The sequence below is a fragment of the Magnolia sinica genome, chromosome 15, assembly GCF_029962835.1.
Source record: "Magnolia sinica isolate HGM2019 chromosome 15, MsV1, whole genome shotgun sequence".
Taxonomy (NCBI): domain Eukaryota; kingdom Viridiplantae; phylum Streptophyta; class Magnoliopsida; order Magnoliales; family Magnoliaceae; genus Magnolia; species Magnolia sinica.
The window spans coordinates 56,257,857-56,329,945 of record NC_080587.1 but is presented as its reverse complement, the minus strand read 5'-3'; the positions used below and the strand labels follow the sequence as shown (position 1 = coordinate 56,329,945).

Genomic DNA, 72,089 nt, shown 5'->3' with positions numbered 1-72,089 from the left:
ATGCTCATAAGCTTTACAAAACTCATAAGTATCTCTGAACATTATGGGCTAGTAAAAGTATACTATAGAATTTTGGTCATGGTATTTTTAGTTGAAAAGTGACCACCACAGGCCTAAGAATGACAAAAGGAGATGACACTCTAATGTTCATTGTCTAGCACACATCTCCTTAGAATTTAGTTTGGGCAATATTTAAACAAACAAAGATCATCCCAGAAAAGCTTACGTACTTCGGTGAAGAATTTTTTCTTATCTTACACAATCTAATATGTTAGCATGAAACTTATAGCAATATAATTTGCAATGTCAGTAAACCAAGGTAGTTGAGAGTTTGAATAATTGTTTATTAGGGAACATATCATTTATTAGTGTCGGCTTAAGGGAATCATGGAGGTCAAGTAGAGAAAGGTGGTTGGCCACTATGTTTCCTACTCCTTTTTGTCTCGTATTTCAATATCAAATTCTTGGAGTAAGAGCATTCATCTTATCATGTGGGGCTTAGCATCCATTTTAAAAAGAAGATACTTTAACGATGCATGGTCCGTATAGATGATGACCTTAAATCCAATCAGGTATGACCTAAATTTAACTAAAGCGAATACTACGGCTAAGAATTCCTTCTCCATAGTAGAGTAGTTCACTTGGGCAAAATTTAGAGTTCTACTTGCAAAGTGAATAACGTATGGCTTCTTTTCTTTTCTTTGACCTAACACCAACCCAATAGCATAGTCAGATGCATTGCACATAATCTCAAAAGGGATATTCCAATTGGGTGGCTACATGATAGGTGCGGTAATTAACATGCCCTTGAGCTTAGTGAAAGCTTCTTAGCATTGTTCGCTCCACTCGTATGTGTAAGTGCTATGGTCTCATACCCCTTTGATTGTCAAAGTTTGTAGCCAAAACCACAATCTGTGTCTTGTGTAGCACATTGATTTACATGTATAAGGACTAAGCTTCAAGACAAGACTAAGATTTACTTCAAAGATTTTCAAGATCAAGTACATTGTTCACACCTTTAAGCTTCAAAGCTCAATGTCTTAGAGTGACATCGAAAGACAAGTGAACATTCTTACTCAAGACTTAAGATGAAGTACAACTCAAGTACGATAAAATCAAGCTTCAAAAGATCACAAGTTCAAGCTTCATTATGTGTCATGATATCAAGCTTCAAAGATCGTCTATCATCGGAAGAAAAGAAGGTTTAATGTTCAAACGTCATGTTCAAGGTATAAAGACCTTAAATTGACCTTAGGGTAGGTCATTTTGGACACATAATTCAAATCGAATCAATTTATATAAGTGTTTGGTCTATTCTTAGACTAGTCCTGGACTCTGTTCGACTAGTCCTAACACTGGCTCGACCAATCCAAGAAATTCCAAGACTAGTCCTAAGTTTGTTGTAAATTTTCAAAATTTTTTGGTAAGCCACGACCAGTCCTGGAGACTGCCCGTCCAGTCGTGTGAACAGTGCACGACTCATCCTCGACTAGTCCTTCAGTTATGACTCGAACTCCAGCAACTATTCCAAGCTACACACGACCAGTCGTGGGCAGGTCACAACTAGTCGTGCAGTGCCTATGACCAATCATGGAACAGTTTTATCCGATCGTGCTCAAAATTTCAAAAATCTGTTAGTCCTATGTGTAAAGTCCGTATCCTAGACCGTACCATTTTTTAGTCTTCCGCGGTCCTTCCGGTCGAATTCCAGTAACCCTCAACATGTATCTAATGTTTACGTGCGAACCAAAGCCGAGTCCTGCATACCGAAGTCGGCTCGACTTGAAATTTGCACCTTAGCGACTGCGTCGTTGCCATAGTTCTAATGTCGTGACTCGTGCACTGAACCGATACCCAGGCCAGGAGATGTGGGTCCACGTTCATTCCGCAAAAATGTCACGCGTTGCGACTTTTGAGGAAATCTCTATGACATGTCCCATTAATTAATTAATCACTCAAGTCAAGTACACCCCATACCTCAAGTACAAGCTTCATCCCTCCTTTTTCATAAGTCAACTCTCTCTCTCCCTTAACCATCCCTCTTTTTACAAAAAAAAAAAAAAAAATCAAACCCACCCATACCTCCCATCCCCTTCCTTATAACACCCATCCTTGTCACCCCATCACTTACTTCTCTCATAACTTAAACCTCCTAAGCAACAAATTCCAACGTCCAAGCATTTCTAAGAGCAAACAAGTGTGGCCCATTTTCCGACCCTCTCATCTCTCATCCCCACCATCAAAACTCCATCATCCACCGTTAAAAGTTAAGCATAGGAACATACAAGCCTAAGGGAGCAAGAAGGAGGCCGATAGGTGGGTGATCCACTGTTAATTTTTATTTTAGGGTCCACTTGTTGGTGGGACCCATTTTGATGTATGTGATGTATCCATGAGGGGCCCATAGTGGCGGGATCCTCTCTCTCTCTCTCTCTCTCTCTCTCTCTCTTTCTTTGTATGATGATGATGACGAAGGGGTGTGTGGCCCATTTGGTGTGTGTGTGTCCCACCATGAAGCATATATTATCCAAGCCATTCACCTTCATGTGGGACCCATCTGATGGATGTGATGGATCTGCTCTATCCAACCCGTTAGCGGGCCTAGATGGGTGGGAAAAACACAAACATTAGGTTGATCCGAACAGGTGGGCCACGCCCATGTGGGACCCACCATGATGTCTGTATTATAACCAAGTCATCCAGTGTGCAGGGACACTGGATGTGGCCTCAAGGTGAACTGACAGTGTGGTGCACTGACGTGCAAACCACAAAAATATCAACTTGGTTCAAAGGACTTGGGTGGACCGCTCATGTAGGCCCCGCCTTGACGTATAAATCAAATCCACGCCATCTATTCCATTCCCCAACTCATTTGAGGCCTTAAACCAAAATATGAGCCCAATCTGATTTCCTGGGGGGCCATAGCATAGAAAATATTGATTTTTAACATTAAAAATCGACTAAGACCCACCTTGAGCCAAAATGTACGGAATATTAGGCTTGTTTGGTTGGTCTTGAGCCATGAAATACAATGGCTAAAGTGGATTCAACTGGTGCAGGCCCCACAGGGGAAAAACCGTAAAATTTCTAATTTAAAAAAAAAACAACAACATCGCTGCTGCCACTAACACTAGAGGACGCAACAACATCCTGGATGCTGGGCGGGCAGGGACCGTGGGTCCCAGCCATGGGCCCCACCACGTTATGTGTTGCACATCAACATCATGCAATAGGTAGGTCCCCTTTGGGATAGTGGGCCCCCCTCAAATCATCCATATTTGGAACTCAGATGGCCTACGTCACAAGAAACAGTTGGATTGAACGTCTGTCATTGAAACCCTTTTGGGTGTCACAGAAGTTTTAGATCATTATAAAATTTATTTTTCCTCTCATCCGGGTCTGTATGACCTTATCAACAGATTGAGTGGAAAATAAAGATTATGGTAGGCCCCACGTGGGACCCACTGATGTATGATTATTTCCATACCTTCCAGCAAGCTGGAAAGGTGAAGTCCACCGTGATGTATATTTGTATCCATGCTGTCCATTCATCTGGCAAGTTCATCTTTGGGTCAAGACGAAAATGAAGTAGATTAAATCCTTTGGTGGGCCACGTATGTGGACCCCACCCCTGATGTTTGTATTGCATCCAAACCGTCCATTTATTTTGGGCCACCTTGTCTCACGGCTTGAGACTAAAAATGAGGCAGATCTTGGTATCAGGTGGACCACACTGTAGTAAAGTGGGGATTAAAAGTCTACCATTGAAACCCCTTTTGAGTTAAAGAAGTTTTGAACCAATATGATATTTGTGTCTCTTCACTGTTTAGGTTATTGTGACCTTATGAATAGTCTGGATGGGAAATAAATTCCATGGTGGGCCCTTTAAATTTTAACAGTGTGAATCATTTGTAGTATGGTCCAGTTGATCCTTTGGATATGATTCATTTTTATGTAAGTTCTTTAATGATTTCTAACAATGGATGAATGATTTTGAATTGGCCCATTGGTATGGCCCACTTGATGTATTTGGGGCTCACTTAATGAAGCCCGATTCGATGTATTTGGGGGCCCGTTTGACTCAGCCCATTTGTATCGGCCCATTTGAATCGGCCCATTTACTTGGCCCATTTGCTGTATATGAGGCCCAAATGAGATGCATGTGAGTACTTTTTGTGGGCCGATTGTGATGTATATAGGCCCATAGCGATGTGAGATTCCACTACGATTTATGTAAAGATGTTCATGGCAAGTCATGCCTTGGGAGCAATGATGATTTGACGTCCACATTATAAGATCAATGATGGTTAAATGTCCACATTGTAACTCTCCCTAGGGCCCACTGATAGGCCCATACTTGTAGTGTGTAGGCCGTCTAGGCCCACCTTCGTTAGCAATAGAGCCCGGCACCATATAACATGTTTAGTATGGATCCATGATTCATGCTCATACGCATCATACGTATGCTTGATATGAGGAGTGACTGAACATAGCATATGCCTTAAGGCAGATTGTTTATGGGCTCCCTAATAGGCGGAGTTGCCCTACATGAGCGCACGGTATGTGCAGGATTGTTGCATGACTGGTAGTGTGATTCATGCACTTCGCATTTATGTGACATGATTTCTATATGCCCTAGGGACATCAAAGCTATGACTTCCACAGGCACATCGTGGATGGCAGGATTGGACATCGAAAATATTATTACTAAGCATCGGGGCACCATAGATATCCCTGGGTGAAAATCCCTAAACCTGATAGAACTAGAGGATGACTCCAACGTAGAAACCGAGTGGATATATGAGCACACGAGAACCGAATACTAGGAGGCCGCATCTCCTACTGTGTCCTAGTCGATTGGAAAGGGGTGTGGCCTTACTCGCCTAAGGGTAGGGGGCATTACTAGGATGAGTTTTACCAGCTCATGAATGGGTCCGCTATCGACGTGCCAGATAGGTATTGGCAGACTATTGGCCAGGTGGATGGTGAGGTTTCTTATACTCACTTGGACTGTGCGGCTGGGAGAGGGGCAGTGCCATGGAGTATACTAAACCTCGGTGATTACCTAGAATGAGAACTGTACTGATATTTGATGAGCTGTATATAAATTTGGATGAGGATTGGTATGCTTAAGTTGCATCATGCATCATATGGTCTTAATATAGTCGACAGAATTCATATCTTGCACTGCATAGCCTTGGTACAGCTGCTTGCATTCATGTACTCATCAGCATGATTCTGTATTACTCTAACCTTACATTCTGAGCACGATCATATTGCGTACACACTTATGCCACCCTCTAAGCTTTCTATAAGCTTATACAAGATTAATGCTTGCAGGTGACATTAGGATGCAGCCATAGCCTCGTCGCAGTTGGAGTGTGTAGCTGAGCTTCTGGAGTTTCTGTTACTTTCATTATATTGTATTGCCCTTTTATACGCATTGTACTAAAAGTTTTTTATCATAATAGATTTTGTGATGGTGTTCATATGGTTATTGTTCGTGGGTTATGCTTATGGTTATGCTCATTACAAATTAAAATTGATATTAAAAATCCTCCTTGTAGGATCCTAGGATCAAAATGTAGTAAATGAGTGCCAAGAGCCGAGAATGGGGTTCTATGAAGGCTGCCTGCGTTGGATTCGGTAATCGGGAATTTTACGAGCTCGGTTTCTAAGTTTAGGGCGTGACAGAGTTAGTATCAGAGCATAATTTAGGAATAACCAAGAACAACATCACATGTTTGCTATCGGTTTAGGATGATTAGGTTCCGAGTGTGTAACCTTCCGATTGAGTTCCTTGACGTGTGATTCTCAAGGTTGATTAGCGTCCTTATTCTTCCTATAGGACATGCCGCGCAAGAGAGTGACCCGATCGATTCCCACTCCACCACTTGAGACTCCCGCTTTACCACCTGCGATTCATGTTCCACCCCCTGAGATCCCTGCTCCTCAGCTTGAGGATGTCATTCCTCCACCTAAGACCAGTGCGGATCTGACCGTACCTATGAGTGCCTCTCAGTTACAACAGATGTTGTAGGCCGTGACCACTGCGCTTAAGGGACAGGGCAGGTACCCAGTTGTTTCGCCACCCCAGGCCGAGCAGGAGCGCGAGAGCGCCCTTCTTCGAGAGTTCAAATAGCTCCATCCTCTGTGTTTTTAGGGTGAGCCAGATCCAACAGCAGCTGAGAGGTGGAGCTTTGATTTGGAGAAGATTTTTGATATTATAGCATGTACGACCTAGCAGCGAGTCTGATTGGCAGTATTTCTTCTCCAGGGTGAGTTCGAGCACTGGTGGACCTCCATTACCCGTGTTGTAGGGCCTGATTATGTCTGGACATGGGAGGATTTCATTGACCGATTCGAGCAGCAGTACTTCCCTGACCACATTCGTCGTCAGAGAGCGTTAGGGTTCGAGACTCTAGTGCAAGGGGACATGTCCGTGACACAATACGCGGCCCATTCTATGGCGCTATCGAGGTTTACGCCGTATCTGGTTGATGATGAGGGGTGAAAGGCCCGCCGTTTCGAAAATGGCTTGCGTTACGGTCTTTAAGGCTATGTTATTGGGCATGAGCTCCCGACCTTTCAGGCGATAGTACAGAGGGCCCAGATTTATGAGACTGAGTGGGACAGCTCACAGACTAATCGAGATCAGAGGTGAGGCCGAAAGAGGGAAGCCCCCTCTAGTATCTCTCAGCAGCATCGATGACTGTAGAGATACAGGAGTCACCCATCCGCTAGAGCACCAGTAGCACCATCAGCACCTTCAGCCACACTACCTTAGAGACAGCTTTCTAATACCTACTATAGATGTGGTGGGATAGGACACCATAGGTGGGAGTGTTCCCGACCTCAGCAGCAGTATCCGAGAGCACCATAGCAGCCTCCATCACAGCAGCGACCGCTGCAGCAGTGACCCCATCAGTAGCAACGGCAGCCACCTCAGCCGCCGAGGCCCCAGCAGCAGCAGAGACAGTAGTACAGGCCGCCGCATAAGCAGTAGCAGCACCAGGGACATCAAAGGGGACAGGCACCTCCCCAGTCAGCTCAGGCTAGATTTTATACGCTCAGCAAAACCCGTAGACCTCCAAAGGAGTCGTTGAGGGTATACTTCCAGTCTTTGCATGCATCGCCCGAATAGTATTTAATTCCGGTGCTTCACACTCATTCATGTCTAAGGATTTTTACCGATCGACTGGATTGCCGATAGAGTCTACTAGTGAGGAATTGACTGTATCGATGCCCTTGGAGAAGACTACAGTATTAGGCCGCTTCTGTCCGTCTTACCCCATGTTAGTGGAAGAAATTTTCTTACCCGCTGACTTATATGTGCTGCCGATGTCAAACTTCGACGTTATCTTGGGCATGGATTGGCTTGCCGAGTACCATGACATCTTGGACTGTTCCACAAGGACAGTCACGTTCTGCATACCAGGCTTACCGCAGCTTCAGTTCATTGCAGAGTCTCGAGGAGAGCCGTTGTCTTGCTTAATGTACGTCGTTGAGGAGCCTGTTGTCGCTTGTATTGATCAATGGTCGATTGTTTGTGATTTCCTCGACATGTTCCAGGAGATTCGTCGCGCCATCATATAGAGTTCCAGTTAGATCTTGTGCCTGGTACTAGCCTATCTCGAAGGCCTCATACCATATGACACCGATGGAGTTGCGTGAGCTACAACGACAGTTGGATGAATTGCGTGAGTTGGGATTCATTCGTCCAAGCAGTTCACCTTAGGGAGCACCGGTACTCTTCGTCAAGAAGAAGGATGGCTCGTTGAAGCTTTGCGTAGATTATCGTGAGCTCAACCAGGTCACGATCAAGAACAAGTTCCCCCTCTCAAGGATAGATGATTTATTTGATTAGCTGCAGGGTGCACAGTTCTTTTCGAAGATTAACCTGCGTTCCGGTTATTATCAGATTCGGGTCCGAGAGGAGGACATCCCGAAGACAGCTTTCAGGATGCATTATGGTCATTTTGAGTTTCAGGTCATGTCCTTCAGACTGACCAATGCATCTGCAGTCTTCATGCAGTTAATAAACGAGGTCTTTCATCTATATCTCGATTAGTTTGTTGTGGTCTTCATCGACGACATTCTAATATATTCGAGGACTCATGAGGATCAAATGCAGTATCTGGAGATAGCATTACAAACCCTCCGTACCAACCAGCTGTATGTGAAGCTGGAGAAGTGCGAGTTCTTACAGGAGGAGCTAAAGTTCCTCGGTCACATAGTGATGAGGGAGGGTGTCGCAGTGGACCCCTTGAAGGTTGAGGCAGTGCATCAGTGGAGCCAGCCCACGACTGCATCTAAGATCCACAGTTTTCTTAGTTTAGTGGGATACTATCGGCGTTTCATTGAGGGCTTCTCCCGTATTGTAGCCCTGTTGACCAGGTTGACTTGGAAGGACGTAGATTTTATTTAGACTGACGCATGTGAGCAGGCATTTTTGGAGCTGAAGGACTGTCTAACGTCCGCTCTTGCCCTCACTCTTCCCTCTGGGAGTGATGGATTTGTTGTATTTACCAATGCGTCGCGTATTGGATTAGGTGTTGTCCTGATGCAGCACGGGAGACCAGTGGCTTATACATCTCGCAAGCTCAAGGTCCATGAGCTGAACTACCCCAGGCATGATTTGGAGCTGGTAGCAGTCGTTTTCGCACTGAAGGTGTAGAGACACTATCTCTATGGGATCATGTTCGAGCTCTTCTCCGACCACAAGAGCTTGAAGTACTTATTCTCTCAGTCCGACCTGAACATGAGGCAGAGACATTGGATGGAGCTTCTGAAGGACTATGATTTTGATCTCTAGTACCATCCAGGCAAGGCGAATGTGGTGGTGGATGCCCTCAACCATCAGCCACGAGGCCTGGTGGCACACATGATGATTCAGGAGTAGAGGATGCTCAAGGATATAGCAGAGTATGACTTCAATTTTGGTCTGCAGTCTTTTATCATTCAGCTATCAAGCCTGTCGATTCAACCCTCTCTTATCGCAAGAGTGATCGAGGCTTAACAGACAGACAAATTGTTACAAGATTACCGAGCAGAGGCAGCATCTGAGAGTTAGACAGATTAACAGATTGGTGTTAATGATGGACTTCACTTTAGAGGTCGATTATGTGTCCCAAATATTCTTGAGTTGTGCAGAGATCTTATGACTAAGGCGCATTGATCGCGGTTTTCTATCCACCCTTGCTCGACGAAGATGCATCGTGATATGAGGAGACAGTATTTTTGGGCGGGGATAAAGCGCCAGATTGCCAGTTTTGTGGCCGAGTGTGACATATTCCAGCGTGTCAAGGCCAATCATCAGAGATCCCCTGTTCCATTGCAGCCGTTGAGCGTCCCGATGTGGAAGTGGGAGCACATGTCGACAATTTTTATCATGGGCTTGCCGAGGACTCAGCGCGGTCATGACACTGTCTAGGTCGTCATTGATCATCTGATGAAGTCGGCATATTTTCTTGCGATTCGCGCGACTTGGCCTTTGGACAAGTTTGCAAGATTATTCATCGAGGAGATTGTGAGACTGCACGGCGTTTCAGTCTCGATCATTTCTGATCGAGACCCAATGTTCATGTCTCAGTTATGGAGGAGCTTTCAGAGAGCGATGGACACTGATTTGCAGCTCAGCACCGCGTATCATCCGCAGACCGATGGCCAGACCGAGAGGGTCAACCAGATCCTTAAGGATATGCTTTGGGCCTGCGTGATTGATTTCGGGTGTAGCTGGGATGAGTATCTGCAATTGGCTGAGTTCACATATAACAACAGCTATCAGGCGACCATTGGCATGGCTCCTTTTGAGGCATTATATGGCAGACCGTGAAGATCTCCAAGTTGTTAGACCGAGGTCGGAGAGTGGCATCTCCTAGGTCCTGAGCTTATGCAGCGACGTCAGAGGCTATTGATATCATCAGGCAAAGGATGCGCACAGCTCAGAGCCGGTAGGCATCATCCCTTGGAGTTTAATGTAGGGGACCATGTATATCTCAAGGTCTAGCCCATGAAAGGCGTAGTTCGATTTGGAGCAAAGGGCAAGCTTGCCTGAGATTCATAGGACTTTTTGAGATCACTGGGCACGTTGGTGCCATGGCCTATCGTCTTGCCTTGCCATCTCAGTTGTCTGGCATCCACAACATTTTTCACGTCTCTATGTTGAGGAAGTGTGGGTCAGACGTAGTTCCTGTTATCGATTGGCAACCATTGGAGGTTTGTGAGGACACTTCTTATATTAAGCAGCTAGTATATATCCTTAATCGGAAGGAGCAGGTCCTCCGAACTAAGGTTATTCCCTTAGTGAAGGTTCAGTGGGGTCACCATTCTGTTGATGAGGTGTCTTGGGAGGCAAGGCTAAGATTTGAGAGGGCTATCCCCATCTCTTTGATGATTGATTATATGTTGTATCCTGTATGCTGTCTCCGATTTATATGATGATGCTATGTTTCCTCTTTCCTTATGAGTTATATCTAGTTGTGCTGATTGTGTAAATTTTGAGCATGAAATTTTTATTGGGAGAGGAGAGCTGTAAGGCCCGTATCCTATATTGTACCATTCCGTAGTCTTCCGCGGTCCTTCCAGTCGAATTCCGGCAACCCTCAACCTGTATCTAACATTTATGCGTGAACCTAAGCCGAGTCCTACATACCGAAGTCGGCTCGACCTAAAATTTGCACCTTAACGACCGCACCGTCGCCATGGTTCTAACGCCGTAACTTGCGCACCGAACCGATACCCAGGACAGGAGATGTGGGTCTGCGTTCATTCCGAAGAAACGCTGCGCATTGTGAATTTCAAGGAAATCTCTACGACATGTCCCATCAATCAATCAATCACTCAAGTTAAGTACACCCCATACCTCAAGTACAAGCTTCATCCCTTCTTTTCCATAAGTCAACTCTCTCTCTCCCCTAACCATTCCGCTTTTTACAAAAAAAAAAAATCAAACTCACCCATACCTCCCATCCCCTTCCTTACAACACCCATCCTTATCACCCCATCACTTCCTTCTCTTGTATCTCAAACCTCCCAAGCAAAAAATTCCAATGTCTAAGCATTTCCAAGAGCAAACAAGTATGGCCCATTTTCCCACCCTCTCATCTCTCATCCCCACCATCAAAACTCCATCATCCACCGTTGAAAGTTAAGCATAGGAGCATACAAGCCCAAGGGAGCAAGAAGGAGGCCGACAGGTGGGTGATCCACCGTTAATTCTTATTTTAAGGTCCTCTTATTAATGGGACCCATTTTGATGTATGTGATGTATCCATGAGGGGCCCATAATGGCGAGGTCCTTCTCTCTCTCTCTCTCTCTCTCTCTCTCTCTCTCTCTCTCTCTCTCTCTCTCTTTGTATGATGATGATGAAGGGGTGTGTGGCAATTAGGTGTGTGTGTGTCCTACCATGAAGCATATACTATCCAAGCCATTCACCTTCATGTGGGACCCATCTGATGGATGTGATGGATCTGCTCCATCCAACCCGTTAGCAGGCCTAAATGGGTGGGAAAAACACAAACAACAGGTGGATCCGAACAGGTGGGCCACGTCCATGTGGGACTCACCATGATGTCTGTGTTATAACCAGGTCGTCCAGCGTCCAGGGACGCTGGACATGGCCTCAAGGTGAACTGACGGTGTGGTGCACTTATGTGCAAACCACAAAAATATCAACTTAGTTCAAAGGACTTGGGTGGACTGCTCATGTAGGCCCCACCTTGATGTATAAATCAAATTCACGCCGTCCATTCCATTCCCCAGCTCATTTGAGGCGTTAAGCCAAAATATGAGCCCAATCTGATTTCCTGGTGGGCCATAGCATAGACAATTTTGATTTTACCATTAAAAATCAACTAGGACCCACCTTGAGCCAAAACGTACTGAATATTGGGCTTGTTTAGTCAGTCTTGAGCCATCAAATGCAATGGCTGAAGTGGATTCACCTGATGCAGGCCCCACAGGGGAAAAACCATAAAATTTCTAATTTCAAAAAAAAAACAAAAACATAGGCAGCAGCAGGCGCTGCTGCCACTGACACCAGAGGACGCAACAATGTCCTGGACGCTGGGCAGGCAGGGACCATTGGTCCCAGCCATGGGCCCCACCACGTTATGTGCTGCACATCAACACCATGCATTGGGTAGGTCCCCTTTGGGACAGTGGGCCCCCCTAAAATCAGCCATATTTGGAACTCAGATGGCCCACTTCACAGGAAACAGTTGGATTGAACGTCTGCCATTGAAACCCTTTTGGGTGTCACAGAAGTTTTAGATCATTATAAAATTTATTTTTCCTCTCATTCGGGTCTATATGACCTTATCAATAAATTGAGTGGAAAATAAACATTATGGTGGGCCTCACGTGACCCACTGATGTATGATTGTATCCATGCCTTCCAGAAAGATGGAAAGGTGGAGTCCATCGTGATGTATATTTGTATCCACACCGTCCATTCATTTGGCGAGTTCGTCTTTGGCTCAAGATGAAAATGAAGTAGATTAAATCCTTTGGTAAGCCACGTATGTGGACCCCACCCCTGATGTTTATATTACGTCCAAACCGTCCATCTATTTTGGGCCACATCATCTCACAGCTTGAGACTAAAAATGAGGCAGATCTTAGTATCAGGTGGACCACACTGCAGTAAAGTGGGGATTAAAAGTCTACCATTGAAACCCCTTTTGAGTTAAAGAAGTTTTGAACCAATATGATATTTGTGTCTCTTCACTATTCAGGTCATTGTGACCTTATGAATAGTCTGGATGGGAAATAAATTCCATGGTGGGCCCTCTAAATTTTAACAGTGTGAATCATTTGCGGTATGGTCCAGTTGATCCTTTGGAAATGATTCATTTTTATGTAAGTTCTTCAATGATTTCTAACAATGGATGAATGATTTTGAATCGACCCATTGGTATGGCCCACTTGATGTTTTTGGGGCTCACTTGATGAAGCCCGATTCAATGTATTTGGGGGCCCGTTTGACTCGGCCCATTTATATTGACCCATTTAAATTGGCTCATTTGCTTAGCTCATTTGTTGTATTTGAGGCCCAAATGAGATGCATGTGAGTACTTTATGTGGGCCAATTGTGATGTATATGAGGCCCATAGTGATGTGAGATTCCACTACCATTTATGTAATGATGTTCATGGTAGGCCATGCCTTGGGAGCAATGATGGTTTGACGTCCACATTGTAAGAGCAATGATGGTTAAATGTCTGCATTGTAACTCTCCCTAGGGCCTACTGATAGGCCCAAACTTGTAGTGTGTAGGCTGTCTAGGCCCATCTTCGTTAGGATTAGAGCCCAGCACCATATAACATGTTTAGTATAGATCCATGGTTCATGCTTATACGCATCATACATATGCTTAATATGAGGAGTGACTTATCATAACATATGCCTTTGGGCAGATTGTTTATCGGCTCCCTGATAGGCAGAGTTGCCCTAAAAGAGCACACGATACGTGCAGGATTGCTACATGACTGGTAGTATGATTCATGCACTTCACATTTGTATGACATGATTGCTATATGCCTTAGCGACATCAGGGCTATGACCTCCACAGGCACATTGTGGATGGAAGGATTGGACACTAGAAATATTGTTACTAAGCATCGGGGCGCCATAGATGTCCCTAGGTAAAAATCCCTAAACCCGATGGTACCAGAGGATGACTACAATGTCGAGACCGAGTGGATATATGAGCGCACGAGGGCCGAATACCAGGAGGCAGCGTCTCCCACTGTGTCGTGGTCGGTTGGAAAGGGTTGTGGCCTTGCTTGCCCGAGGGTAGAGAGCATTACTAGGCTGAGTTTGACCAGCTCGTGAATGGGTTCGCTATCGACGTACCGGATAGATGTTGGCAGACTATTAGTCAGGCGGATGATGAGGTTTCTTACGCTCACTTGGATTGTGCGGCTGGGAGAGGGGCAGTGCCATTTGGAGTGTACTAAACCTTGGTGATTATCCATAATGAGAACTGTACTGATATTTGATGAGCTGTATGTGGATTTGGATGAGGATTGGTATGCTTGAGTTGCATCATGCATCGCATGGTCTTGATATGGCCGATAGCATTCATATCTTGCACCGCATAGCCTTGGTACGGCTGCTTGCATTCATGTACTCATCAGCATGATTCCGCATTACTCTGACCTTGCATTCTGAGCACGCTCATATTGCACACACACTTACACCACCCTCTAAGCTTTCTATAAGCTTATGCGCGATTGATGCATGCAGGTGATGCCAGGACGCAGCTATAGCGTTGTCATAATTAAAGTGTGTAACCGAACTTCTGGAGTTTTTGTTACTTCCATTATATTGTATTTTCCTTTTATATGCATTGTATTGAAAGTTTTTTATCATAGTGGATTTTGTGATGGTGTTCATGTGGTTATTGTTCGTGGGCTATGCTTATGGTTATGCACATTACGAATCAAAATTGATATTAGAAGTCCTCCTTATAGGATCTCAGGATCGAAAACTGGTAAATGGGTGCCGGGAGCCTAGAATGGGGTTCTACGGAGGCTGTCCGTGCCAAATTCGACAATCGAGAATTTTGCAAACCCAGTTTTCGAGTTTAGGGCATGACACTATGACCAGTCATAGTGTCCACGGACCAGTTGAAGGTGCGACTTCCTCACTTATAAATAAAGAACGATTTTCAAAGTTTGATAAAAAAATTCAAGTAAAATCAAGGCATCACTCTGAGAGATAAGTTTGTAAACTTCTTAAGTTATATTGTGCTCATTTAATATTCTCTTTTATTAGCTTTTTATATTTGATTTTGTATTCTGCATTCCAATCTGATTTGAAAAAGGAATTGAGGTATTCCTACTTCTTGGAATCAAAATCAAATAGAGCTAGTCCAACTTGATTTAATTTAAAATCAATTTAGAATCTATAACCATTTCAATTGTGAGTGTGGACATTGAAATTCTATTTGAAGTTCTACTCCGATTTGGTTCTTCCGAGCTACAATAAAAGGAGAATATCCAGGTATTTTACATTTGTGTAAATCTTCTGTTTTTGATTTGTTTTGAGATTAAGCCAGAAAAATCTCATTATGTTGATTATCTGAAGAGAGCCAGAAAACTCAGAGAGTGGGGTTTTTGAATTGTGTAAGCCCATTTGAAAGACAAAATTGTGAGAGTTTTAGGTGAACCTGGAAAAACCTATTTTGATAGTGAACACTAATATCCACTGTGTGAGGATATTAAGAGTGGAGTAGCTGTGTGGTTGTTGTTTAACAGTTGGTGTACACACTGGTGAACCACTATAATTCTTCGTGTTTGGATGTGTAGTTTATTTTCTATATCTTTTATCATTCAAGTTTGTGGGATGTATTTGTAGATGTGAATGTTGTAATCGTTTACATTTCAAGCATTGTGGTGAATGTTGTAATAGCTTATATTTCCTCTCAAGCTATTTCTTTTTATTCCTTTTCAGTTTGAATTATTGATACTCATATCGTTCTAATAAGGTTGTCCTGCCATAAACCCTTGGTTTTTATGGTGCAAGGTTGTCCTTAGAACATCATTTGTATCAACTTCTCAATACTAGAATTTTGAGGTTACTTTACATTTTCGTATTATGGATTGTTTATAGTGGTATCTTTCATTTGATTGATTTAATTCCATTGTTATTATTTAAATTTGGCATAGTCCTTTTCCCCCCCCCCCCCCCCCCCCCCCCCAAGGACATATAGCTTGGCCTTTTCAGCATGGTACATCTTTTTAAAGTAGATTGCATAAAGGACAAGAGAGATGACTAAAGTCCTTTATGAATCGTTTAAAGAATCCGACATGTCCTAGGAAGGATCACACGTCACGTACTATCTTGGGTGGAGGTAGGTTAGAGATAAGATCAATTTTTGACTTATTTACCTCAATTCCCTTGGACGAAATTATGTGTTCAAGCACAATTTCCTTGGGAACCATGAAATGTCAATTCTCCCAATTTAAAATGAAATTCTTTTCCTCTCATCGCTTCAGCACACATTTAAGATTTTCTAAACACTCGCTGAAGCATGGACCAAAGATAGAGAAGTCATCCATGAAGACCTTTAAATATTGCCCCACTATGTTAGAAAAAATACTCAACATGCATCGCTGAAAAGTGACAGGGGCATTACATAGTCCGAATGGCATCCTTCGGTAAGCAAACGTGCCAAAGGGATATATGAATGTTGTCTTCTCTTGATCTTCAAGAGCTATCTCTATCTGATTCTAGCCTGAATATTTGTCAAGGAAGCAATAGTAAGAGTGACCAGGTAGCTTTTCCAAAATTCGATCAATAAAGGGTAAAGGAAAGTGGTCCTTCCTTGTGACAGTATTCAACTTCCTGTAGTCAATGCATATTCTTCAACTAGTAATAATTCTAGTTGGCATGAGTTCATTGTCAGCATTGGCTATGATAATGATGTTGTACTTCTTAGGAACTACCTGAGTTGGACTCACACGTTGATTGTTGGATATAGGGTATATGATACCCACATCCAACAACTTAATTAGCTCAGCCTTAACAACCTCTTTCATATTTGGATAGAGTCAATATTGTGGTTGTCAGGAGGTTTTCACATTATCCTCAATATAGATGCGATGAGTACAAATCACAGGGTCAATTCGCTAAAGGGCCGCAATTGACCATCCAAGAGCCCCTTTATGCTTAATGAGAGTGGAAATGAGCACACTCTTATTCTTTCTCAAGGTGGGAAGAAATCACCACCGGTTATGTCTTATCTTGACCAAAATAAACATGTTTAAGATAGGCAGGCAAAGGTTTTAGGTCAAGCTTCGGTGCTTTGAGGATAGGTTTGGACCAATTTTTCAAATTATGGCCTCCACCGGTAAACTTCAAGCACTGGCATAGCATCAAGCAAAGCAACCATCTCCCTAATCATATCATCATCTAAATCAGGGGAGTGGGTCAAGCACATCTCTAGAGTATCAGAGTATAGAGTCAGGAATGCTCTATCTTCCACAAAAGAATCGATCATGTTAATATCGTGGGTATCATCATCATCCTCTGGCTGTTTGTTCATGTTGAAAAGATGTTGAGCTCCAATGTCATATTTCCAAAAGATAAATTCATAATTTCATTCCAACAATTAATGATAGCATTTGATGTAGCAAGGACTGAGCGACCAAGAATGATGGGTATTTGAGTGCTCACATGTATGATGGGTTGAGTATCCAGAACAATAAAATCTACTGGATAGTAGAATTTATCAACTTGGACCAACACATCCTCAATCATCCCTTTCGGTACATGAACTGAGCGATTGACAAGCTATAATGTGGTCCAGGTGGGTTTTAATTCACCAAGACCCAATTATTCGTAAACCAATGGATCAAATTTATGCTCGCCCCCAAGTCAAGAAGTGCGTGCTCAATCCGGTGGTCCCCAATTACACAAGTAATGGTTGGGCTACCGAGATCTTTATATTTTTGAGGCATATCTTGCTTGAGGATGACACTCACTTTTCTGTCAAAAAGATTTTCTTTTGTATGTTTTGCCGTCTTTTGGTCGTAAATAAATCTTTCAGAAATTTGGCATATGAAGGGATTAGTTTGACGACATCCAGTAGAGGGATGTTGACCTTCACTTGCTTAAGCACCTCTAGAATATCCTGAGAGTTAAAGAGAGGTTTTGGTGCAATCAACCGTTGAGGGAATGACATAATTGGCTTACTTTGAGGTTTCAGCTCTAACCCATGTGAAGCATTGATAGGTCTATCATTTTTATTTATTTCCTAGTCCTTATGCTTTTCAGCCCTCACCGGAATAAATTTGTCAATTGTCTTCCCACTCTTAAGAGTGGTGATAGACTTACCCTGCTCCATCTATTTTAAAGAGCTTGGGTCACTGATTTCATATTGTTGTTTTTGGTTGGGGAGAGGTTGAGCCGAAAGGATCCTTTTCTCCCCAATTGAATTTTTTTGTTCAAGCCCTTGTATGGCCTTTGTAAGGTCTTGAAAGGCTTGCAGCATAACCTGATTAAAAATCTCTTGGTTTTGTATATATTTTAAGACCGGATTCTCTTGAGGTTTCCTTTGATTTAGAAATTGGTTAAGGATCCCTTGAGGAGTAGCCGTTTATCCGTTCCTCCAACTGAAGTTTAGATGGTTCCTCCGGCTTGAGTTATATGTATTTAAGGTGGGTCCACTAAAAGGTTTTTAGTAGTTGTTTATGGCATTTGATTGCTCATTCAATATCACTTGAAAAGCAAGAATCGTTAGGCAATTCTCAGTTGTATGTATGTTACAAGCATAAATACCAAAAACAACTTCTATAGTCTTTTCGGGTTCTACCTTCTTAAGTTCCATGGCCTCGACTTTTCTTATAAGTTTCGCCACTCTTACATTTATATCATCTTCCTCTTTTAGAACATAAATTTCTCTCATTTTCTTTGATTGAGCAGGCTTAGAAGTGGTAATTCTTGAAGAGGTATCCTATGATTGCGTGTTGTTAATAAGTTTATTAAAATAATCCCACGCATCATCCACTTATTCATGAATTTCTCATTACACATCATGTCCACAAATTGGCAAATGGGTGAGGTCAATCCCTCTTAAACAAAGCTTGTTATACTCCATTTTCGTAGCCATGTTGTGGACATAAATTTATCAAATCGTTAAATCACTCCCAAAATTGGAAGAAGGTCTCATCATTTTTTTGGCAAAATTCATAATTTCTTTCCTTAAGGTATTTGTTTTATGATAAGGGAAGAACTTTTTAAGGAACTTCCTAAACGTGTCTAAGGATACAGTTAGACTAAAATTGTTTCATTTTTCTTAACCTAATTTTAATGCCAATTAATTTCAGAAAAATGTAGCCATGCTCCACAGCAACGGCGCCAAAAACTTGTTCACAGCCCCAAGTATTGGGTTGCGATGTAGTAATAACTCGTTAAGACCGAGGTCGAATCCACAGGAGCTAAACTTGTACACATTCTGAAAATAACTAGAACTAGAACTATAAAAAGATTTAAATTGAAATGTAAATAATTGAGAGTAATGATAAATAATGTTAATTAAAACTTATGAATTTAAAGGTGGGAACTAGGGTGTCAAGGATCCACTTGTAGCTATCAAGATGCTACCTTACTTGATTCAAGGAACACAATTGGAATTGGAGTCATGTCCTATCCAATTAGAAGATAAAGCAATTTAAATCAAATCTGAACTTTTCATTGACCTAATTCTCAGTATAGGAGAATTATGATGATTGGAAGGGATTCCATCACCCTACCATGCCCAGGAGACGATGACGAACAATGGGATTTACTAATCTCACTATCTCAAAATAAGAAAAGAAGATATCCAAAACTATCACATCATCTATTGTAATTTGAGTCATAATAAATCATAAAAAACTGAAAATATTCCCTTAATATCAAACTAGAAATCAACGAAGTTAAGAACAAGAATCAAAGCAAAATAAACATTCAAACAAGATATTCACCTCTTAACCCTAGCTAAGAGGTTTAGCCAACCATAGACATGATTGAAACTAAATTTCTTAAACAAAGTATAAAAAATAAAATAGTGAAGAATAAAAACTCTTTAGTAGCTACTCCATCCTTGTGTATGCTCCTTGAGACCTTTTCAAACCCTATAAGATGCTTTAGAGCATCCTAGGGAGTTCTATTTATAATTGTGGAACTCCAACTTTTGCACCGAATTGGAAAAATCTATAAATCGCCTCAAATTTTTGTGCAGTTTTCCAAAATATACTTGGAGTTTAAACCACCTTAAATTTATGCACTCTGCGCAGTTTTTCAAAATAGATTCAAAGTTTCAAAATATATTTTTTTAGGACAATTTCAGGAATATGTTTATTTTTTGGACAATTTCAGGATTCCTTTTCTTCACTTCAAATCTTTGATTCTCTTCATTCCTCACTTGGTTTTCTTAGATCTTTGGTATGGGAATTCTTCATTAATGACTTCCAAATCTTCATTTACTAGCCTTTTGAGCATAAATCTTACTTTTGACATTAATTTCACTTTAAGCTCTCGAAATCATCTCGCACATGAAAACATGCATAATTAAATTGATTAAGCATTATCATGTTTATAAAACCAAGGTATAAATAAGGAAAAATATGCAATATTTCACACTCAATATCAAATTAAATCAATTTTATGCAAGATCTTGTTAAACATTTTTTCCATGGTCGGTTGATAGACTCAATTGATTAAGCCTTGCTCGAGCACACCCTTGAGTCTATTGGTTTGGACAATTTGTTTATAGCACGAGACTTCTTATAGCCTATCTTAACATGTTAATTAGGCTCCTACTACTAAGAGATTATCTCATAAGGTTTTTTTATTAGTATTAAGGCAAGGATCATCTAAAGGTTTTGGGTTGTTTTGGGTCAATGGTTAAGGTCACTAAGGCACCTCATTTACTTGTTATTTGCTCCTTTATGCTCCACATCTACTTATGTCTTCGGTCTTCAGCTTACAAGGGCTCAACTGATTACAAGACATATAGACTCATGTGATTGACCAACAATGTGCATAGATTAGTGCACTAATAGTTAATTGAAACTTATAACAACATGAGTAGACGATCTACTTGAGTTAATAGAAATATTGAAGAACATGACCTCAATCAGGCCTCTGAGGCATTTAAAATGCAGGTCGAACCTAAGGTCCCTAATCAGCCACTTCCAGTGATTCCAGAAATAGGCTCATCATCCCAGAATAATTTTATAAACTTTAATGAAGTTTTGAAAAATGTTAATGTTAGCTTATGAGAATTAACTGAACAAGGAATGATACAAGCTAAATATTCTCAAACACAAACCAAAGCTATAAACAAGCTTGTGACCTTTCTTAATGACAGGTTACTAGATTACTTTTAGCATAATTAAGAAATTTCTAGATTCAACAACACTATACTAGAAATGCCAATGGTGCCTCCACACGATGTATAGCCAAATTCGGATATGGGAGGCCAACATATGCCACCTTAAGTTGGAATAAGGGGGAATGGATGAAATGGCTAGTTTAACGACCTGAATGAAAATAATTTGAATCATGTCATGCTGGCTATAGGACTATTTTTGTCGAATAATGACGTTTTAAGGGGTTAGGTGCCTAGTATGCAGTTTGCTTATAGTTTATAAATACATGTAATGGTTAACCCCGAACTCCCACCTTTGGGCCAAGAGGAAATTATTAATTTAAATGAAGTGGCCGACCAACATCATGGTCAACATACTAAACGTCTTATTTATCATAAACCATACCCTAATTAGGTGATCAATTTGTTAAAGTACCGAGGGGGACAAACATACCAGAATTCTCATTATACTCTAGAGAGATGAACCAGTCTACAATGGAGCATATTGGTTGTTTTACTATATAATGCAGTGAATTTTCAAGCAATGAATATGTGAAATTAAAATTGTTTGCGAATTCACTGATAGACATCACATTTACATGGTATATTAATTGCATATAAATTCGGTGCAATTGTGGTAAGATATGGAAGAAATGTTTCACACTCAGTTTTATCGGATTGAGCTTGAGTTTTCTTTAACCGACTTTTCTTTGCTCAGACAATTACCTGACAAACAACTGAAAATATATCACTGGATTAAAAAAGGCAAAGAATATATGCCGGGTATTTGTATCAGAAGCTCAGTTTGTGAAGCTGGTTGTAGAAGATTTAGACACAGAATTCTAAAAGAAATTTGAAGGCATGGACTTTGAAGATTTGGTGGATCTGTTAGATCAAGCAACCATATATGAATAACTACTTAAAGAAAACCAAAAGAAAAACTAATCTTTAGGAGCATATTATCTTGATCCAAATTATGAGATCATATTGGCCGAAATCAGCCTTAATAAACCATTTGTTTGCATGGCGTTAACCAAGATCGATGAGGAATCATATCTACAAGGTTATGGTGTAGTCAAAGGAATTACGGAACAAAACATGCAGTATTCCTTTGATTTCACAAAAGCCAATGAGACATTTGATCTTTTATTAGTAGCCAAACTTATAAAACTTCCACCAAATCAAAGAATTCCTTTAGTGGAAGAATTGAAGAAAATAAAATATTGTAAGTAGCTGGCATGGTTCTTGTTCTCATTTCATGAGGAATTGTACTTTTAGGAATATGATTCTAGGTAATATTGATTCAAGAATGCTTAAACTTCTAGATAAATAGAAAGAAGCTATGTTGGTTTATGCTTACACATTTTTGTCAACCTTGTGAATTAATATGGTCGTGATGGATCTGACAAATATCAACATCCCAAAACATGGGAAAGATTTTTACCGATAAGAGAACAATATATTCATTGGTCAAACAATGTTGACAGATGAAACACTAGGAGTAGTGTTCTTCTGGTAATAGATCAGCGGTTAAAGAAAATCGTTTATGTGAAAGATGCCATGAAGATATTCATCGATAGTGGTCGGCAAAAGAATTTTATCCTCCAGGGGGACAAGGTAATAGGTATAGTAATTATAACAATATCCAAGGAGCCCAAACTGTTCATCTTGTGAACACTAATCCAGGTAAGGAGTAGTGCAAATTTCAAGAAGGGTATTTCGAAAAATGACCCAAGATAGTTAAGCCAATTATGAATACCACCAACTATTAGACTAGGTCGTTTATCTTAAATTCCCACAATACTCAATGGAAATGTCAAGGACACAAAAATGTCATTGGCAGCGGTAACGAGTGGCAAGAAGAATCTTAAATTAGCAGAATTTGACACACATGTGATAGAAATGGCTAGTAATGCATGGTTGACAAAATAATGGTCAAAATTGGGCATAGGTGAATAGTTCGAATAAGAAATATAAGGCCAAAATGGTCATTCCGCATGAAAACCAATAAATTACCCAAAAAAAACAAAATTGTGCCATCAAGAAACCAAGTGATTAATTAAAAGAATGTTTAAATCACTTTGATTCTATAGAAGAATAAATATTGGCAAATGCGAAGATTTTGGAAGAAGATGTCAATTTTCAACGAGCCACCAATCCATAGGATAGTGTGATGGCTAGTGGACAAGAAACGATAACCATTATCTTTAGAACCTTACCGCCATTAAAGTTAAATTGCAATATAGTGTTTATGCTTCCTCTTAACTTCTTGGCTAAGCTAAACTAGTTAAGTAGTATTGAAGGAGATGTTGAAGAGACATGAGAAACTTTGATTAAAGAAGAACATATTTATGAAAGAAAGGCATGATGAGAAGTTCATATTCCACCACCATTGAACTTGGTGTAGATGTGGATAAAATAACCTTTGATCAACCCTCATTCTTGATGCCACAACATCTTAAGCCACTGATTATATTAGCTCATATGAACGGGTACCCTATTCCCTGTATATGAGTTGATAATGGAGCATTAATAAATATTTTGTAGATAAATATGTTGAGAAAATTGGGAAAAAGGTATTATGATATAGTCTTTACTAAAAAAAAAAAAAAAAACTACTACAAATTTTACTGGTGGTGTGACGAATATAAAAAGAATTTTACCAATCGACTTAGTGGTCAGAATTTTTTTATATTTTTTTTTAAGGGTTAACTGCTTTGGTGGTTGTTTCTTCATTTTTTAATTATAATGCTCTCCTTGGTCGTAATTGGATTCATGTAAATTTTTACATCCCATCATCTCTTGATCAAATCTTAATTTTTTGGAATAAAAGAAATTTTGAGATAGTTCCAGCTGACATTAAATATTTTCAAGCTGGATCTAATGCAGCAGATGCATATATTGCATAAAGATGATGTTGGACATGTAACCTTCATTTGATGTGATTGATTTGGTAATCCAATTAGGACATCGTTATCAAAGAACCCAATGATTAAGGTGAAAGATATAAGTTTATTCGCCAAGAAAGAAATAGTTGTGTCGGGAGTAATAATTGTACATCAGCCAAGATAGTCCAATATCGTTAAAGAGTCCTCATGAATATGGCCTTAACGAAAAAACAAGATGAGGCCAAGATTATGGTTTGATTCATCAAAATCAAACAAGCTCAAGATAGAGATGAATTGAATAATAGTTGTATGGTTAACATTGTTGAATGTTTGTTGGAATGTAAAGAAATTTTCGAAAATGGTATAGCTTTTAAAGAGTTAGAAGTAGCTCCTGTAAAGCTCAATGATCTGTAAGCAGATGTGCAAGACCTTTTGATTAAAGTTAATCTTGGTAATGATCGTTGTCATTAACTGACATACATCAGTTGTTGTTTGTCTTCGGACAAACATGTGGTAATGGTCAAACTTTCTCAAAATTATAAAGATTGTTGTGTGAGATTATCATGAAATGCCTGGTTTGACCTGTGAGTTAGTCAAGCACTAGCTATTGATTAAAGAAGGATTTAGGCCAGTCAAACAACCCCATGGAGGATGATTATGGAAGTAACCCTCAAAATCAAAAAAGAAGTGGAGAGACTTTTGTGAGTCAATTTTATTCAGCCGATCATGTATGCAAAATAAATCTCCAACATAATTATAGTAGTGAAAAAGAATGAAATTTTTTTTAGTATACATTGATTTCAAAATTTTAAATCATATTACATCGAAAGATGAATACCCGATGTGTATTGCCAATCAATTAATCGATCAAGCTGTAGGACACAATATAATATCATTTATGGATGGCCATTCTGGTTATAATTAAAATTATATTATACAAAATAATGCGGCAAAAATAGTTTTAGGTCCCTATAACTATCGGCACATTTTGCTAGAAGATTATACCGTTCATATTAAAGAATGTCGAGGTAACTTATCAGAGAGCTATGAATGCTATCTTTTATGACATGATCGCTCATATATTGGAGATATAGATAGATGATGTAGCAAAATCATATAATTTTATCGATCATTTAGACCATTTGCGACAAGCATTTAAGTGCATGAGATTGCATAAGTTGAAAATGAACCCTTTAAAATGTGCATTCGGTGTATTAATCGGGAATTTTCATGGATTCCTAGTTTATCAAAGGGGTATTGAGATAGACCAAAATAAAACCCTGGCTATCATAGAGGCTTAGCCATCAAAGAATAAGAAAGAGTTGTAAAGGTTTTATCAAGCCAATTATTTTCACCAATTCATCTCAAATTCGGTAGAAAAGACTAACGTTTTTCTCCATTGATTAAGTTAAAAGCAGGATAAACATTTATATGGGAAGAATGTTATCAATAGACTTTTGACAAAATAAAGGAGTATTTGACAAAGTCATTAATCCTGATCCTGTCTTGAAAAGAAAAGCCTCTCCAGCTTTACATATCTGTAACCAAAGAATCTATTAAGGTTTTGTTAGCTTAAGAGAATATTGACTAAAAGGAGCAGGCAATTTATTATTTAAGTAGACGATTAAATGATATTGAAACCCAATATTCTCTAGTAAAGAAGTTATGTTTATCGTCATATTTTGCAACTATAAAATTATGGCATTATTTCATGTTTAATATTATCCATGCAATTGCATTAATGATATTATTAAATATATGTTAACTCGGCTAATCCATAGAGACCAGATTAAAAAATGGGTTTTACCTTTATCAGAATTTAATTTCAATTATGTTCTTTAAAAGGCTGTTAGGGGATAATTTGTAGCTGATTTTCTAGCCGACCATCCAGTTAAAAATATAACAATGTCATAAGAGGTGGTCAAGAAATGCCATGTGCATATACCATCATGGACTTTCTCATTTGATGGCTCAAAAATTGATTAATCGGCGAGGGTGTGAATTATTGAAACCTACTAGTGAAAGATGAGTTTTCTTTTTAATTAGAATTTGATTGTATTAAGAACCAAGCTGAGTATGAAGCTCTCATTACTTGGTTTGGACATATTAAGGGATTTAAAAGCTTGAAAATTTTATGTATTTGGGGACTCTCAGCTAGTGGTTAACTAGGTCATCATGGGATATAAATGTGAAAGTGAAATGTTAATCCCTTACTTGGTTGTGGCTCAAAAATTGTTGAGTTGTTTTGATAAAGTCACGGTAGAATATTATCCAAGGGAAGCAAATGAAGATGCCAACGAAATGGCACAGCTAGCTTCAAATCTTAGATTACCGGAAACAATTGTTGAGAGGACTGTAAAAGTTCAAGTGAGATCACTACCATCTATAGAAACATGAAAACCATGTGTAAACATCGGCAAGGTAAGAACCTATCAGGCTGATTGATGGTTAGGAACCTGCTAGGCTGATTAAAAGTTACCTATTGTTAGATACATAAAGAATCCATGTATAAGGGTTGAGCAAAAGTTCAGAAGAATGACACATAATTATGTATTGATTAATGATGAGCTATTCAGAAATTGATATGATGATCTCCTTTTAAAGTGCTTAAGTACTATTGAAGTATTGAGAATCACACCCGAATCTCATGACGGTATTTGTGGGGCTTATTAGGCTGGAAAGAAAATCATGATGTTGATTCGACGATATGGGTATTACTAGTTGAACATGACGGACTTTTATATTAAATATATGATTGCTGACCATGCCAACAACATGGTCGCATACAACATGCACTAATAACAAGATTACATTTAATTGTGAAACTATGGCCTTTTCGAGGTTAGGCCATAGATTTGATTAGTATGATTAAGCCTCTGTCTTCGAAGGGGTACAAATTTATCATTGTGGTCATCGACTAATTCACAAAATGGGTAGAAGTTAAACCTATGAAGGGAATTAAATATGCTGATGTGATCAGTTTTATTCAGGAAAATATAATTTATAAATTTGATATTCCAGAGTCAATTACGATAGACAATGGGATGATATTTAATGTCACCCTAGTTAAAGTTTTTGCCAAAAAATATATAATTAGAATTTTAAATTCGTCGCATTCTACGCGCAAGCAAATGACCAAGCGGAAGCTTTAAACAATATTCATAAAAACATTATAAAAAAGATGAATGACAATAACCTAAGCGCATGGAATTTGAAATTATCAAAGGCACTTTGGGCATGTTGAACTCCCCAAAGATAGGGACCTAGGTGACTCCTTTTGCCTTGACCTATGGACATGATGCAGTACTTGCTATGGAAATAACTATCCCATCTTTAAGGGTAGCTTATCAAAATCAATTAACCTTGGAGGAATTCATCGAGGACATGCTTATTGAATTAGAAGAGCTAGATGACATTCGATTAAGAGCGTTGGATGCTTTATAATGATATAAGGATCGCGACACTAGAATTTATAATAGAAAGGTAAAATGAAAATCATTTGTCAAGAGGAAGCTAGTTTGAAAAGCAATTCTGTCATTTGGTGCCAAGGATAATGGAAAATTGGGCAAATAGTCACGAAATGGGATGGCATTCGTAGACGACAATATTACAAAATTGTCCATTAATGGTCAATATTTAAAGAATTTCACTACCGATATGTGGGAAACATTTTTGAAAAATATAGAAGAATAAAGGGCTATTTCAGCCATGATGTTTGACCAAATTCAAAGCCTAAGAATCTAATTGGAGACATCAACAAAAACTCAAAATGGTTGATGAACAGTTTTTTATTTATAAATATTTATACAATTTTAGTATTAAAAAAAAAGTTGTTATTCCAGTGGTGATATAAAAGCTTGATAAGTGATCACTATAAAAAACAATTAGAGCTAGTAAAAATTCATAGTTGACAAGATTGACATATGTGACTCCGGGTTTGAGTTTTCCCCCAGAGCTGAGCTTAAAGATGGGATCTGATAATGCATAATCAATCCTAAGGAATGACATCATTTCTTCATTATATAGAGGATAAAATGAAGCCTTTCTTTGTTTAGCTTCATAAAAAGTCATAGTTAAATAGACTTAATTCCATTTTCAGTCACATTGCTTTTTGTGGAGATCTTCACGAAGCCGTAAAACTCATTGCATGTGTGTTCAGTGTTCGACATAGGATTTCCAAGGGCCGAATTTCATAAAATAAAAAAATCTTTTAAACGCTATATAGCAAAGATATGCTCGAGATTACACAGGATAATCAAGGCTGGAGCGATTTATTTATGCTTCTTCCTCACCGGTTGTTCTTGTTGTCGGGGTGATGATGATCTGCTCGTAGAGGGCCCCGCTCCTTTAGATTTTAATTTCTTTATGTCAATTATGTCAAATGGTGGAAGTTGAAGCTTCAACTATCGGATTCGTCTCAAGAAGGGGATAATTTGTCAAAAACAGACTAGATGAGCCTTTCTCAACATTCGTTGCAGTAACTGGTTCACCAGGATTTGAAAGAGCCAGTAGATAATGAACATCGAGAGAGAGAGAGAGAGAGAGAGAGAGAGCGAGAGAGAGAGACCAGAGAATATGAATTGGAAGTGTTGGTATAAGAAGTGAGAGTGGCGATTATCTCTGAATTATCCTTAATATGTTGGGGTGTATGTATCGGTGGATTCAAAGAAAGTGTACAACATGGAAATGGAATGGCCTAGCCGAGGCCATATTGATGAGCGAGAAGATTGGGTGAGTAAAATTCAATGCCATTTTTCTGATATTTTCCTATGTTCTTATCACAGCCTCATGTTGGGATATCTTGAGCTAGTAGATAGCTAGCCCATACTACATTTCGAGCTTTAATCAAATGTGCATCATTTGTGTCAAGCTGTGTTTTAGTGAACAAGTTCAGACCAAGTTCTTTATATATGTATATATATATATATATATATATATATATATATGTATGTATATATATATGTATATATATATGTATGTATATATATATATATATATATATATATATGTATGTATATATATATGTATATATATATGTATGTATATATATATATATGGGCAAAAAAATAATCACATCGATCTAGGCGTAGAGAAGATAAGTAACATAGACTTTCATCGAAAAAGGCAAGTTTTATAGATGCCTTGATCCGATGATATCCATAGGACAATAACGTTTTAGTAGTCCTTACAACTTTGTTGTTAAATTCATGAAATATTCATAGAGCCATAGTTAGAGTAAACAGAAAGGGTTGTTGACTAATCGTGGACCATCGAAAGTCAAGATATACATGCTTCAATAAAGATGACCAAGTAGAAATGAATTATTACTTTTGTTCCAAACGCATGTAGATCGACTAGGTTGATGTATTCTTTGGTAATTTTGTCAGCTTTGACATAAAGAAGTAACCAACAAATGCACATTAACAAGAAGCACGGTGCTCTCGATGGCTAACCTCCTATTCGGTCTTGCGTTCTGGTTACATGAATGTTATATACGACACATAAATGTCACTAACTTTGAATGTGGCTTTGTTGGACACACATCCTAGGTAGAACTGATAACCTGACGGGAGTAGAGATGTCAAAGTGCAGACATCCATGACCATATGACCCATTAGACCACATCGAAAGTGGAATGAATTGATTGAGTGACTCTAAAAGTAGGCTGCCGCAAGTATAATGTACGGCAGGATGTGGTGTGATTTCACAAGCTGACAGATGAATGCATTCAGTAATGACAATCTCTGTCTGTTGAATAAGAAACTTGCTTTTGACATGAATGTACTATTTAAGCCAGCCATCGAGAGGGTTGGGCTATAATGGAAGAACGTTATATATTTCCCAGTATTTCCAATCAAAGAATTCATGAGAAATAAATAAAAAATAAAAAAATCGTTCTCTTCTATTGGATGGAAAGAAATTGGAAAAGGTGGAAAATTTGGAGAGGAAGTTGGATTAAAGGTTGAACCAGGGTATAAAATAGAATTCAGATCAGAAGAAAGGATTATCTCTGTATAAGCAAAAGAGCGAAGCAGTTCTAGCAAAGTACCAAAAGAGGAGGTTAAAAATACCATAATATCAGAAAGCTTTGCCGTATTTAGAGTCATGGGCATAGGTGATTAAGAAAAGGGTTTATGGTTTTAGAAAAGAAGCGAGTGACAATGAAGAGATGGCATATATAAGGCTTTTACATGTGAGGCATTAATTGATGTGTGATGATTGGATCGAATACCAAAACAAAAGTTGCCGTAAAGATATAGAAATATATTCTTTGCATTACACGTGGCGTTTGATGACAAAGAGAATGAGAAGATGACGACGCCATTTGATTTTTCAAACATAGAGAATTTAACACATGGCCTAGTTCATTAAATACATGATTACATTTTTTACTATTCTTTGTTGAATAGCTAGAAATGTGAGGGGGTAGAGTTTGTACCAAAATCTGTATAGATTATATAGGTGATGCTGATGTTAGTTTTTTTTTTTAGTATTTTTAGTATTTTAGTTCACCTAATAGAAATAAATGGTTGCTCCAACCATGTCAGCTCAAAAGAACACTCTCGTAGATGAGATCACGGTCAATAAAGGGTAACCATTCTTTTCTTAGTTGGTCACAAATGATTGAGTCACATAGATGAATAGTTATTATCTCATCTTTCTTTCTAAAGTCTATAAATATCAGAAGCAAATTCAAAAAAAAAAAAAAAATCCTCTCCGAACTCAACAAGACATAACTATCAATTCAGCTCAATGATGTGTATCTAGGTTTAGTCATCACCCACTTAATAGTAGCAGATACTTAGCATATATTTATATTTAGTTCATCCCTAGGCACTCGTCAAACTAACTTAGGTCTTAGTCAATAGTTGTAATTCCTTTTCATCTGCACCTACCTACCAGATCTGAAGGAAGGCAATAGCTTAGGAATCTGTTCACCTACACTCATATGTTGGGCCGATTATAGTTCTAATTCACGATATTGTCTTTGTTTTACTCATCAGCACGCTACTCTTACAAACACCCTATTGCTCTCAACCAGACGGGTGATCCCATTATAGTGGTAAGTCATTCTCATTTTCTCATTGCATCCATCTCTTCTCTCTTTTCGTTTCGATCATATGATTCTTGCACCTTCAAAAGTGTTTGGATTTTAAGGCAAAAAAGAGCTCATTTGGAAGAAGAGACTCAACCTCCACCAATTGCCTGAGTAACAAGTGCACGATAGTTGCCCGAATAAACAAATGACCGAGCCACGACCGAGCCTCATTCTATCTCAATGTTAGGGGTCGGTGGTCACAATTTGAATTGGACCCAATTGGATCTAGCACACTCACAACCTCTACATGTGATCCACATGGTTGAATTCGAGACCTAACATCAGTCAATGGTAAACGGTAATCATTGTGAAGATGTAGTGCATTATTATGATAAGTAGTAATCCAAACATTCCCTATGTTATCTGGAGTACCGAAGTGTGGGCACACTTGTCTGTCTAAAAAAACTCGTATATATTCATTCCTATAGCATAATTGACTTTGGACTTGAAGAACATGTTCTATCCAAGGCTCATGTTACATATTCCTTTTGCCTTTTTTTTTTCCATGCAATGAGGGGGCGGATTCAGTTAGGTCGAGGCAAATCAGGAACGTGGGGCCCATCTTGATGTATATTGCATACTACGTCAATCGTCCATTTTTTCCAACTTATTTTAGGACATGAGCCCAAAATGAGGCAGATGGAAATCTCTAAGTATAACACCACAAGAAGTGGTGATGATTGACCATTAAAAACTTCTTCTGGACCACAAAAGTTTTGAATCAAACTCATACTTGTATTTTCGCTTCATCTAGGTCTATCTGACCTTATCAACGGGTCGGATGGTAAATAAACATTATAGTGGGTGGGTGATAAAAGTTTTGGATCAAACTCATGCTTGTATTTTTACTTCATCCAGATTTGTTTGACTTTATCAAGTAGGATGGCACTTATGGATTTTTTAATGATGCACGTTCAATCACCACTATTTCCTGTGGTGTGGTCCATCAGAGATTTGGATCTGCCGCATTTTTTGGATTTAGATCCTAAAATGAGCTAGTAAAATGGATGAACAGCATAGATATACAATACATGCATCAAGGTGGACCCATATTCACGACCAGACCAGCCTCTGTGGGCTCCAAAATGATGCACATATTTTATCTACACCGTCTAACTATTTTGGATCATTATTTTAGAATATCGGCACAAAAATAAGGTAGATCCAAATCTCCGGTGGACCACACTATTTAAAAAGCTTCTTAAGCCCACTTTAATGTTTATTTGCCATCCAACCTGTTGATTAGGGCACACAGACTCTAATGAAAAAAAAAAAAAAAACACAAATATCTGATGCAAAAGTTCTAGGTCCCCAAAAATTTTCTAATGTTGGGAATTCAATCACCACTTTTTCCTGTGGTGTGGTCCACTAAAATTTGAATTTACCTTCATTTTTGTTTCATCCCCTAAAATAAGGGAGTAGAATAGATGGACGATGTGGATAAAACACATGTATCATGGTAGGACCCGTAAAGCACCGTTGCTACTGTAGGAGCGCGCCTCAACCAAGATGGTGCGGCCCTTACAGTGGGCACACCTAATGTATGTATTCAATATCAATGCTTTCCCTCAATTTTCCATAAACGATTTAGGCCATTAGACAAAAATGGAGCAGATCCAATTCTCACGTGAATAGGATAAGGTGGCTTTTGATATTTGTGTTTTTTTTTTTCCTAGTTTTACATAACCGCATCAATGGGCCTTAGGAAGGAGCTGTGGACCTAAGGAAGTTTTTAATGATGGAGCATGCAATTATCATGGTTTCCTGTTGTATTGTTGACATGAGATTTGGATGTATATGATTCGGATTCCTGATTTAAGCCCGAGCCCAACTGCTGGGGCCTGATACACCACTCCAAGCCCCACCCAAGCCCGAAGGGCTGTTGGAACTACCCGGCCCATTGACAGCCCTAATTTGCTCCCTGCTATTGTCAATAGCCAGTAGCAATGCTCTATTGACCCTACTTATCCGGACGCAGGTTGGCTAGTGACGCTGCCATCAGCCAGGTGGCTAGTGGTCGGTGCAATATGGACCCTACCATGATGTAGGTATTTTATCCACGCCGTCCACCCATTTTGAAATATAAATTTAGGCTTCATCCCAAAAATTAGGTAGATTTAAATCTGGTTGGACCACACCATGCGAAAACAGTAGTGATTGAATGTTCACCATTAAAAACCTCCTAGGGCCCACTGTAATGGTTATTTGACATATAACCTGTTAATTAGGTCATAAAGACTTGGATGATGGGAAAAATATATATATCAGCTTGATTCAAAACTTTTGTGGCCCCAAGAAACTTTTAATGGTGAGTGTTCAATCGACATTGTGCGGTCCACTTGAGATTTGGATCAACCTCATTTTTGGGCTCATAACATAAAATTACCTGGAAGAATGGGTGGACCACATGGATGAAACACATACATCATGGTGGGTCCCCACATATCACCGACCACTAGCCATTGACTAGTCATAGGGTCAGTAGCCAATCCGTTTCCCACTTATCCACGCCGTACATTCATTTTTCCAAATCATTTTAAGAGAATCGGTGAGTTCAGAAATAAGGCAGACCCAAATACTGAACGAAGCTTAATATTGAGTTACTCGGTATGGTATTATCATACTGAGTAAACTCTAATGGGCTCACCATGAATGCATGTGGTTTATCTACACTGGTCATATGTTTTTCAGAGCATTTTAGGGGTTTAATCCAAAATTGGTGAATATCCAAAGCTCAATTGGACTCTACCATATGAATAAATAGAAATATTAATTTCCACGGTTGAAAACTTTTTAAAGACCTAGTGATGTTAATTTGTCATCCAACCTATTCATAAGATCCAACAGACAAACAAATACCAGCTTGATCTAAAACTTCTTTGCCCCCAATAATTTCTCAAAGGTAGATGTTCAATTTACACGGGTTTTTGGCAATGTGCTTCACTTGAGAATTGGATACACTCTAGCTTTGGGATAAAGCTCTAAATTTATCTGTTAAAAGAGATGGACGGAGTGGATAAAATGCATGAATGACAGTTGAGCCTCCATAGTTTACTCAGAGCATATTGAGTTACTCGCTACGCAATCCACTTCCTCAACCACGGCTGTTTTCTCGTGGCTTAGTCCACTTGAGGTTTGGAAATGTATTTATTTACTTTAAAATGATCCAGAAAAGTAAATGCACAGCTGGCATAGACGCGGATTACGTCATACCCGTACGGGCGAGCCTTTGTGAGGCCCACCGTAATGTAAGTGTTTTATCCCACCTGTTCATAGCTTTTCTCAGATCTTAAAGGCATGATTTTAAAATTGAAGCAGGTCCACAGCTCCAGTAGACCTCACCAAACGAACCTGCAGTGATAATGATATCCCACGTTGGAACCTTTCGAAGGGCCACTGTGATGTTTTTTAAACCATCAACCTACTCATAAGGTTACGTAGACATAGATGGATCGAAAAAATAAATATCATCCTGATCCGAAGCTTCTCCAGCTCTCAAGAAGCTTTTAATGGTGGGCGTTCAATCCCCACTTTGTGACCCACTTAAGCCCTGTACCTACCTCATGTTTCGGTTCATACCTTAAAATGATCTGAGAAAAACGATGAACGGTGTGGATAAAACACTTACATCACGGTGGGCCCCACAGATCCCTGCCTGGACGGATTACCGTCGGGGAGGGGTAGGACGCAATTCGCGTCCAAACGATGGGATCGACGAAGAACTCTGCACTGCCCCCACCTCGCTGTTGGCAGCGTCAGTAGGCAATCCGCGTCCCCTCTGATTTGACTGAATCGGCGTCCGTTCAAAGCTCTCTCTCATTCTCATTTGTTGATCCTAAAATCCCCCTAGTCTCTCTCCCTATCTCCCATTCATTTCTTTAACCCTAAAATCTCCCTTCTCTCTTTCTCATTCATTTCTTAACCCTAAAATCTCCCTTCTCTCTTCAATCGCTGCTTGAGGTAGGTTCTAAAACCCTACATCTTTTATTTCTTTAACGTTGTGTTCGGATATACCATCGAAATTAAATTGCAACTTTTTATATAATTATAGTGGAAATTACCATCCATAGCATCAGCTTTAAGAGATTGGGCATCCATTGTGCAGAAGTGGAGCTCGTCTTGCAGTGATCCAGACCGTTGATGTGATTTTCCCCACCGTGGATTGCGAATGTTCCGAAGATTTTCCATTTTCGATGATTCTATCCATCATATCTATGTTTGGATCATTGATGTGCTTCTTCCTAACCGTATTGGCCACTTATTGAAGGGTTGTAATTGTACAGTCTGGGAATTTTTTGAATTGTCACTCTTCCAATGTGCGTTACTCCAGATCAATGGTCTTGGATCCCTGAACCATGGGCCCAACATGAACAACTGGACCATCAGGACTATTGACATTCTGAAGCTATTAGGAGTTGTGAATGCAGCTGCAAATTGAAGTATCTTCCTCATTATGAATGCTAGGAAATTTAATTTTCTCTTGTTTAAACTGATTCTTTGTGATTAAATACATGTGTGCATCCAAACTCAGCTTTAATCATTACATTAATCAAGTGGGGCTATAGTCTATCATTACAGGTAAGTAGGTAACCACATTAGTTGCTGCCCGTCAAGTGTTTGGCAAAATTCCTGAATCCGTAACCACATGTATTTTGCCAAAGCCTTTTCAACTAATGTCAACATGTAAGTAGGAATTTTGATTAAGGCTTTACGGATTCAGGTAACCACATACTATGTCAACTGTCCAGTGGCTTGATTAAGGATTTGCGCATACAAATCCCTAGGGCCTAGGACATATCTTGCATAATCTAGGGGTGGATGCCAAGATATGCAAAAAGTACGGCTGTTTAAGTAACAGTAATGGTGGTCAACATTACGCGTTACGGGATCGTAACGGCTGTTATCGAAAAAACAGCCCATGATGGCCCCATAATTGTCTGTTAAGAGGTTGATATAGTGTTATTTTATTTATTTATTTATTTATTTATTATTATTATTATTAAAGCAATGGCTGTTATGGCTTGTATGGTAATAGTAACAGTAGTGGCTGTTACAGAATACCATGGTGGATGCAAGCCCCAAACCAAATGAGACTGAAGAAGCCAAAAGAGTTGGCATTGTTCGGCATGCACATAATTATGGAATGGGACTCTTCTTTGCCAATAACATGGGCATTAGGGAAATGCATACCACCATGGAAGCTAGCTTTCATATTAATTGCCTTAAAATTATGTATTTGAATTGTGGTGTGCCATGAAGGCTGTTACAAGGCCGTAAAGGCTGTTACGTAAAGATAACGGTGGCAACCGTTACACGTGATGGGGTTGTAAAGGTCATAATATCCGTTATGGAAAAAATAACCTGTAAAGACTGTTACAACCCCCGTAACGGCTCATTACGCCCCCCGTAAAGGCCATAAAGGCCCTGTAACAGTCCATTACGGGACTGATACAGGTTTTTTGGATTATTTTTTTCAAAAAAGAGGAGACTGTAATGGCCGTTACGACCCATATCATAAAGGTAATGGTGGTGGCCATTACGGCCACCGTTACTGTTACAGAATACCTTGATTTGAGCCATGAATGGCCCTTTTATTCAAGGGCTAGAGAGGCTAATTGTATTGCAGATTCTTTAGTAGAGGAAGAAGTTCATAAATCTTCTCTTTATATAGGGGTCTTATCCATTGTAGTTGTAGGTACCCTCTCTTTAGCTAATACATGCTAACTGTTATCTATTAAAAAAAAGTCTCACATGCACACACTTGTATAGGTTTCTCTTAGTGCGTATGCTACGAAATACCTTCATTGTTTTGGGATTTGTTTCCTTTATCTTAAAAAATAAATAAATAAATAAAAATAAATAAATAAAATAAAATCTTCTCCTCATATAGGGGGCTTTTATCCATTTACTTAATGGATTGCAGTTGTACGTACCCTCTCTTTTAATAATACATGCTAACTGTTATCCATAAAAAAAAAGAAAAGAAAAAAAAAGTTTCCCCCTCCATTTTTTTCTGGGATTTGCTCCCTTTGTATTCAGTATTCCCCATTCCTTGATGTATGCTCATGCTTAGTAATTAAATGTTGTTATTTCTTGATAAAAAGTACTTATGGTTGGACATCCATGAAGTTAAACATGGGAGAGCATTAAACCACTATAGAATTGAAGGTTACTTACAGTAAGTGGTAAGCACAAGTTTTTTGGAACTAGGATGAAGATACTTTTCTTTTTTCTTGTTTTTTTGACCTCCAACACGGGCATTGAAGTTGTTTTTGGTTCGGCCACATGAGACCATTGAGCTTGTGTGATCATGACTCGATCTCTGATACTCAGATCCTTTGAAATATCACAAATTACTTGACTCTCTTGTAAGTGTGGGTACTGGTTATAACTTGGGTGTAGGGAGGGATGGAGGGAGGGGAGTATGTTTATGTTTTTGGCACAATGATGGGACAGTACAAGGATTTCCCTTATTACCTTTTATAGGGTAGAATGTGGTGATGGTTCATCATGCTTTATATGGAGGAGGGAGTACCTTTAGCTTTTGGGTATCACAGGATGGATGGGGAGGGAGCATCTTTACCTTTTGGGGATGGGATGGGATGGCCTTCTCCCATGTATAGAGGCTAGAATATCGTAATAGTTCACTACCATTTTATGGAGTTGGGTTATTTATATATAAAAAAAAAAACACCATTTGATAAAGATCCCATGGTGCATATTGTTTGCAAATGGCATAATTTTGATTGACAAGACGAGAGGGCATAAATACAAAGCGAGATTTATGGATGGATGCTTTGGAATCTAAAATATTTAAACTTAGTCGGACTAAAACAAAGTATATGGAGTGCAATTTCAATAACAGTAGGAGTGAAAATGACGAATTAGTTAAGATTGTTAAGTTTCCCAAAATGATCACTTTTGATACCTTGGGTCAATAATTCATAAGAGTGGTTATAATGCAGGGGCATTTTCACATTGGGCTCGAGTGGGATCGCCTGTGGGATGCAGAGGTACACTCGGGGTGGGTGACCCATGTGATTTGGGGCCCACAGGGGAGGTTTCGTGTTCGAGACTCCTCACCAGGGGTGATTAATGTGCATTTCACATAGGGCTCAAGTGGGGTAGCCTGTGAGATGCGGGGACACACTCGGGGTGGGCGGCTTATGTGAGTTGGGGCTCACGAAGGGGGTTTGGCCGAGGTTTTAAACCCATGAGATGTGGGGCCTGGGCTATGAGATAAAGGGATTAATTCGCCATACTCTAATAGTTCAAGCTTTTAAAGCAAGCGGTTAATTGTCCTGCATCAGGTTAGATTGTGAAGGATGTTGCCCATAGAATTCGAGCTAGGTGGAGAAAATGGGGATATGCCTCTAGAGTTTTATGTAATTGTTACCACTCAAATTGAAAGGGAAATAATTACAAAAGACCTACACTAGAGGTTGGCATTGGGTCTTTATCTTTTACATTGATTAGGCATTTACAGGAGGAGGTCCCTTTGGTGTATATTATTTGTAGGTGACGTTTTGATTCATGAGACAAGGGGGAGGTAAACACAAAGCTAGAACCATGAAAGCTGTTTCAGAATTTAATGGTTTTAAAATTAGCTGGAAAGAAACAAAGTATCTAAATATGCAATTTTTGGTAATAAAAAGAGTGGAAACAAGGACTTAGATAAGATTAATGGCAAAGAAGGCAATTTTATACGGTTAAGGTCATGCAATCATCCATCCATTAGATGTTCGGAACCTTGGAGGATCCAACGTTCCTCCAAGAATCGGAAAATCATATGGCAGCCATGTTTTGTGGCTATTTTTTGGGTGATTTGGAAGGAGCGGAACATATGGAATACATACACTTGCATCTGGTGTTATATCTAGAGTGGAACGACGTGTTTACTCTCAGGTAGATGCAACCAGTTGCCCTTTTCTTTCTATTGTTGGCGGAGTGCCCCTCTCATGATTAGTTATCTTTGTATTAGTGTTGGTCATATTGGCCGTCGAGCCCCTTTTGGTTTAATAAAATATCACCTTTTCTAATAAAAAAAAGTAACCCAAAATGACCATTTTTTGTACCTTGGGTCAACAATCCATGAAAGAGATTGAGAAGGATGTTGTTCATAGAATTAGAGACGGGTGGATGAAGTGAAGATGTGCTTTTGGAGTTTTATGTGAACATTGCATACCATCAAACTGAATGGAAAATTTTACAAGACAACTATAAGACTAGTCATGCTTTTTGCGATTGAATGTTGGGCAATCAAAGAACAACATGTTCATGGAATGAGTGTGATTTTGTATTGAATATGAATATTATATTGAGGATCACATTCATTGCCATTTCACAAGACATTCTCAGAACGTTGCCAGATTCACGCAAGAGTGACAAGAGCATGCATAGTTGGAAGGCTTTTATTATTATTTGGGTTCCTATTATATTCCAAGCTGAAGCATATCACTGACCCCTAATTACTTCTAGGGAATAACCCTTGATTCTATGGTAAAATATGGTGACAAAATTGTAATAAATATACATAAGGTGAAAAGGTGATATATAATAGAATGCAAGAGACACAATGAAATGCAAATACGCACGGCTCTGTGGCCTCCTCATATGGTGATATATTAGGTTATGAGCGCTCTTCTTTGGTAATTCTCCTTTCCATCATAGAATCCATGATAGTATTGAATGGATTTGGGATAGGGGAGTGTGTGCATTCTGCGTATGAATCTTTGAGATAGGGAGCAAAGTACTGTCTCATTTGGAAAACACATCATTGCCTATCAAAGGAATAGTGCTTTTGCACTATAATGGATACATGGAATAATATTTTGGAATCCATACTGGAGTGATAGAATGAATATCTCATGTAATGGTGGATGTTTAATCACAATATTAGTCACGGGGCTAGATCGAGTGATCAATCTATAGAGCTCATCTGTGGAAGAGAATTAGATTAAATGTTCTCCTTAAAAGACCTATGTCTATTTGGGTAATAAATGGACCTTGAATGGGTAGCGTCACAATCAATGGGCAGCTGCATAATTAATTAGGCAGTTCAGTATCAAATGGGAAGCTATAATATTAATTGGGCAGCAGCTATGCTACTAACAAGGCAGTTGCAATATCAATTAGAACAATAACCATATCAAATGAGCAATTACAATAGCAAATGAGTGACTAGAGTAGCAATAAAACAGCTATAAGAGCAAATGAATAGCAAATTATATCAAGGAGCTTGCTAGTATGTCAAATGGGTTGCTATAATAGTAAATGACCAGCTATTATATAAAAGAGGACAGCAGCATATTTGAACGGATGGTGGGTTAGCTAAATGGTAAATGGATAGCTACTGTATCATGTGGAGAACAAGTGCAAGAATGCAAAGTAGCTGTACCAAATGGACAGCTACTTTGCTAGATGGACAACCAATGTTGTCATATGCGATCGCATAATTGATTGTGTGATCGCATAGTCGCACAAATCCATGCATATGGCATATGCGATGGTCGCATATGCCATATGCTATGGTATGCGATCGCATATCACATAATGCGATCACATACATTCCATCTAGGGGTGTACATCGAGTCGAACCGAGTTGAGCTAGCCTTAGCTCGACTCGTCTCGGCCACTAGCTGACCTCAGCTCGAACTCGACTCGACTCGGTCCTTGAGCCTGACTGGCCAGCTCGGCTCGGTTCAGTCAGCAGCTCGGGCTAGTTCGAGCCGAGTTCGCCTGTGCAGCATTTTCACAAACACCTAGACTGCACCTTCAAAATCTCACTGTATTTAAGACAGCAACAATGGTTTTACAGGTATTTTATCAAACACCTTCTAAGCAACATAAAAAATCAAGAAAAAAAACGGGTATTGGTTTCATATACATACCTTCCTTGCCACCAGCCACACTTCGTTGGGTTATTTCATCAAACACTTGCTGAGCAACATCAATATCAAAGTAACCGAGTCACCGAACTAGTTTGATCAGAGTTCGATTCGAGTTGGGTTCAATCCGAGTCGAGTCGATCTAGGGCCAGCTCGAACTCGGCTCAAACTCATTTTCGAGCTCAAAAAATCAGCTGACTTGGCTCGAACTCAGCTTCAAACCAAGTCGATTTAAGCGAGTTAACTGAGCTAGCTCGGTTCGTGTACGCCTCTAATTCCATCAGTCAAAAATCTAACCGTTGGAACTTTAATTATTATTATTTTTTTCTGGAAGTTTTGCCTATAAAAAGGCACTTCCCCCTCCATTTGTAACATATACTTACTAAAACTCTCAATACATCATTCTAAAGCCCCCATTCTCTCTTAATCTCTTTCATAATTTCTCTTATCTTTATTCTTTACTATTTTCACTTGAAGTTGAATGCAAGAAAAAAGGATTCAAGATCAAGAAGCAAGAAGAAGAATCACTCTATCTCTTTCTTTCTTCTATTTTCTTATTCTAATCTCTTACTCTCTTTTTTTTCATTTTTTTTTTATTTTTAAATTTCTAATCTCTATTCTAACTTGTGTTGTGTGATCTATTCTTGATTTCTTTCATTAGATTATCATTTATCAAGAGTAAAAAGTCAAGACTCAACAACTTGAGAGTCAAGTCAAGTCTCAACTCTCAAGCAGCAAGCTTAGCACACATGCTCAAGATTTAAGTTAACCAACAACAAAGTCTTCTATTTTGTGTTTCATTGTAATTTCTAAATTGTAATTGTAAATTTGTAATTGTAGACTTGTAGTTTCTAGTTTGTACTTTGTAGTTTCTAGTTTCTACATTCGAGTTTATTTATAATTTTATAATTTCTAGTTTATTTAAAGTTCTAGTTTATTTCAAGTTTCTAGCTTATTTCTAGTTTCTAGGATTCAATTTTCAAGTTTCAAGTTCAACTTTTAGGTTCAAGACTTCCAAGTTCAAGAGAAGAAATATTTTCAACTTTTAAGACACTTTCAAGACTTCCAACTTCCAACTTCCAAGGGCTCAAGAGGAGTCGAGACTCAAGAGACTCTCTCTCTCCCTCTCTCTCTCTCTCTCTCACAATTGTAACTCCACAACCATACTAGTGACACTATCTCTCCCTCTCTTTTAGTATTTTTACTATTTACTTTATTTAGTAGTATTCACTTACTAGTTACTAGTTAGTAGTTAGTAGTTACTTGTTTACTATACTAAATAATACTTACTAGTACGTACTACTTACTAAGTTTGTTTAGTACTTGGACTCTAATACATTTCACACTCATAGTCTCATACACACACTACTGTCTACTACTCTACCCTATTAGGCTACTACATAGTGTCATCATGTCTTCTTCCTAACCTTCCACTTTAAGGCCAAAGTCAAATGACCTAGGTTGGAAGTACGGGCACTATCAAAGTGACAATGATATGTCCCACGTAGTGTGTGACCTATGTGGATACGTAAGTTTTGGTAGTATTGACTGGCATAAACAACATCTTGTGCACGCATCAAGAGTAAATGCAAGAACATGTACCAATGTTACTCCATAAATCCGTAGGAAAATCATGGACCATATAGACAAGCATGCTTGAAAAAGATATGACACATCAGCCATACAAGAAGAATTTATGGAGAGAAGCTTATGAAGACATAAATGTAGTAGATTTGGATGAATCTACACCATCTACATCCACAAGGCGATCTAGACTGGCCGCCAAAAGGGCCCGTGAGCATGAGCCTATGGATAGGTGGTGTAAACCACATTCGGAAGATGTGGTGGACCAAAGGGCCAAAGGATCTGCCCAAACCACTTTAGAAAGCTGGTATAGGAAGAAAGATAGAAAAACCACAATTCAGTAATCGCAAAGTGGTTTTATCAAGCTAGTGCAGCTTTTAACACCGTGAAGATAAAGAGTTTTAAAGTAATGGTTGAAGTTATAGGTCAATTTGGACCTGGCTTGAAACCCCATTCCTGTCATGAAGTGAAGGAGAGTTGCCTTAAAAAAGAGGTGGAGTTTACTAGAAGCTTTATCTCTGAATACAAAGAAAGTTGGAAAATATATGTTTGTTTGTTAATGTCCGATGAATGGACCGATAGATTCGGTTGTACATTGATAAATTTCCTTATAAATTGTCCAATTGGGACAATGTTTTTGAAGTCTATGGATGCATCGCTTCATTCCCACACGGCTAATTATTTATTTAAATTGTTAGATACTATAGTTGAAGAGGTAGGAGAGGAATATGTTGCCCAAGTTATTATAGACAACACAACTAATTATCTAGCTGCTGGTTGCCAACTTATGGAGAAGAGGCGATGTTAATTTTAGACACCATGCGCGACACATTGTATCGATTTAATGTTAGAGGATATAGGTAGGTTATATCTTAAAGTAATTGCTAAGGCTGGGATAATCACGGTTTTTATGCCTAAGCATGCCCTTCTTCTCCATCACATGAGAGGCCACCTTGGGTGCAACTTGCTTTGTCCTGTTGTGACCCGATTCGCAACAACTTTCTTAACACTACAAAGATGTATTGAAAGAAAGTTGAACTTAGGTTCTTTGTAGTGTCAACTGATTGGAATAATGGACCATGGTCAAAGAAGGCTAAAGGAAAGTTAGTCCAATAAACCATTCTTTCCGCTCAATTTCGTGCTCAAGTGGTATAGGCTTTCAAATAATCGGAACCCTAGTAATTGTGTTGCGATTGATAGATGGTGATGAAAAGCCACTCATGGGTATATCTATGATGCGATGGAGAGGGCTAGAAACAAAATAAATGAATACTTCAACTATAAATAAAGTGATTACTAGCCCATCCTAGATATTGTAGATGCTAGATGGGGTAGCCAAATGTCATCTCTTTTGTATTCAGCTGGCTACATCCTTAATTCGGCCATATTCTTTGCGTATGCCGATCGGACTACCACAACCACATTCCATATGATCGGATTTCTAGACGCTTTAAAAAGAATGGTTACCTATAAAGAAGAACGAGATAAAATTTCTCGGGAGTTGGACTTCTACTTGAGAAGTGGAGAAATTTGGTCAAGTGAGATTGTTATTAGGCATAGAAGTATGAAATTGCCAAGTATGCAATTCTATGAAGTTCGACAACGTACAATGTAAGAAGTCTACGTGAGAAGGTGTCTAACTTAAACTTATTTGCACAACTGACTGGTGGTATATGTATGAAGTTGACCCGACTAGGAGGGATTCGACACTATAGAAGCTAGCCATGAGAATTCTTGGCCTTACATGTTCTTCAAGCGGTTGCAAGCGTAATTGGAGTACATTCGAGTCAGTAAGTTTTATAACTTAAAGTTCTATAATTCACTTCTTCCAGTTTCATATTTCAATGTTAAATTTCTAATATTACACATTCTAAATGTTAATGCAGATTCACACAAAAAAAAAGAAAAAAAAAAGAAAAAAGAAAAGAAATCGCATCAAATAAAAGAAACTCAATGACTTGGTCTTCATCCAATATAACCAGAAGCCGTGGGAAAGATTCTAGGCTAGGCGAGAAAAGCCTGAATTCTATGATCCTATCAGCCTAGATGATTTGGAGGCAAATGGTGGTTGGCTTGTGGAGACAAAAGGATCTAGTCTTTGTTGGCAAGGACCTTACATGGGCCCAAGTCAAAGACGCTGCTTATGGATCAACACCTAGTGAAGGTTTTCAACAACATAGAATAGGAGCTGGAGGGGTGAGCAGTAGCACGAGGCTTGTGCCTCGCAGTCAAGGAGAAGACGATGATATTGAGATTGAAGAAGTACAAGAAGAAAATTCTTGACCATTAGAGGTGGATGAGCAACTTGTGCGGACAAATGAAATGAAGAAGAAACAAAAGAAGATGAAGTGTACGTTGAAAAAGGAGATGACTCTAACGATGATGATGATGATGGTGATGGTGGTGATGTGCCACAATGGGAGAGGGAACAATGTGTATAGTAAATTTATAGTTTGTACTTCGTAGATTTTATCAATAAAAGTATTAAGTTTTTATCAATAAGTTGCTGAGTTGTTGTTAATTTTTAGTTATTAATAACTTAGATAATATAAGTAATATTACACAAATTATTTTGAAAATTGATAGGAGTAGTTGAGTCTTTATGGAAAAAAAAAAAACAGATCTTTAATTTAATTTAATTTAATTTTATTTTATTTTATTTTATTATTATTCTTTTTTTAAAGGCTGTGCGATCACTTATGCGATTGTGCAATTGCATAAGCAATCACACAGGTTGGATGACATACAATCACTTGTGCGATTTTACAACATTGTTGAAAACAAAGTGATGTCCTTAGGTCAGCAACTATGCTTAATGGACAGGAGCTATGATATTTGGAATGCTATGGACAGCTTGAATATCAATGGTAATAGCTAGTGTATCGATTGTACAGCAGCACATGGACTGCTAGTTAGTTAATTAACTGTTAGCTGATTAACCAGACTTCTAGCTACTTAACTGGGCAGCAATGCATGGGCGGCGAGGTATGGACAGCAAGCTGTAAATGAATGGCCAGCAATATAGTTAAATGGGCTATAGGTGGATGGTTGCTGATCAGATCAAATAGATAGTTGTTTGTTAGATTCAACAAGCAGTTGCTGATTAAATGAGATGGACAGCAGTATAGCAGCTAAAACATAGCAGTACTTGTAGTTCAAGTACAGCAAGAATCTATGATTAAGAAACAACAGAAATCTGTCATGAAGAGAGTTGAATCTGCTATGAGACGAGAGTTGAATAAACTCTGAACAAGTGCTGAAATCTGCTATTAACTTGCTGTGTAATCTGATAATAATCTAAGCTGTGATCTGAACTACAGTCAGCTACAAATTAAGGTTAAAATTAGTTGTGAATTGGAGTTGAAATCTGACCAGAAACTGCATTGAAATCTGATATAAACTGAAATAGAATTCAAACCTGAACTGAGGTGTAATAAGATCACAATCTGAGATGCGATCTGCTGTGAATAGGAAACGCTGATCTGTTGTGAATGAGAGATGTGATCTAATCTGGAGATGAGCTGAAATGATCTACATCTGAAGTAAAGATGAGCAGATCTGAACTCATCTGTACTGCGATCTGAACGATAGGCAATCTGCAATCTCAAGCGATCATGATCTGGAACTCCAAGAAATTAGCACAAAAAGCTGATGAAGTAAATGTGGATTTGAAGAAGAGGAAATAAGTAAATTAGAAGAAGAAGATGAAGATGACGGTTTGAAGAAGAAGATGGAGATCAGCTGGAGGGCTGCTTGTTGAAGATCAGTTGCCATGAGAAGATGATTGCTGCTTGCAGATTTGATAATACTGTGCTGAAGAAGATCATAGCTTGCTGAAGAAAATTAATGATTATCTGATCTTCTTCCGGATCAGCTTGCTGCAGATTGGACTTTTGCAGATCAGCTTAACAAGAAAGTTGGTTGATGAAGATCAGTTAGCAACTGAATATAGAAATTCTCAGATCTGAGATGGATTAGAGAGAGGAGAGGAAGAAGGAAAAGGGAGAGGGAGAGAAGGAGAATGAGAATGAGATGATGCATTTGAATGGGGTGAGCTGCTCTCCTTTTATATGCAAGCAAAGGGTGCTTCCTTGCCACGTGGCAGCCTCTCATTGGTCCTCTTTGGTCGAGATTACAGCTGTCATCCACTTGGATACCACATGATACTCTACTTGATTGGCTAAAGCCAAATGGCCTGCTTATGCTATCAGTAACCTTTGCAGTCAGCAGCGCACGGTTTTGGGAAAACAGGCGTCTGCCTCGATACTCGTCCATTTGAGGTGTTCTTCAGAACATTGGAAAGATAATTCGATGACCTATCAATCTAGCTTGGAATCAGGTCCATTGGATACCGTTTAGCCCACCAAACATTGCCTACAGGGTGCAAGAGGCATCATTAACATTGTCTTTCTGATCAACTTCACACAGTTTCAGTAATTGAACTGGATCTTTCTCAATACTGGTCGGATCGGAGTGAAATCAATTTTAAATGAAAGATCTTTGGAGATGTTTTCCTATGGATCAAGAATCACACTGATCAGACACCGTTTGCCCCTTCATCACTGAGTCGAAGTTGGCCCATCTGCACTGTCCAGTTTTCAACACAATTTGGAATAGTCATTTTCTAGGTGTCAACAAATGCCCCCTAATTGGGCCTAGTAGGTGATCATCAAAATACCCAACTGCAGCAAGAGATCTGGTCACTACTGCCCTGGAAGCTTGCTGGGTTCAGGTGCAATTATTAAGGAACATGAACACGTTTGATCGTAGAAACCAAAGGAAACTATCATGCGAAACCCTTTGTCAAACAACATTGTCTGTAACAAATATCCATGTTTATTGTAGGCCATCACCATAACTGTAATTGATTCAATTATACTGAAACCAACGCTCTGTAGATCTAAGGCATTTATGCTAGAATTTCTTGCTTGAAAATTTGAAGTCATTGTACTGCTATCAAACCAGAGAGTCGGGGCAAGCAAACTGAGAACAACCCCAGATCAAATCTTCTGTACTGAGGATATGGCGGTGGTGTCTACTGTAGGAGCTCTTGTGGAAACTCGTAGAGTCAACCCATTTAAATGATAATAACCATGACTTTGGCTTTGGTGACTTATCTGATGATGATATTAATGAGAAAGGGATATTACTTCAACACTTTTCTGAGCCATCATTGATACAAAAATACCCTCGAATAAATAATAGCAATAAAGGAGAAGCCCAATATAATATCATAGATAAAGGTCGATGATCGCTAACTGCGAGGCACTTCTAATAACTCAAGAACCCGATTTGGGTTTTACTCTGATAGATCTAGATGCGGAGGAGAGTTGTAAAATCCCAATAACAATCTTCAATCTATCTCATGCGGTCAGTAAGTGCCTGCGATCTGTATATGTGTCGGTTGGTAAGCGCCTATAGAATCTTACTTGACTTCGTCCCCCCCCCCCCCCTTTATCTTTTTTTGTTAAGGCCTTATTCACTCAGTTTGCCCCATCCTTCACCCTTCTGGCAGATGAAATACACGTTTGTAGCTTCTATTCATCAAGTCGAATGGGGAGTCTTTCTATTGATTCTTGCTACAATACATAAAAAAGCTTTGAGCAGAACAAAGACAAAGGGCCCCTTTCCCAATTCCTTCAGTGCCTGTGCTCATGATTGGGTGGCTAAGTCTTCCCTGAACCAACTGTGACCGATCTTGACGCAAGCCCGAAAGCTACCGCAACTAACGATGACCTGCCCCGACACTGCGAGGGATGGGACATGGTGCCTCTTATGAAAGCATCAGACAAAGGTATTGTTCGTAGTGGAAAGGGGTTAGGGTGGGAACAATATATCACACACAGGGCAAGTGATCCCCGCTTCCAAAGTCTTGGGCTTAGAAAGGCGTTGCGGGGAGGGTTAGGCCGGGTCTGTCCAAGGGGAATCTCTATATGAATGACTTGATTTGGCCAAGGCAAAGTAATGGCCGTACTTCACTAAGGGGTTAGGTTTGACTCCATTGGTGTTTTAAATAGCGTCACTACATAGCGTAGTGTAGCCGACATGCTACATAGCATGCTAAAATCGTGTATTTCCCCTGTAGTGTACGCTACAAGCTACTTAGGTTGTAACATCTGTAGCGTGCACTACAATGTACCTTTTATTTTTAAAGAGAAAACATTTGTAGAGGGTGTTAGCTTTAGATATGGTGTAAAATGATAGTGGCCCATCCTTTTCACACATGGTAATGGTGTAGAGCTATCAAGACCATCCAGATAGTGGGTCTTATTGTAGATAAGTAATATTTGTATTTGTACCCATGTAAGACTATCTTAACCATCCATTAAATGGCCCCCCACATGTACGGCTTTGGACTTGTGCCATGATAGAAATGGTGCGAAACTCACATTTTAAGGACTTAAAACTAAAAGGCTTTTTGAAAGAGGGTCCTCAATAGAAAAATCCTTAGACGATACATGCACCCCTTTGGCCCTTTGATTCTCTCGATCCAAAAAGCGATTAAAGAGGATATTTTTGCTAATCAATTGACCTTGCAAGAAGGTCTGTTTGCTATATCTTCAAGATCTTTGGAGCTCAAATGAAGGAGAAAATCAAATTTCCCCCCTTCTACGTTCGTATAGCTACGAAGCTCAAACATCCTTTTTTTATTGATTGCATCTTTTCTTGAGCTTGACAAGGGTATGATCGTGCCCCTTAATATCTCCTAATGAGTTCTTTTTCATTTTGGATGAAGATTTATGTTTTTTTTTTTTGCTTTATGATGCCAATTACTATGCAATGTTGTAGGATATATGTTGCTATGTAGTTTTTTTTAATACATACATACATGCATGCATATATAGGGGCCTGTTATAGTGTGTGTATGGCATGTCAATATGCAATGTTGTAGAATAGGGCATGCTATGCAATTATTGTTATTATTATTATTATTTTTTCCAATTTTCCTTTGTTTTAGGGGCTTCTTGTGGTGTGTGTGTGGCATGCATGCAACCCATCCAACCATCACAAGGGCCACCGTGCTTTAGTGGAGGTGTTTTGGTGGTTGTGCATTGTTTTCTATGACGTCGCGCACGTGGGGCCACTATGGTGTATTTATTTGGATTTAAACCTATCAAGTATATCATGTGAGCCACCACTTTACAATGGTGGTTTTTTAGGGCTGCCTTGTGGTGTAGTCTCTACGTGATAATTTGGTTTTCTTGTTTTTTATACTCATGGCTATTCATAGCTTAGATTTAGAAAGTTGCTTAGAAAGTTGTTGATTTGATTTGGTTTATATATATGGATTGGCTTTTGATAAATGATCATTAATAACTTGTTTGAACATGCTTATACTTGACAAGTGAATAATTTTTACGCTTTTTTTGTTTTTGTTTTTGTTTTTTTTTTTTTTTTTTTGTTTTTTTGTTTTTTTTTGTTTTTTTGTTTTTTTTTTTTATAATATTTATCATATTTTTTCTTTTTTTAAAAAAAAATAAAAAATAGAAGTATCATGTACCTTATGCTCTATGTTACATAGCTTATGCTACATGCTATATAAGGTTGGACACTACGCAACACACTACGTGCTATTTAAAACCCTTGTATTCATAGGTGTCTTGTTCCTAGCATTGGTGAACAGATAGAATTCGAGTGGTCCACCATTGCCCCGACACTTTTCATCAAAATTTAAATTTAATTTTTTGGTTGTATTTTTTTAAGATAATGTTGTTGTAACATTATATGTTTATATTTTGGCAGGAGCTTAGTAATTTTGGGCTAATTTCGAGTTGGAGACTTGGAGTGTGGCAGGACTTGGACTTGGGGTAGAATTTGTGAGTTGTGTCTTGTGTTGTGAACAGGAAAAAATGACAACCCAATTAGGAAATGAGGATATTAGATGTCAATATTGTGAGATAGTAGGTGGGAATAGGCATGCCATAAAATGCAACTATTGTGTTGAATGTTGATTAGTAACCGGAGAAATTACACAAGTGAAACAACATTTGGTACATCAAAAGAGGCAAGTTGCGGGGTGCCCAAGCATGCCAAGAGATGTAAGGTGGATGATGAAGTGTAAGCATGGTGTGCCGTAACGGCCATTATGGGGTTGTAAAGGCCATTACGTAAAGGTAACGGTGACAACCGTTACATGTTATGGAGTCGTAATGGCAGTAACGGCTGTTAAGGAAAAAAAAAACCCATAATGGCCGTTACAACCCCATAACAATACATTACGGGGCCGATATAGGCTTTCGAGTTTCTTTTTAGTAGTTTAAAAAAAATAAAAATAAAAAATAAAAAATCTTAACAGTCGTAAGGTGACGATGGTGGCCATTATGGCCATCGTTACCGTTACGGAATGCCTTGGGTGGAAGAGATTATTGGGAAAAAAGCTACCGTGCAAAAGAAACAACAAGATGCTCTCGATGTAGCCTGAGTGATGTTGTCATATGCGATCACGTAAGCACTTAGTTATGGGGTTATACCATCGTATACACATTATGTGAGGGTATAACCTCCCAACAACTAGATTTTTTTACTGTAGGGACTTATTTTTTGCTTCATTTTTTCTCTCAGTTTTTTCTTATAGGTAAGCACTCTCACCCCTCTATTTTCACAATTCTCTCTCTCTCTCACTCTAGTCTCTTAACTCTCTTACTCTATTAGTCTCATTCTCTCTTTAAATGACAAATCCAATTTATATGTTGTTTTTTCAAATTTTGTTAGCATATGAAATCATTTGAGTAGTTGTTAGTGGACTTGTTAGTCTAATATTCTAATAAAACTATAAAAAACAATTCCCTACACTTGTATTCTTTTTACATAAATTTTCATATATGTTTTTCATTTTTTCTTGATTTTTCTTCTTCTTCTTCTTCGTCGTTTTTTTTTTTTTTTTTCTTTTGGCAAAAGAAAATTTTGTTTGGGGGGTTGTGCCATCACATATGCCATTATGCCATCGCATAAGCACACAAGCCCCTTGGGTCGCACGGGATCACTTATGCCATTTGACAACATTGAGCCAGAGCAAAGGGTTTTGGTGCTGATTTTATGGGTGTGGGTGATGATGATAATGTTATCCAATGAAGTTTTTAATAAGTAGGTGAAAATGGTGAGGTGAGAACCTATATTGCTCTTGAAAAATGAAGAGTGTTGGCACATGTTTGGAGAGAGGGGGTCAATTCATAATATAGGAGGCAATAGGAATGAGAGTGGGAGTGGGGCTGGGAGTGTGAGTGCGAGACTAGTCAGGGTGAAAGTAGGTGTCAAAGTATATTCAGTGGTTTACTGCATGTCTTCAGCTTCATATGCTCATCAACTATTGATGATGTGGATGTAGTGGAGCCAGGGAGACATTCATGTGATCCCATTTTATTTAGGAAAGAGATGATAAAGTACAAGAGGTTGAAACAAATATGGGGAAAAACTACGGTTGAGAGGCTTGTAGGATAGCAACTGAGCTATTTATACATGGAAACATAGCTCCAAATGTTATAAACTCCTTATTTGCAAGTGGTGATAGATGCAATAATAGAGGTGGGCTAAAGAGTTAAAGCACTTACAACTCGTGAGATTTAAGAAAAATGTACAGAGATGTGAGGCCATATGTAGCCTCTTCTAGATAGATATGACAGACTGGAGGAAACATTTTTATGAGCAATGGTTAGCTTGACCCAACCAGACATAACATGATAAATTTTATGGTATACTGTCACTTGGGAATGGTGTTCCAAAAAGCAATTGATGTATTCAAGGTAATGAAAGATGCACAATATATTTACAATCTTATCAATAATATATTAATATGTTAGATGAAATTGGAGAAGAAAATGTCGTGTAAATTATTACCAACAATGAAGCATCATACAAATTAGCTGGAAAAATGTCAATGGAGAAGTGGAAACATTTATGCTGATTACCATGTGGTGCACGCTGTATTAACCTTATACTCAAAGATATTGGAAAGAAGGAAAATTTTGCAAAATTGGTTGAAATGACAAGTCAAGTCACGACATTCATCTACAATCATATAAGTAGCCACTATAATGAGGAAGTTCACATACCATGAAAAGAACTACAAGGTTTTTGGCGAACAGTTCGGTGGACGAGGATGACGCAGAAGACAGAAATCAACATCAACTAGTAATGGAAGAAATTCACATACCATGAAAAGAAGAATCCGAAGGAGAATGGCGAACGGTTCGGTGGACGAGGACAATGCAGAAGATGGAAATCAGCATCGACGAGGAACGGAAGACGACGCAGTCGACTCGAATAAGCATAGGAGTGCGGCGGATCCTGAATATTCGAATCAGCTTGGACGAACGGTGAACTCAGGAGAATGGAACGAAGTTCTGCGTAGAAAGGGGAAACGGATAGACCCAGAAAGAAATGCTAGGAAGGTCTCAAACTATCCAACCCTATTCGTCAGAGGGTATCCGGAAGGATGGCTTCCTATTAATCTAGCGTGAGTGTTTGGTCGAGCGGGAACAGTTATGGATGTTGTTATGCCAAGGGATAGAGTTAATGGTCAGTACAAAGGATTCACGCTCGTCAGGATGAGTTCAGAGGAAGAACTATCCAGAGTTGTCTTCATGCTCCATGGCGAACGGTTCGGTGGGGCTCTGATGCTAGTTCAAAGAACGAGGTTTGGCCCAGATCGGAATGCTAGGAAGGAAATTCTTCCTACGCGCAAGGACCTTAAGGGGGTTCAGGTGGTGAATCGCCATGTTCACCGCACTCGGGTAAACAACTTCTTGTTCAAAGACGTCTTACTCAACCCAGTAAGGTCCGTTCAGTCCCAAAATCTTAGTCATTCGAACAACATAGAGGCTGGAAGGAAGAAGCAAGATGAAAGGAAGATAACAAAAGAAATAGGTATGGACTGTGTTGCGTATCAATCAAGATCGTGTGGATCAGTCAAAGAAAGAACTGCTAGACACGGTTGTGATTAGCACCAGAGAGGGGGCTTCCATTTCTCAAGTCAGGAATTGGATCGATAGCTGTTGCAGAATCCGACCTGAACAATATATTATCAAGCCTATCGGATATAACGAGCTGTGGATCAAGATGTTTTCGGGTCTGAATCCGGACATCTTGATCATGGCAGGGGCGATCCATACAGACGGTCTAGTTACCAGAGTGCAGAGTTGGGACGAGTTCTCCATCTTCAGTTCGAAAGATGTGTGGATCCTCATCTGGGGGATTCCTCTTGAATTTTGGTACGACGAATTTTTCATTTCAGCGGCAACCCTATTAGGTTCCTTCATAGAATTGGATCTCAAGACTAAGATTGGTGAGGAGATGGCTGTAGTTAGAGTTCGAGTTCGTAGAAAAAAGGGGGATCCTCTTCCGACCCAAATCTAGGTCTTCATGGAAGATAGAAAGATTATTCTGCCGTTACAGAGGGAAGAGAAGAATAATCCGATTCCAAGATGGGGTGACCTTTGGAGATCAAATGAACCCTATCCTTCATCTGTTGTGGCCAGGGCAGATGGATCCGAGCACGATGGAGTACGGTTTTCGTGCTCCTGGGAAGTACCGAAACCTATCCCTACCTTTCCACCTACCGCACTGGATGAGCATGTCAGAGGTCAGTCTCATCGCCAGACGCGTGGCATAGAAGCAATCTCTTTATGCACTAATCATGATGACGGTGCTACACGTGGCGTGGAGCAACTCAATCGCTCAGTGGAGATTTTGCCACATCATCACAGTGTTTCACCTCTTTTGAGGGTGTCAGAATGCTGCCTCAACGGTCAGTCGAAAGGGACCTGTGGCGGGTTAGGAGAAGATATGTTAGGACCGGAATCCGATTCGGTGACCAAAACGTGTGAGTCGGGTCTAGACGGGTTCGAGTCTCTAATTGGTAACCTTCAAACAGATAGTGAAAAGGAATATTTCATACCTAATTGACGCAGGACGACCCTAATTATGATGCATGCTCATGGACATAATTAAACAGCGGAAATAAAAGGAATAAATGATCTAAAATTCTAACAGTAATCATCATAACTGAGAAAATTATAAAGGAAACATGCAATGGAGCGGGCCATCACTACAACCATGGAGTATGGAATTCAATTACTACTTAGGTTGGATCCGGCGAGGGATGAGACCTCCCGATCTTGCATGGTCACACTCAATCGATCAATGAAGATCACTAGTCCGAAGAACCAAGAAGTTTCTCGGATTAGGGATTTGAGAATTTGGGGGTTTAGGGTTTAGATCGGCTCTCAAGAGTTTGATCGAAGAAGGATTAGCCAAAACTGGAAAATAGAAGGAAGAAGATTATTACCTTGAAGAAGTTGGAGGGGCACAAGAAGAAATTAGAAGAAGAATATCAAGGGAATAGAAGAAGCACCATTAGAGAGAAGAGAGGAAGGAGGCAACCAAAGGGTTTGCTTTTCATTAATCAATAGTTAAAATTTGAGTTTAGAGCTTTAACCCACTTAAATAAGCAAATAAAGACATAAAATTACTAAAATACCCCCAGGATAAGCAAATAAAGACATAAAATTACTAAAAGACCCCTAACTAAGCCAAAAACATGCAAATAACATAAGTATGGGAAAGTTTAGCCGCTCGGTCTTCTTTCTCCAATCTTCCTTCACATGTGTCTTCCCTAAGTAAAGTCTTCTATATGTCCAATCACATGTGAAAGGTCTTCAGTTCTTCAATAGTCGGCTATCCACAAGGACGGCACTTGTGGTTGGCGCTTTCTTCATTGGTACACCTTGAATGCGCTTGTGTCCTTACAGCCAAGCTTGAGTTCGGATCGAAGTTTGGTGCCTCATTTCTTCAGTCTGATAAACCCCTTCTGTGATATTTTTGCTTCATCAGGAAAGGCCCTTTCTTTAGCCATCCCTAGGCTGACGTGGAAGATTCCTTCTCTGGTTCAAGTTAATTAGATGGGGACGTCGATGTCGCTTCGGAGCATGAACAACCATGGCCTTCTGACTGATTCAACCTCCCGGAAGTGTGTGGGTGATGACCTTACTGAATTTAATCAAGCTTCTTCACAGTTGGAAAATTCGCCTTCCCCAGTTTCTCTGCTATCCTCTCCCCCCCTTTGCTCCCACTGTGAATGGTCAGATCACGGTCTTCTCACGCTCTTCTAGGAGGATTCAAAAGTTGAAGTAATAGAAGCTGAGGCGCTGCAGATTCGAGCTGGTACTGTTTCGATCCATGAGGAAGTTGGTGATAAGAAGAATGCAAATGATATCAACAAAGCTAATCTAATAGAGATCATCCGGAGAAAGAAATGGATCAGAGATGTTGTGGGTCACGTTGGAAGATCCTTAGGCCTATCCTTTGGGGATTGTTTGGAGGACTATATAGCCTTATTTCAATGTGTTGAGTCACGTGGTAGACCCCTTTCAGCAACGAAATCTCCAAGAAGTTGTCATTCCAGATCCTGCAATAGCATAGAATTGCAACGACTTGCGTAGTTTCCAGGTATTTTAGATGGTCCCAATGGCAGGTCTGGGTATTAGGGAATTCGGGGCAGTTCAGTTCCCCAATGAAGATTATCTCTTGGAACGTCAAGGGTGCGGGGTCTAAGCAGAAAAGAAGCCTAATAAAAGATACTTGTGACAGAAGCAATCTAGATGTGATCTGCTTGCAGGAAACTAAGGTTAATCGATTCGACGATAGGCTGATGGGTACTTTTTGGAAGGCCAGAGACACGAAATGGGTGGTCCTCGATTCAATAGGCAGTGCTGGTGGTGTTTTGTTAGCATGGAAATCGTCTCAGTGGGTGCTTCAGAATAGTTGGGCCGGATCCTTCTCGATGTCAATTATTTTGCAACAGATTTCTTCTGGGTTTTGATGTCTCATTTCCTCGCTCTACGGCCCTACTCAAGATGCCAACAAAAAAGACTTCTGGGATGAATTAAGTGTTTCTAGACAGAATTTTGCAGGTCCTTATTGCATGGTGGGGGATTTCAATGTCATCAGGTATGCTGAAGAAAAATCTCATGGGAAAGCAATGGCTTCCTTTTCGCTCTGGATAGACAATCAGGAGCTAGTGGACCTTCCATTGCTAGGATCCAGATTTACTTGGTCCAATGGGAGAGTAAATCCTATTCTTTCCAGATTAGACAGATTTTTGGTTTCCCTTGGCTGGATTTACTTCCCTCTATTTTCCTAGCAGTTCTTCTTAGAACCACGTCTGACCACTATCCAGTTATTCTCTCCATTGAGGAACAGAACTGGGGCCCTAAACCTTTTAGGTTTGATTCTTTCCAAACTTAAACGGCTGAAGGAGAATTTGAAGCAGTGGTATCAGAAGGAATTCGGTATCAGGGAACTGGAATCAGAGTCGATTTATCAGAATTGCAAAGGATTGATGTTCAAGCAGAAGATGTTTCGATGTTAACTGACATCTTAGCTAGAAGAATTCAGCTAATACAATCTCTTTCTGGTAGGGCCCTTGAAAATGAAATCTCTTGGAAACAAAAATCTCGGGCGAAATGGATAAAGAAGAGAGATAAAAACACAAGCTACTTTCACAGCATAGCCAGTATGCATGCAAGGAGCAACAAAATTAGTAGTATTGTAGTGAATGGGGTTCGGATAGACGATAAAAATAGCATAGCAGATGAGGTTATAACGTACTTCAGTTCCCTTCTTAAGGGAGAAGATTGGTGTAGGCCCCGTTTGGATTTTCTTCAAATGGATAGTGTCTCGCCCGAAGATGCTATTCTGCTAGAATCCCCCTTCTCAGTGGAGGAAGTGAGACAAGCAATAGATTCCCTTGGTGGTGACAAGGCTCTAAGCCCAGATGGATTCCCCATTATTTTCTTTCAATATTTTTGGGATGTTATTCATAAAGATGTGATGGATTTTTTCAAGGAATTCCATGGAAGAAGCAAATTATCTAAAGGTCTTGGGGCTTCCTTTATAGCTCTTATTCCAAAAATTTTGAAGGCGGTTACACTCAAAGCCTTTAGACCGATTAGTTTACTGGGATTCCCTACAAAATTCTAGCTAAAGTCCTGGCGTCGCGTTTAAGGAAGGTCATAGGGAAGATTATCTCAGGTAATCAAAGTGCTTTTATCTCAGGTAGACAGATTGTGGATTGTGCTCTAATTGCTAATGAATGCTTGGATTCTAGTTATAGGTCTGGTTTGAAGAGTATAATATGTAAGTTGGATATTGAAAAGGCCTATGACCACGTGGACTGGGGTTCCCTGCAATATATATTGAAACGGATGGGGTTTGGGGATAAATGGAGAGCTTGGATGGGTGAATGCATCGGTTCAACTCATTTCTCCATTCTTCTCAACGGGTCCCCAAAAGGTTTCTTCGAGAGTTCGAGGGGTCTGGGGCAAGGAGATCCTCTATCTCCGTTCCTTTTTCTTAGTGTGAGGGAGGCCTTATCCAGAATGTTGCACAAAGGTCAATCGGAAGGTACTCTAAGTTGTATTAAAATGAAAGGAATGCTTAGCTTGATCTCGCATATCCAGTTTGTAAATGATACTTTGATCTTCTCCGAAGCCAGTCCAGACAAGGTGGAAAATCTTCGTACTGTGTTCTGGTGCTTCGAGGATGTTTCAGGATTGAGAGTCAATATGGCGAAGTCCAAGATGTTCGGGGTTAGTATGGAGAAAGAGGAGATTGACTTATTTGCGGAAGTTTTTGATTGCTCTTCAGCTTCACTTCCAACTTCTTTTGTTGGGCTCCCTTTGTGCATAGGTTCACCGCCTAAGAGGCTTTGGGAGAAGATCATCTTGAGAAGTACCTTGCTAGATGGAAATGTCGTTATTTATCCCTGGGAGGGCAGCTCACTCTTATTGAGGCTGCTCTTTCCAATCTCCCGTTATACTTCATGTCGCTATTCAGATGTCCGAGTTCGGTATTGGCTGTCCTTGAAAAATTAAGGCGCAATTTCCTTTGGCATGGCAAGGAGGATAAGAAGAAATTTCATCTTCTTGATTGGAAAGAGGTGTGTAATCATATCTCAGTAGGTGGAGAAGGGGTTAAAGAGCTAAAGGCTATGAGTCGAGCTCTCCTCGGGAAGTGGATTTGGAGTTTAGGGTCAGAAGATGGGAACCTTTGGAACAACATTAATTAAAGCAAATCTGGGAGATCAATTGGTGGGTGGTGGACTAAAGATTCGTCTTCCTATAGGGCGTCGGCTATTTGGAGGGGTATTTTAAAGATGAAAAAGGAGGTGCTCAAAGGTGTGAGTTTCGTCCTTGGTAATGGGGTTAACATTCGATTTTGGGAAGACATTTGGGTGGGGGATGTGCCGCTAAAAGTTAGATTTCCGAACAGCTTTCTCCTAGCTCCCAAAAAAGAAATTTCTGTGGCTGGTTGCTACTCTGTGCCCGATGGTAAGATAGAGTGGAATTTGGTTTGCAGAAGAAATCTTCAAGACTGGGAGATCAGCGAGTTTTCGGATCTTTTGGAATGCATTTACGTAGCTAATCCAATTCAGTCTTGTTCAGATAGTCTAATATGGAGACCGGAAAAGTCCAGCAGTTTCTCAGTCAGATCTCTCTACAATCTGCTTCATAGCAACCTGGGTACTATAGATCTTCAGCAGTCATCTCCCATCTAGAAATATTCTGCTCCCCCTAAGTTTGTGGTCTTCGGTTGGCTAGTTGGTAAAAAGAAAATCCTCACAGTAGATAACTTGAGTAAAAAGGGGGATGGTTCTTGCTAATATCTATTTATGTTGTATGCGGGAAGAAGAATCAGTCGATCATCTTCTGGTGCATTGCCCCTTCATCTCTTCAATATGGTCTGATTTTTGTTCTCGGTTTAACATTACTTGGTGCTTTCCTGGAGCAGTGAATCATCTCCTTCAAGCTTGGCATGAGGTTTATATTGGCAAGGTTAGGACTAGGCTTTGGAAGACGGCCATTCTTGCTGTTTGGTGGTCGGTTTGGGAGGAAAGAAATGGCAGATGCTTTAGGGATATCTCGAATTCTGCAGAGGCTGTTTCTTCCAAGGCTAAGCGGTTATTGATTGAATGGGCTTTTCATGTAGATTCCTTGAAGGGTTGTGATTTTCTTTTTTTAGGAGCTTAGTTGAGTCTGCTTTCTCAGCGGACTCTCTATCCTTCTTGTTGTAATCTTTTTGGTTTCTTAATACAATTTTGTCATCTTAAAAAAAAATAATAAAAAAAAATGAGAAAGTTCACAAAAGGGGGAGTTACATAGGACTGTTGTGATTCAATTTGCCACAAATTTAGTACCTTGAGAGTTTATAACAGCATAAAGGAGAGTTGAGTGTGACGTTTGCTTTTTGGGAGTGACTCAACACAAAACGTAGATCGAAGATGTTAGGGACACTAGTTGAGGTTCTGAAAATATAAGAGAAAATATTAAAAGAAAGTCTAAAACATCCTTAAGGTAATGGAACCATTGATGAGAGTCATTCGTCTTATAGAATTTGACAAGATACCTATCATAGGCTTCCCCATGATAAAGTGAAGCCATGGTTAAAGTGAAGCTTGCTATTTATTGTTATTGTGAGAACTATAAAGATTGTTGGAAGATGATCGACAAATGTTAGAAGACTTAGATTCACAAAAACCTTCATGCGGCGAGTAATAATATAGAAGTGATGCACAATATATATTATTCTTACTCTAGTAATGTCTCATACATGTTCATTATTCACTTAATCTTAAAAATTACTTTTATGATATAATCATTAAGGTCCTATATTATTACCTTTTAAAAAAAAAAAAGTCTTTTATTATTTCATTATTGTAAATCTGTTCAAAGTAACAATATATATGGAACTAATATTGATAACATCTGCCGATAACCAAAAATGCGGGGAAACATTGGGAAATCATGGGGAAAACGGTAGAATTTTTCTGTGAAACTTCAATAGATGCTAAAATACACATATTTGCATATTTAGGAATAAAAGAAATTAAAAAAGAATAAATACATATTGAGTTTCCATTTAATGGGGGCCTAAAAGCGTGTTGTTGTAAGAAATCAATCCAACTATCCCATCTATCCATCCAACCATCCATGCAACCATCCAACCATCCCTTTAATCCATCTGACCATCCAACCATCCATCCTTCCATCCATCCAAACATCCATCGATATTTCAGAATATCGACAACACATCATTTCATCAAGAAATCGTCAACAATTGAAAAGGAAAAGAAAGATTGTGGTCTCAACATCGCTCATGTTGTGATAACAATATTATCATCGATAAAAATGAACACTGCACAAACATGCGCCCATGAAAAAATTTGAAATGAATTTTTTTTACTAAATAGATTTTTGGCAATATTATTGTATCGCTGAGACACTAGCAATACAGATGACACCTGAAATTTACGCAGTTGAAAATACTGGCGATACATTGGTGATATCAATACATTGGGAATACAAGTAACACCTAGAATTTACATAGTCGAAAATATTGGCCATATCGATACATTGGAGATACTTGTGATACATCACTGATACCTGAAATTTCTTATACTCTCAATATTATTGGTATCACCACCGTGTTATTGGTATCGTCGAGCTGCAGATATGGATAATATCGGGGTTATTTCGATAATATCGAGGATACTTCGAACAATGATTGTAATTTACGCTACTATTTAAATTTGAGTTATCGATATGCTACATCATTTATTGAGGATGAAGAAGTTCGTCTTAGACTGAAAAATATGATAAAGAGATTGGGAATTGACTTAGATATGCAAATAGGGACATTAAACAAAGTAAGTTAAAGTCTTTAATTCTTGGTCCTGGCTTAGTCATTGCATACATATTTTATTAATTTGGTGCTTAAAACAATATGAATGTTTTGACATATTATCCATAGTTGGAAATATATGGACTTTGTTAAGGCAGGTTTTCCAATCTACTTGCATAAAGGGCAATTTTTAAGACACCTTCGGTAAATTTAAAACCAAAAAAAAAAAAAAACCCTAATGCTTTATTAGTATTACTTAATTGTATAAATTATTTCATTAGGGATGTATAGTGGTGCATTTGACAGTTTTACTATTACGTGCATATCGTAAATTTATTTTTTTAAAAAAATTTGTTGATCATCTTCCAATAAGACGTGTAATGACATCAAAAAAAATAACAGTAAAAGTCGAGCTAGACAACTTTGTTTTAATTGTGAGAGGAACTGGGGCTATTTTGCACTAATGCATTTGAAGCAAAGGAATAAGTTGCGGGCCAAGATATTAGTTTGGCTTGGCTATAACATTTCAACATGAAGTTGAGATTACGAAATGCGAAGCATGTGGCAAACCTGATTGAAGAAGTTGACTTTTGTCTAATAAACTTAGACAACATTTACGATGAAGATGGCTCACTTCTACCTTAGTTGTAACAAAGGAAGAAACAGGTAAGAGATGACAATGAGGAAGTCTAGATGCATGACTTAGCGTCACAGATGAGCCAACAAGAGAGTTGTGCAACTGTCTTGGAGAGGGTTATAGAACATTTGACCCAAGTAAAGAGTAGTAGTGAAACGAAGACAAATGATGACGATGATGACAACGACATACCTGGTCCTGCTTTTGGTGTTGCGTGGCACATGGGGGTACAACCTTCCACACAGTTTGAGACTAATGAGTTTGGTGATTAATGTTACCAGTAGCCAAGGGAGGAGCATCATAGTGACGCTGGCATGAATGGCACTAGAGGAGTTGGGGCATCAGTTGGAGATCAGATGGCTTATGAATATGGGTATGACCAAGGACAATATAGAAAGGCTCCTGAGGCACTTTATTGTTAGACTAGTCTTGGATATGATCTACATGGAACAAGTTGATATGGGGGAGATAAATATCCAGATTCGGATCTAAGTCATTCGTCGTTGCAGTCTTAATAATACGAGTAGTATTAGTATAGGTATGGCTATATTTCTATGACAATGACTATGGGTCTATATTGGCACTAGTGGCTATTCTTATTTGGTTCAACACAACAGACATCTAGTGGCATTGATAATTGTGTCAGTCATCCTCGGTTTCATTGACATGGTTTGGCTCCAATTATTAGGGATATGTGGCACCTGTTCCATAGCCCTAGCCAGATGATGACTTAGAGGTTGAGCAGCCACAAGTAGAAGGATTTTCTTTCTAGTGGTGACATGATTGGTAAATAATGTTTTTATATTTATTTTTGTACTTTCAAAATACTTTATCACTTACAACTTATGATTTCACTTTACACGTCATGCATTAACATCTTATGGACCTATATGGTTATATAATGGTTGTTTGTGGAAAAAGGGTGATGTAAATATATAATTATCTAATCATTAGTTTTATGCTCATATAAGCTTATTTTTATTGAATCGTTGATATTAAATATTTAGAATATTAAATATAGAAATTTTGCAATCACTCTAAGCCTGTTAGGTTAATAAAATCATCAAGCAAAAGGAGACAATATTCTTTCTGAAGAATAGCCTGTTTCATCATCACAAACTTGTTTAGAACAAAATAATAATACATGTTTGGAATCCTCTCTTCTTCTTTTTACAATATTTTTTTCTTAATTTTTTTTCGACGTTATGGCCCATAATGTAACGGTTTCATGACCAACCATTACCATTATTGAATACGTTGTTAGAAGGAAATTGGGAGTGGCCCGAATATGTAATAAGAAGAGGGAAAGCCCTATGTAGTGTCCATGTGATAATGTGGTGGTCTTGTTTTCTGTACTTGTGGCTGCGCATTGCTTAGATTTTCGAAAGTTGCATGGAAAGTCGTTAATTTGATTTGGGGTGTGTGTGTGTGTGTTTGTGAATTGGTTTTTGATAAATGATAATTAATTACTTTTTTAAACAAGCTTATATTGGAAAAGTGAATAATTTTTTTTCGAGATTTTTTTTCCTTACTATTTATCATATTTTCTCCTATTTTTTAATTACAAAATAGAAGACTACTCTCGTGCTGAAAACACGTCGCCTAGCCCTACCCTAGTCTTTGCTGCTCAAAGATTACAACATTATCTTTTAGCTCATTCTGTTCGACCTTCGGTTTCTTAGTAAAACGGATTTCTCCCTTGACTCTTCTTTCTCGATGCTTTTGGGTGACTCACTAATGGACCCAGTGTCGTTTAGCTTACGCTACATGCTATAGAGGGTTGAATTCTACACAACACACTACATGCTATTCAAAACACTGTCCCACCCTGAAGATCACCCGTGAAAATTAGGCTGATTCAAATCATTGGTTGGAATACAATGTTCAAATTAATTGACATGAACGTATGATTCAATGAACAGGTCCAACCACACGATGAGTGGATAGCTTGATTTTTCATACCAGATGATCTACGCTGTAGGTTGACCTGTTGCGCAGATCAAATTTCCTAGAAATGTGATACGATGAGGAAGAAATGGTTGTATGTAAAATTTCACATATGGCATTATCTTTTTAGCTCATTCTATTCGATCTTTGGTTTCTTAGTAAAGCGGATTTCTCCCTTGACTCTTCTTTCTTGATGCTTTTGGGTGATTCACCAACCAACCTAGTGTCGTTTAGCTTACGCTACATGCTATGTAGGGTTGAATTCTACACAACATGCTACGCGCTATTTAAAACAGTCCCACCGTGAAGAATTGAAGATCAACTGTGAAATTAGGCTGATTCAAATCATTGGTTGGAATATAATGTTCAAATTAATTGACCTGGACGTATCCAGTGTTCGAAGTATCGGTATCACTACAAGTTTCGCTGGCCAGGGATACAGAGACAATATCGATATCGCTAATAATATCGTTGATAACCGGAAATGCGGGGAAACATGGGAAAAATAGTGGAATTTTCAGCGAAACTTTATGAGATGTTAAAGTGTACATATTTGCATATTTAGAAATAAAAAACATTGCAAAAAGAATGCATACATAACAAGTTTCCATTTAATGGGGCCTTAAAAGCATGTGTTGTTGTAAGAAGTCAATCCAACCATCCCATCTGGCCTATTTAACCATCCAAACATCCATCGACATTGCAGAATACCAACAACACATGATATTTCACCAAGAAATTATCAACAATTGAAAAGGAAACAAAATATTGTGGTCTCAATATCGCGCATGTTGCGATATTGATAATATCGAGATATTATCAATATTATCAATGACAAATTGAACACTACATACAATCATGTGCCCATGAAAAAAAAAAAAAATTTGAAATATTTTTTTTATAATAAACAAAATTTTGATGATATCAATATGTTGGCGATATTATTGAAATATCATCGATACACTTATGATACAAGCATTACCTAGAATTTACATAGTCGGAAATATTGGTGATACATTGGCGATATTGATGCATTGGCAATATAAGCGACACCTAGAATTTACATGGTTGAAAATATTGGAGATTACAGTAGTGATATTGATACGTTGGTGATACTTAGCAATGCATACTACCACCATTATCGGTATCGCTACCAGTGTTATCAGTATCGCTGAGCTAGAGATAAAGATAATATCGGAGATAATTCGAACACTAGACGTATCACGTATGATTCAATGAACAGGTCCAACCACGCGATGAGTGAATAGCTTGATTTTTCATACCAGATGATCTACGCTGTAGGTTGACCTGTTGCACAGATCGAATTTCCTAGAAATGTGACACGATGAGGATGAAACGATTGTATGTAAAATTTCACATACAATGGATTCATCCATGGGCTATTGCATGTTGCAATGAGTGTATGAGATTTAACCTGAAAAAAGAAATGAGGGGCTTTTGTGGGGGGGGGTTTTTTTTTTTTTTTTGGATGAAATGGCAATATGCTATTAAAGGAAATAGAAATAAAATAAAATAAAATAGAAGAAGTCCAAAAAGTGCTTCTCAGAGAATCTTTCTTAGCCGGCCGATCCGTGGTTGCACAAATATCCTTGCAAAAAATCATGAGGAGATTTTGCAGTTGCTGTGAATAGATTCCTTGTCATGCTTGGATCTATTTGAATCAAAGCATCCGAGTTTAATGAAAAACAGATTTCAATAAGTGGTATCATTAAATGATTGAGAGGTCGAACCCAGGATTTCCAAAGCATTTTCCTTCTAGTTTGGCATGGTGGGGGTATTGGGAAATCAGAAAAGAGGTTATGGAGGTTGAGTGTTTTAGCGGGATTATGGGTTCTATGGCTGTAAAGGAATGGCCGATGTTTTATGAACAAGAAGGGGAAAGCATTAGATGTTTTTTGGAGGGCTAAATCGTTTATAATAGAATGGATGTTGGGAGAGGATAGATTTTTCCTTTTTTCCGGCAGGTTGGTAGTAGTGTTGTTGTCTTTTTTGTTTTTTCTTTTGTATATTTTGGCTTCGGCCTTCCAATGAAATTATCATCTTTCAAAAAAATATGATTGAGAGATTCAACTGAACTGGAATCAAGGAAAAATAACCTCAAGTATAGGAAAAAAAAAACAGAAAGGTTGCTTTTGTGTTACCTGTCATTTTATCCAGTTCCAAAGGATTTAGTGAATTCCAAAATTAAGAAAAGAAAGAAAGATGGAAAAGAAAAGTGTGAAATAACTGATAAAAGAAGTGAAATTAAAAAAAGGTGGTGATCTAATATTTTGATAATAGTGTTCTTCATTACTCTTGATTGATGAACTGAATTTCATACATGACTGTGTCAGTTTCTAATGTTATGGGCACTTCCCTGTATACAACCATGGTTTCATTGTAGTTATTTAGTTCAGTATGCCTACCTCCTAACTCGCTCATCTTGTCATGTGCTTATCTGACCACTCTATGCTTGTCCTAGCCAGGTTTTAATAGAACAAACTATCCTGAGCAGATGTTGGTAAAAGGAAGAAAAGTTGCTGGTAGAGAAGAGATGCTTCCACCTTATGCTTTTGATCCTCGTGAAGATGATGTGATAATCAGACACCGCCTCCTCACTCGGACTACAACCACAAGGGGCGAACCTCCGCTGAAGAAGCTTCAGAAAAAATTCATGTCTTTTGCCCTTGATATTGAGAAGGATGCTGACAATTACAGTGACTGCGAGAGGCTGTACAAAGCCTTTTTACAGGAGATGAACACCTTTGAGCTGCCACTCCTTAAGAGCAAGGCGGTTATTGATGCAAACCTTCGAGAGAAGGAGAACTTCAATGAGCTGCAGGATGAAATACATCGTCAAATCTTGCAGGCGCAGGCTGACATCGAAGATCTGAAGAGGCAACTTGAGGAGAGTAAGATTGAGAGGCAACACAAGGAGGAGTGTGAGGCAATCAGGAGATTGATTGGTCTTCAGCCGCCAAGGTCAGAGACCCAGAAAACTATCTCGGATCTTGAGAAGGAGATTGCTTCTTTGGAGGCTGAGAATGCTGCTGGGTCAAGGACACTGGAGCTTCGGAAGAAGCAGTTCTCTCTTCTGCTGCATGTGGTGAGTTGGGTTTCGCATTTATCTAAGAGTGTCTGTTTTCTTGTGGATATAATTAATAGGAAATGATAGTCGATGCTCTAATTTTAATATAATCTTGGTTCTGATGCATTTTTCATAATTTGTTTATCAGTCAAAAATGGTTTTGAAAGGTACAGATGATGAACATTTTACAAGTTTCTACATTAAACCCCATTCCAGAGAGGAATGCGAATGATACTTGTGCACGTGTACATGATCTGAGCCATTCATCAAGCTGGATACGCATTCCTTGACTTAAAAACCTAGCCACTCTAGTCCAAATGTTGAATGTGGACTAATTCATCAATTAGTTTTGTCTGTCCATTTTTATTTTTTTTATACACATGGCCCATCTGGCGAGCCAACTGGCCTGATTTTGGGTCAGGGAACATACATGGAGGGTCAGTTGGATGAACAGCCTATGTATCTCACACATGTATGCCTTTGCTTCCATGTGTGCCTAAGTTTGATATCCCTGCAACCAGGCCTTGGCAGCATTCCTCTGTTTTCATGACTTTTATTTAACAGTAGTTTTACAGCGTTTTTGCTACCCTCACCGGAAGCAGATTGCATATCGAGTAACTCTGCTGCATAAACTGTGGGGCCCACCGTGATTTATGTATTTTATCCACTTTGTCCATCCATTTTACCATATAATTTTAGGGCTTGAATCCAAAAATGAAGCATATTCAAAGCTCAAGTGGACCACACCATGGGAAACAGTGTGAATTGAACGTCTACCGTTGAAAAATTCTTGAGATCCACAGAAGTTTTGGATCAAGCTGATATTTGTGTTTTCCCTTCACCCATGTCTTTGTGATCTTATGAACAGGTTGGATGACAAATAAACATCACTGTGGGCCCTAGGAAGGTTTCAACGTTAGAAATCATTATTCCCACTGTTTCCTGTTGTGTGGTCCGCTTGAGCTTTGGATATGCTTCAATTTTGGACTCAACCCCTAAAATGAGCTGGAAAATGGATGGACAGCGTGGATAAACCGCATACATGCATGGTGGGCCCAACAGAGTTTACTCAGTATGATAAAAGCGTATTGAGTTACTCAGTACGCAATCCGATTTCAAACTGAACTGGCATGATTCTTGGTAGCTCCATGACCCACGTTACATTGCAGACAGAGTGCGCCTTCTATCAAAATCATGGATATAACTAATGATCGGCACCCATTCTTTTAAAACCACACAACTATCTCAGGCCCTTTTTCCATTCTATTGGTTACGGGCTGCTGATCTTGTCAGCATCTCTTTGGAAGACGAATGCTTAGTAAAACATTAGAAAGACTGGGTGTGATATCAAAATATCATGAATAGTGATTCATCTTGTGTTGTTTTTGTACCCCCCATTTCGGCAGGTAGATGAATTGCAGAATACTATAGAGGAGGAGCAGAAGAACTTAGCAGAGGAGCTGAGGATTGCAATGGAAGAGCGAAAGAATAGCATGGAAGATGCCAGTGGTGGTTCAGAAGCGATGGCTGTAGATTAATTGACGGGAAGCATATTTATCTGCAGTTCCATCAACAACAGTTCTCTCTCTCAGATTGAGGATCATCTCTTGTTCCCTGCTTTTTGTTCACAAGATAAAAATTGAGAAAAACATTAGGTGTGCATTAATGAATCTATCCATTTTTCCCCGCATCTTTTATCCATCACCTCCAACAATGTCTTCTCTCTCTTAATCATTCCAAGCTACTGTTGTTAATTGCACTCGACTCAAATCCAGTTAAACTAATGCCCTTCTAATGGTAACTGCCATGGACTACCACTAGGTTGTCCTGTTGGTGAGTCACCTTCCTGATAGGAGGGAACCTATCAGCCCACGTCTGTCTGTGAGCATAAATCCTGCCCTACTGGATGGGGTGGCAATCGGCTAGCTGGCTGGTCCAGCCCTGTAGAGCCTAAACATGGCTTGAGGGGTGGGGCCAGGCTTGAAATCTTGGCGTGGTGTTCGGTCCCAGCTGGGGGCCAATGATGAAGAGCCTGGCCCTTCGGCCTAATCAAATCAAGTGGGTCACTATACAAAAATGAGTGGGCAATTTCAAGACACTTGTGAGATCTCCATGCAACCTACATGTGTAGGTCAAAAGCTTTTTTTGGACCCTGGGTCATGTGTCTATTATCAAAACAAAATCATCCATGTGATGAGCCTCCTTGTGGATTGAGGGTATACTTAGAAAATTTATTAGATTTGGACCATTTCAAACCTTTAATAATTTCACTCTTTTCCTCACATGGACCAGTACTGGCCTGATCAGGTCTTAGGGAGCTAGGGCTTGATTGGGATGATGCTGGACCAGGCCTAGCCTGATCCATTGCTGCCCCTATTTACTGGTTCTGGTCCACCCAAACCTACATGGACCTTGTACTAGAAGGTGTGGTTATCTACAATGGGCATTGCATTGTATTGCTATTTACAGCACTAGGAAAAAAGGAGTTGCCTTATCAGATATCAGCTGTGAGTGTGGCACCTGATGGATGCATATGATGGCAGCATCAGTGATTGTATCATCCTAACCTTGAAAGAATTTAGAAATTTGCCTCTCTCTCTCTCTCTCTCTCTCTCTCTCTCTCTCCTTTAACAATCATTCTAATGGTCATATCATCTACCGAAGAGATTTTAGGCAGTCGTGGATTTGAGATCAAATTCAAAGATTTTATTTTATTTGGCCCACGGGATTTTTGGTGGATTGCAAAGCTTGTACGATTGAAAATCCTCAACAAGGCCATTTTTTTATTTTGAAAAAGTAGGATGCAAATTTTGAAGATTTTCTACCCTCTCCAAGTGTCATTACTACTTTGTCCTCCTCCCTACGAAGTGGCCTTTTTAAAATCCAAGTTACCAAACTAGGTTTCCAGATTACACATGATTGGAAGTCTAGGCTGCCACATACAACTGCTATAGTGAAAATCGCAGGGATTGAAAATGGTGAATTTGGATCCTTAAGTTAAAATTCCCAGGTGCCCTTCACCTACTCACTAATTGCCAAAATGCCATGACCTCCAACTATAGTGTTGGGATTTGGTTGGATCCTTAAGTTAAAAATCCCACGTGCCCTTCACCTACTCACTAATTGCCAAAATGCCATGACCTCCAACTATAGTGTTGGGATTTGGTCTACGGAATCACACTTATATGGATCTATGATAGCAATCAAATGGCACCAAGCAAACACAAGAGAACACAAGAGAATACAAAGATTTAACATGAATCTATGATAGCAATCAAATGCCATGACCGAGTGCCTTGGGGGCTTGTTTCGATTCGAGGAAAGCATGGAAAAAGAAATAGTGTTTTTCAGAAAAGCTTATTTCTAAAAAATTATGGGAAAGGGGACATTATTTTCCTTGCTTGTTTTTTAACAAGATTTTCTTGAGAGGTTATGATCTATTTTCAGATTTGTTGTTTGGTAAAAGAAAATGAAAATTTTTTAATAGTTGTTTCAGATTCCGGACGCAGCTTCATAAGAAACTGTCGAACTTGCCTATTATCGTGCATGGTTTGGAATATCTTAAAGTCATGAGAAAATTTCGGATCCATCATAGCCATTTCTGTCCAGATTGCAACAATTGTAGAGTAGAATGTTTGAATACTTTTGTCACCCTGAGTAAGGTGAAGTAGATCTTGTTCCAGACGGTATAATTAAGCCGCATTTCTCGGTTGATAAATTGTCTGAAGATGCTCCCACATTGCCCTAGTAGTGCGATGTGGCGTAAGGCCAACAACTATTGACCGATCGACCGAATCGAGAATCCAGGTAATAATCCGTCCATTTTTAATTTCTCACTCAGCCTTTTTTTTGGTATTTATAGAAGTGGGGACAATAACAGATCCATCAATTAGTCCCCACAAACTACGACTCTTGAGGAAACTCTGAAAGTGGATGACCCATAGTTGTAGTTGGTACCATCGAAACTATATCGTGGGGCGTCTTTGTCCATAGATCTGAAGTGATGTAAACCACACCAATGAAGGAGATACCTTACAGCAGAAGAGCTGGTCGTAGCGACAGCAATAGAACGGCAACAACAATAGCAGAAGGAGCTACCCAAGGGATGGCCGAACACAACAACAGGGGCTGCCGGATGCAGCAGGGTTGGCCGGACGCAGCAGCAGGGTCGGCTGGAGCAGCAGAGGTGGCCGGATGCAACAGCGGCGGCGGCGGCCGGAGCAGCAGAGGTGGCCGGACGCAGCAGTAGGGGTGGCCGGACGCAGCAGTAGGGGTGGCCTGACATAGCAACAGGGTGGTCGGACGGGTTGTGTGACGGGGCAGGGATGGTCGGACGGGGCTATGTGACGCGGCAAGGGCCGAATCTGTCAGGGGGTGCTGCCGATGACAAAGGAGGTACTGGATTTGGATCGGTATGGCTCTGATACCATGAAAACTGAGAGAAGACGATTGGTTTTCTTGTATTTGAGACAACTTAAAGGGTTGAATATATAGAGATCTACAGTCATCTATACAAGGTAAATGATAAAAACAGAATCATCTATCTATAGAAATGAACTATAGAAGGTATACTAGTTATACAAGGTATACAAGGCATGTGGCCTGTCTAACAGGTACATGTGAGATGTGCAAAGATAGATCATGGAATATGTGGCATACAAGGCATATGTGGGGCATTTGAACCTGAATTGTGGCACACTTGGTAGACGTGTGGTGATTGAAGTTGCATGATGGCACATATGCACAAGGCACATATTGGCACAATTGACACATCTGGGCACTTATGGCCTTGTGGGAGCACTTGTGCACATTAGTACATTGACACAATGACACATGTAGAGTGAGTAAAGATAGATGATGGTACATGTGGCACATTGGTGCATGTGGGGCACTTTGCACACGTAGGGCACAAGAGAAGATAAATGGTGGTACATGTGGCACATGTGGAGTGCAAGAGAAGATGTATGGTGGCACGTGTGGCATATTATCACATGTGGGCCTCTTGTACAGGTGGCACAAGAAAAGATAGATTGTGGCATATGTAGCACATTGGTGGTGGCATAGTGGCACTAGTAGAGAAAAATTGAAGATGGACAATGGCTCATTTGGCACATTGGGACATTGGCACGTGTGGAGTCATTGAAGATGGATTGTGGTACATTGGCTTTAGCCCCAAATAAGTCCATTTCTTTCTCCGTTGTCCCAAAATAACTTAGGGGTGGAAGTAGGAAAATAGATTTTGTTTATTTTTCAGTAAAGATATAAAGTGAAAATGGTGTTTACAAATTCCCAACAAGAAAGGCTTGAAAAATAATAGAAAGTTTTAGAGGAAACAATGTCTCCTTTCCTATCCTTTCCATGAATCAGAACAGGCTCTGCTCTGGACGGGAAAAAGAGTACTAAAATTATTATCTCATTGC

At 39.3% G+C, this 72,089-nt stretch overlaps 1 protein-coding gene, 1 long non-coding RNA gene and 1 other non-coding gene across 7 annotated transcripts; 2 read left to right on the top strand and 1 right to left on the bottom strand.

The window, feature by feature from the left end:
• The first annotated feature begins 18,613 nt into the window (after positions 1-18,613).
• On the top strand, positions 18,614-18,720 carry LOC131228278 (small nucleolar RNA R71). Its single transcript, XR_009162788.1, has one exon. It is a non-coding gene; the product is annotated as a small nucleolar RNA R71 (small nucleolar RNA).
• Positions 18,721-34,612: 15,892 nt separating this feature from the next.
• LOC131228165 (THO complex subunit 7B-like) lies at positions 34,613-68,356 on the top strand. 5 transcript variants are annotated; one of them, XM_058224009.1, is made up of 3 exons: positions 34,613-34,811; positions 66,068-66,687; positions 68,076-68,356. In XM_058224009.1, the coding sequence occupies exons 2-3, from the start codon at positions 66,097-66,099 to the stop codon at positions 68,205-68,207; spliced, it is 723 nt and encodes a 240-aa protein (XP_058079992.1). In that variant the 5' UTR covers positions 34,613-34,811; positions 66,068-66,096; the 3' UTR covers positions 68,208-68,356. The 5 variants fall into 5 exon arrangements, with proteins under 5 accessions (XP_058079992.1, XP_058079994.1, XP_058079995.1 ...); XM_058224011.1 differs by having other exon boundaries at positions 66,064-66,687; XM_058224012.1 differs by lacking the exon at positions 34,613-34,811 and adding an exon at positions 48,768-49,003 and having other exon boundaries at positions 66,097-66,687.
• Positions 44,972-46,582, bottom strand: LOC131228166 (uncharacterized). Its single transcript, XR_009162739.1, has 2 exons — positions 45,741-46,582; positions 44,972-45,646 (listed from the first exon to the last, which is right to left on the bottom strand). It is a non-coding gene; the product is annotated as an uncharacterized LOC131228166 (long non-coding RNA).
• Positions 68,357-72,089: the final 3,733 nt, after the last annotated feature.

Excerpts from the sequence above, each read along its gene's own strand:
- LOC131228165 (XM_058224009.1), top strand. The coding sequence starts at position 66,097 with ATGTTGGTAAAAGGAAGAAAAGTTGCTGGTAGAGAAGAGATGCTTCCA. Across the intron at positions 66,688-68,075 it reads TCTCTCTTCTGCTGCATGTG|GTAGATGAATTGCAGAATAC; the intron begins GTGAGTTGGGTT and ends CCATTTCGGCAG.